Raw genomic sequence first — 60,948 nt, 5'->3', positions numbered from 1 at the left:
CTTTGCTACTCCTTAGATGTACACATAACCTTGAACAAGTTTCCTCATCTGAGCTATTTCCCCATTGGTAAAAAGGGTGTTAACACTTAGATTACACAATTGTCTCAAAACTGAAGGTCAGAGATAATAAATAGAAAAGTTACCGACAAAGAGCTTAACACCTGTATGAAAGCTCTACCTTTTTGACTAAATGGATAAAGTGACAAGGTGTTTTAAAAAACTAGCCTTCAACTTATTGGGCTGGCCAGAAGTTTGTTTTTCTATAAGCGCTTCCAAATTTTTGGCCAACCCAACATTTTAACTCCCCTCAAGTAAGACCTGTGAAATAGGGTCTGTGAAAGCAAATTCAAATTCCAACTGTCAATTACAAGGTTTGATTTCCTAACAGATGAGTTCTTGCTATTTTCCTAAAGGAAAGCGTTTCTCTGAAGGGTCTTCAAGCTAAAGCAATGAGTAAAGTCCCCATTAACATCTTTGTTTCTGGAGCTAGAATACTTCACCAGCAAGGACAAGAAATTTACAATCACTTCTCAAGAGCAGGGTGCCATCTGCCTTACACATCCTATGGCCAAACTGTGTAGACCCCGAAGCACTCCCTTCTCACATAATACACAGCTGCTCTCTATCAATTGCTAACTTTACAGAGACCTTAAATCCGAATGAAGTGCAAAGGCTCTTTTACTGTCACCTACCAGGCCAAAACCTCAGACCCACCAAATACCCGCATTTAAAACTACACTTCAGGTAAAACCAAGTACAGAAACCACTTCTCTGCTCCCAGCCTCTCACTACCAGTCTGCTCCTGGGATCTTTCCCAGCTCCATGTAGCACTGTGTTCTATAGATGGACCATAAAGATCGACTGTACATGGAGCCTCTACACCTCACACCAGAATGCATCCTGTCCCAAGAGACTTGGGAGAAACCAGGCTCCCCCACTCCTGGGAAAAGATTAAAAGCAGCATTCCAAGCCAAACTGTATCCAGCTTTATTAAAGATACTTTTCATAAACAATCATGGTATTTCAGGCAGGACATGGGCAGACAATCGTTAACAGTATACAACTTTCAAACTCCCTTTTTCAATGGACTACCAAAATCAGAAAGCCACTATAAAACCCAATGAAATCTTCATGTGATGCTCTGAACAGGGAAAGTTTAGAGTGAGGGTTGACATTTCACATTTAGCATGTTGTTTAACAACTTTTCACAAGCCGACCCTGACTTTTAGGAAATGGAAATGGAAATGGCAGAAGTACCACTCTGAGGAGCCACAGTCTAAAAAAGGAACCGCTGCTCTTTTGAAGGACGCCATCTCAATGGTGACACTAGGAAGTCCAGATTGCCTGACATACTGGTCATCAATTTTGGGGGGGTGCTGGGTTCAGGTTCCAACAGGTCTCTGGGTTTAGGGGAGTCAAGTCTATGCTGAGGTGGAGAGGGAGAGAGGACATAAAAACTAAATTTTAGTTTCTCCACACCACAAGGCGTTTGTGCCAAGGTGGCTAATGTGTGTCAACATCAAGGAATCCCTCCTTCCTGGGAACCAAGAGGAAGTCTCTCAAAACTAGACGGGAAAGGTATTTTTCCCCCACGTAAATTCAGCTTTGGAGACATTCTGTTAGTGACGTGCCCTTCCCCCAAAAAACAACAATGAAGTGTTCTGTGTGCTAACAACATAGCTTAAAAAAAAAAAAAGTAAAACAAAATTCTGCATTTTTATAAAACTTGATAAAAAATAGTATTTCAAACTGTACAGTCACCAGAAGTACACAGTTATCAAAAATGCACACACTTCACTTGGCATCTCCAGCACCTTCAGCTTTCTGTGCCTGAAAGAAAAGGACAGAAGAATACAGTAAGTAGACTTGGAAACTATCTTAATTCATATCTCATTTACAGCACTACTCTGCTCCCAGAACCAAGCTCAGCTTTTAGGTATTTTGACACTGAGACTCAGTACTTCTTTTTAAAATGACTTAGTAGGTAACTTTACTAAGTCACTTCCCCTCTGGATCTTCCTGTAAAACTGGGGAAGGGGACACATCAGCACAACAAGATCTGAGGTTATTCCCAGCTTGAAAACTGGTGTATCTTGAGTTTGACACTTAAGGAAATGACAAGGCTCTCATATCACAGTTCCATATACTGGATGGCAGAGACTTCAGGAATCTAGATTAAATTCACAGAGGGGGGAAAAACCCATAAGCAAACTCTTGATTAAAAGGGTCACTTGGGAGTGATGCAGATGCAAGAAAAAGCCACAAAAGCTTTTGGAATCAGTAACTGAAAGAAAGTGAAAATAGCAGTTGTACCTGGTCTGTTTTGGCATCTCCATTTTCTGCAGGGTTATTCCCATCCTTGCCAGCATCAGCTTTCCCCTTTTTCCCTTTGGGTACCTTCTCTCCCTTCTAAAAAGGGGAGGGAGAAAAAAAAAGCTGTTTCTCATTTCGCATCACTAGGATAAAGCTCTGCACAGGACATATTTATCAAATACAAGACAAACGCCTTCCCTATTGACAGACAAAACCAAACTGTGGTCTTCAATATACAAAATCTTTCAAGTAAAAATAATAGAATAAGACAGCTTAAACACTTGGGTGTTTTAATACTCAAGTGCAGAATTTTCTGTAGACCGAAGACAGAGATTTTGGTTAAGGACCAGCCCTAGTAACTTTGTCAAATCTCAACTTTGTGTCACCAAAAGAATGTTGTTTATAGCAGGTCTCCCTGTCAGCAACATGAGAAACTATTCAGACTTTTGCATAAATCCTATAGGCAATGTTTGTCTCACCATCTTGCTCACCTTTGCAGGGGCCTTTTTAGGCTTGGGCTCTGGCTTTGGAGGAGCAGGTTTCTTATATTTGGGGGAGAGAAGGGAAGCACAAAACATTAGTACAACAGAGCAAAGAAAACAACCCACAACCAAATCAGTATCACTGGCATAGAAGTTTCTCCAACTTTGTAAAGTTTGCAGTGGGCTTTGGATTAGAATTTATCTTCAGAGACCCACTCAAGCAACACCCAGAAGTGTCCCACTTTGGCTACATTTCAACACAATTTCAGAACGAGCAAACTCCAATGGGCAAGAGACTGACTAACTCATAGGAAGTAAAGGGAATTGTTTTTCAATGCTTTTTAGTTTCAGGGAATAACATGAAAGTTTAGAGGCAAACATACTTACAGCAGATAACCTTGCAGATCTTCTCTGTGGCTGTTTAAAAAAAAAAGAAAAGAAAAAGAAAGTTACAAATAGGGCACTCGAACTACTTAAAAATACGTTTTTGAGCTAAGTTGTTCTGGACTCCAAGGACTATAGAGAGCTTACTGAGAGATAAACTCAGGACTAAGGATATGGTCTGGGCTCCACTGAAGGAGCCCAAAGCTTTGTGAGATTCCAAAAGTAGAAAGACTTACTTCGTCCTTCACCTTGGCTTTATCTCCTTTAGCATCCCCTTCAGCCTAAAAAAGAAAAAAAAACAAGCAAAAGCTAAGAAAGCTGCAGCTTCTGAAGCAATTCTTAATGATTCAGTAAACTTAAGTCCCGGGGATGGGGGAGGAAATCAATGGGAATCTTGTACACAACTTTTCCCAAGACACACAAAACATCAGTTTATAGCATCTCCAGCTCCTCTGCAACTCCTCCAAGTGCTTAGAAAGCTCTAGGAGTGATCCTGTGTGTCCAGCTGCACGCCCGAGCAGGCTCGAATCTCGCAGAGACGGCGAGTGTACGACCCCAAGCAGCCTGGGGAAGCGCGGGGAAACCTGGAGCGAGGCGCGCGAGTGCGGCCCGCGCCGCCGCGCCAGGCAGAAGCAACAGCTGCACAGGGAGCAAACAAACCCCTCCGGGGGCGGGGCCCGAGCGCCGTTGCCATGGCAGCCGTCGAGGGCGGGAGACGGCAGGCGCACGCAGCCGAAGGGGGGGGTAACCCGTGGGCGGCAGCGGCGCGCACCGGCGCCGAGTCTCGTGCGCTGGGGCCGTGGGCGGTGAGCGAAGGAGGCGGGGCATCACCGAAGCCCCGCCCCCAGGAGGGAGGGTCCCGCCCCCTCACGGCGGCGGTTTTTTGGCGGCAGCGCGTTCCCCCCGCCCGCCAACCCCGAACGCCGCCTTCCCGCTCTTTCGGGTTTGAATTGCCCGCCCGCGGGGAAGGGATTGGAGGGGGGCGGGGGGGGGGAGAGCTTAGCCATGGGGGGAGGGGGGGGCGCGGGGCGGGCACGTCGAGCCCGAGGGGAGCGGGATAAACAGCCGCCAACATGGCTCCTCCCGCCGCGGCCGCCGCCGCTCCTCCAATATGGCCTCTGGCGCCCGCGGGCAGACGAACCGCGCAGGGTAGCCCGGGGCCGCCTGACACCGCCTCGAGACGCTGCACCGGGCGGCTGAGCCTGCTCCAGCATCGCCGCCGGCTCGCGCGCCCCGAAGCCGAGGAGAGCGGCGGAGCAGCATTGGCGGTGGTGGCAGTGGCGGCGGCGGCGGCCCAGCGCCTGGGGCCCTCGCGCCACGTACCTTTCTCTTGGGCATGGTGGCTGCGGCGGCGGGACGTAGGCGCTGGACACGGGGATGCAGTGGCGCGCGGGCTTTAAGTCGGTCCAGGGGTCGCTCTCGCCTCTTCTTCACACTGCTCGGGCTCCGGGGGGTTTATAAAGTTTTTATAGCGCTGGGAGCCCCGGACCGGTTAGAACCGGATTTCACCTCCCGCCGCCGCTCATTGGCCCAGCTGGGGTCACGTGGGCGGGGTTTAAACTCACCTCCTCTGGAGGGAGTGAGGAGGGGGGCATGGGGGGGTAGGGCGCGCGAGACGGTGGCGCGCCGAGGGGGTGGGGGCGCAGTGGGGGAGGCGCGCGTCGAAGGCAGTAAATGGAGGGGGGGGGGGTGGTTGTGGTGGTGGTGTGAGTCGGCGGGCTCTGGGTTTCGGCTCCCGCCAAGAGCTTGGCTTTTGCAAACTACCAAGTTCCTTCCACCTTATGCAACCGAGCTACCCACTTCTCCAAGCCGTGCGACACTTAGGGCGCATCTCAGCCGCTTTCCTTCCTGTTCCCGCTGGGGGCCCCAGAAGAGGGGTTTGCTAGGCCTGGCCGCACTGTCCGTCTCTGCCGGAGGCGGGAGGAAGCGCGCGGCTTGGAGGCACGGGCTGCAGTTCCCAGGGCCGAGGCTGACGCCTGAATTGGGGAAAGAGCTGGGAAGCCTGCTTGGCGCAGCCGGACGTGCATTCTTCCAAGCTGCCACTCAGAGGAAGCCTTTCGTGCACCTCACCTGGAAGGCGAACCATTCGAGGTGGGGTGGGGGATCCAGGGGGGAGACTTTATGCGTAGAGGTGCCTTTCGGGCGCAGTGGGGCAGGTAGGAGCTGTCCTTTCAGCACCCGTTGCTCAGCCGCCTCCCCAAATACCAACGAAGCCCCCCCGCGGCCCCCTGAAGCCTGTCGGGCGGCTGGGCTCCCCTAGGTCCTTGTATTCCCGGACCTCAGAACCCCGCCACCGGATGATGGAGAGTGGCCGCCAAGGCGGCCTACTAGCACTCCCCTCCCCCTAAGCTCCACCCGCTTCGGAGACATCAAGCTCAGCTGCCCCCACCCGACGCGGCCACCAAGCCTGGGCGCTGCAAACGCAGCTGGCGAAATCCCTCCTTCCACACTGGCAGGCTGGCTTCCTTTCACTTGCGCGATGAAAAGGAGGGTGGAGGAAAGCGTCCAGGGATTAGGGAACAAGTAGAGGAACAGGTGTTGCGATGGCAAAAGGGCTCTTCCAGTGGCTTTCCCCCGCTCCACCCCCAAAGCCAGGGATCCTGGAAGTGGCCGAGTGCACCTGAGGGAGGTGGACAATTGCTGCAGCAAAACACGGGCTTCTGTTGCACTGTTCGCAAACAAGTTTTACCTCTAAGAAAGAATTTTAAAAATTCTATTTGACACCCAAGAGAACACAACACAATATCCTCAAGTGTGGGTGGGGGGCGGTTGGCTCACAGGTGGGAGGACATTTAAATAGGTCGCACCGAGTTTCTTGAGGCAAGGGTTGAGCTGGTTTGTACAAATCATACCGGTGGAAAGCAATCACAGTGACTTCGTATCAACTACTTGCAGCCCGGTTCGGGGAATCCATGATCCCGCAGCTTCTTTCCCCACCTCCTGTGGCTCCCGAGGCAGCCACTCCTCGCCCCTCCCCCACCCTGTGTACCTCTCCCAGAACACAGGACCTCAGGCCAGAGAGATACTAGCCCATTAATCACCTCTGCGGTACCCAGAAGAGAGAAAAGGACTCAACCACCATGCTCACAGGGCAGATTCCGTTTGCTGCCTCCAGCCTCTTTCCCGCCTTAATTGTAGGGCTCTACCGTTATAGCCGCATAATTCATGCCTCCCTAATTAAGGCTGTCAACAGCCTCATTGTAAAGCTGGAAAATGTACAGCACCTGCTCTCTGGGAACCCTGTGCCAGGGATTGGTAGTGGGGAGTGCCAGGTGTGTATGAGGGATTTGCCAAAGGGTGCACTGATTGGCTTTTCCATCGCAGTGTCTGGCATTCATGCCTGATTCTGGGAGCAGGGATGATAGCCAAGGGGTCTCTTGTGCCAGGTATCCAGGCACAGAAAGGGGAGGCGACTGGAATACAAGGAAGTAGGGGTTTTAAAGAATATGCTCTTAGCACTGCTTGCAAGACCCCAGCTCTCCCCTAGAGGGAGGAGCTGGGGAAATAGTTTGCAGAAAGCAAAATGGGAAGACACAGCGTTTGGCTGGTACTACCCACTGGTGCTTGCTGCTGTGGGCACCAAAAGCACGGAGTTGCTCACACAGACAGCTCTTCAAAGGCACTAATCCTCTCAGCAGCTCTGCAGCCAGGCCTGCCAGGGAGAGGTAAGGGAAAGGACACAGCCCTTGCCTTGGTCCTCTTCTCCCTGCTGGGCAACCGTGGCCCTCACAAGCTGAGACTCTGCCATGCTGAGACTAAATCATCTCACGGCCTGCTTAGGGGGCCAGGTCAAAAGCTGAGAAAAGCCTCAAAGCTGTGGAGGTGGGAAGCAGAGTCGGAGGTGCTGAGGGCAGGAGGCAGTCAGTTGGGAGAAGGGCTGGTTTCTGTGCTCTTGGTCCTGATGTGATCCATGGAAGGCCGCCTGTGCTAGATTAGACTCACCAGGGCCTACAAGCTCTTCTGTTACCCTGTGGCAATGGAGGGGGCAGTCTCACTGGGGAGTTGAGCCTGGCCCCATGCCCTGCAAGAGGAGGAGAAAAGCTTGTGTGGGCTGAGTCGACAATAGGTAATTGGATTGTAATCACCCGCCTGGCTTCCTCGCACCATTGGGGGTGCAGAGCCTTTCAGCGAGCAATCAGCCTGGCGTGGTGGGAGGGGGTAGAGATTCAATAGCAAATCCCAGGTGGAGAGCCAAGGGGGCGGAGCAGCAGATGGGCAAATTTTCTGTCTCTCCCGTCCCTTTGCCTAAATCACGCTGGCCACCTATTAGCGCTTTACCAGCAAATCCATAGTGGGGCCACATTTTTTGTGATGGCTAAGATGGATGGGTAAAGGGCTAAGGTTTGGGGGAGACCTCTTCCCCCGAATTTTGTGTGTTGAAGGATGTGCTGGTGGAAAAACAAAGTGCACCTAGGAGTACAGGTAGAGGTGGCAAAGATGGAAGAGCTGGGGCCCTCTGCTCCCCAAACCTACTGTGATCACAGCTAGGCTCAGTGTACTTGAGACTCACCCCCGTCCCTCTCCCAGCGGCACTGTCCCAAGCCGCCCGTAGATATCTGGCCAGCAGACCGAGGCTCTGGGGCTCCCTTGCTAAGCCAAGGAACACAATTCATCATCAGGAGGGAGGTGCCTTTCACCAAGAAAAGAAAGGGGAGTGGGGCCCTGGAGGCCAAGGGTAGGGCAAAGTGGCAGGAGGTCAGCCTCACTCAGGCTGATGCAGTGCCCAGATGTGCCAGCCAGTCAGCCCGCTTGAGTTCCAAGGCTTGCAGGAAGCCCTGGACCCGCTCTTCCCGTCTGGCTGAGAGTTTGTGCAAGCGTGTCCGTCGGAGCTGGGGGTCCCCACTGGCCGGGAGCCCCTCTTGCAGCAGCTGCTCTGTCACTGCAGCCTGGTCCCTCTCCAGCTGCTGCCTCTTCCGCTCCTCTGCATACATGTCTCGGGCCTTCTGCTAGAGAAAAGCGGGGATTGGGGTGGGGAAATCATCTTTAGGCTTGGGTGGAATTGGGATGGAGGAGGTGGGGGTGGGGCACAGCACTGGCCAAGTTAAGTGGAACAGTGGGGAGTCTGGACCACATTTGGAAAGATCTGGGAGTAGGTGTGCAATGGGTGGTGCCCACGTTGTATAGGCAGGCTGCTGCCAGTTCTGGATCCATGTTGGTCTCTTTGGGGTGGAAGCGTCTACATTTCTTGAAATTCTTCTCAGGTGTGCACTTGGAAGGGAACCAGCAAATGTGGGTCTGACTTCTGGTTCTCCCACCACCTAGCTTTGTGGCTTTAGGCAAATCCTCTCCTAACCTCATTTCTTCATCTGTAAAGTGGGGATTGTGCCTATCTTGAAGAATGGTTTTAAGGATTAGAGATAATATATGCAAAACCCCTCCAGCAAATTAGCAGGCTCTCATATAGAAATAGCAATTTTACAAGTTATTATTGCCTATTCTCTGATGCAAGGAAGGTTCTATTCATGCCTGGGGCATATCCATTGGGTCATTTCTTTTGGTTCCCCAGGTACTCTGAGGGTGTCATCTTCCCAACTTCCTAAGTTACCTTTCAGGGTTTGGATCCAGAACTGCCTCTCATGTGAGACCAGGCTGACCTGCTCAGCAAACGACCCTCCTGTGAACATTCTGAGAAGCAGGTTCAGCTTTCCTTAGCCACTTACTGCATTCTGCCTCTAGAACAGGCATTGGGACCACAGTCCACCACTTCTGTTAGGAAAGGAGCCCTGGGCTCCTGGAACCAGTTCTGACGCCAGGTCAGTGACTCCACTCCCTGGCAGCACGTCTCATACTCCATGTCTTCAGACAAACCGTGGACTCCTAGAGGAGAGAGACTGTGGCTCTTTCTTTCTGGCACTTGGGGCACCCTGTACCTGTTAACAGACTGACCGTATGCCCCCAGGAGGACACAGAGGATGTTCCTGGCACAGGAGGTGAAAATCTTTTTGGAGCAGAACCAAGGCCGTGCTGTGCCTCACTGATGCTGTCTGCTCCTGCTACTCTAACAGGCTGCAGAACCTTAGCCTCAGAGTTCCTCCTGCCAGTCCTATTCCATGTTGGAGAAACTCCCATCCTTCTGCCAACTTGGCATCTTATACCTTTGGTGCCTCTCCACCACATTCTACCTTGGACTGTTGTATTTGGGTAACTGTCTGTGTCCTGCTCAGCCTGTGAACACCTGGACTGCTCTGTGTTCCTCCTTTAAGGAATATCTTACACATACACAAGCACGTCATCTGTTGTCTCACTTGACGCTCACAACAGAACTAGGAAGGGACTGTCTATCTGCTGGAGACAGACATGGAGATTCAGAGTAGGGAAGTGATTTTCTAGCATCTTCTCAACAATAAAGATTTATTGCATGAATAAGACACAGTGGTAAAGAACCCGCCTGCCAATGCAGGAGACACAGAAGATGTGGGTTTGATCCCTAGGCCGCGAAGATCCCCTGGAGGAGGAAATGGCAACCCACTCCACTATTCTTGCCTTGGAAATCCCATGGACAGAGGAGTCTGGAGGGCTATAATCCATGGGGTCGCAAAAGATTCAGACATGACTCAGCAACTGAACACCACCACCACCACAAAGATGAAAAATCTAGAAAATACCCCCTCCAGGCTCCTAACTGATCCAAGGCATTCAGGGGCACTCTTCTCTGAGATAGCGAGCTCGCATGTGGTGCCACGGAGACTGAACACGTTTGAGAAGCTGCTAAGTGTCTCCATCTTGCTAGAAGGGCTTCTTTCTGGCCTTGGTCATGGGGGACCCTGGATCCCACATGTGGGACCTCATTGGGGGTTCGGAAATGCACAGGATATAGTCACCACAATCCATGTGCTCACAGGCTAAGGAGGACACAGAGATGTACCCAAATGCCACAGTACTGGTGGAATCTGGTAAGGGTCATCAGGGAGGTAAGAGAAAGGGCTGAGTAATTCAGAGGAAAGAAACTGGCTGATGAAGGTGAAGGGGCAGTGGAATCTCATGGGCAGGCAGAACCAACAGGGAAGAGTCAGACAAAGGTAGAGTGTGTGGGGGAGGAGACTATCAGGCAGGGGAATAATGGGCAAAGACTCATGAAATCGGAGAGGGTGATTAGGCCAGTGAGTCTGCCTGGAACACTGGGGTTTGAGAAGTTTCTGTTCAAAGGAAACTCACTGAGGAAACTCACTGTCCTTACCTCACTGAGCCTATTTCTTCATCTGTAAAATGAGGATGATAGCATCCATCTCATTGGGTGGTTTGAGGAAAAAGGAGATAATGAATGCCCAATCCGGTGCCTGGCTATTAACAGGGAGCTATTCTTCTGTCACCACTGCTTGTGACTAGGGCTAAGTAGGCAAAGTTCTAGCCAAGCAGAAAGGATGAGGGCAGCCAGCCACAGAGGCAGGAGATGCAGAGCTGGTTAAAACTGCTCTGGCTTTTTCCAAATGGCCAGGAATCAGCAATTCACTGGTAGGATGACAGAGTCAGGGGAGAGCAGAAAGCCCATCGGCTCTATACTTCTGTACAGACAAGGACACCAAGTTAGGGAGGGACTTGGCCTAAGTCACACAGTGAGTTAAAGTTCCCTTGGTTTCCACTAAGGTGACTTCTTGTAAGATCTATAGGACATGTGTTGTGCGCCTCTGGATAAGCTGTACTTTCTAGGGGCGGAGTGGGGAACCAGGGACCTGCATCTGGATGCCTCTTTGCAACTGGATGGTCTGATCGACCACCCCGTCTCAAAGGTGTTCTAAGTTCTTCTCAGGTACTCAGCTTCTGAAAATCTAGGCTAATGGAAGTCCTAATGGTCAATTTCTCTCTCCCTGACCATACTGTCTACTCTTCCTGTATAAGGAGCAATTGGGGGAGGGTGTTAATAATTATCATAGATACTTCTTATACAGACCTTATGTGGTTTTGGTGTAAGGGCTTCATGGAGCTCATTTTGAGAAATGGGACTCTAAACTATTAATATAAACCTCTCCTGGGCATTAAGACTCTCTGCTCTTGTTCTCTGCTCAGCAGAATTAGGGAACTAGGTGTAATGGCCCCTCCACAGTACATAAATCCTCAGGTCTGCTGACCTCACTAGGGCATGAAAAGAGGATACAGGTCTTGGGCTTCAAAACATTCACCAGCTAATAACAAGCCCTCTCCTGAGTCCCCATCTTCCCAGGCCGGTAGCAAGGGGGATGCATTTTGGAGGGTTGAGACAGCACCTCCTACTGAAAACATGATATTCTGACGAACACCCAGAGTCTCCGTGCCAAGGGAACTGTCCTGGAGACGAGATGAGCAGGGTGCTAAGTGTCTGTGGATTTTCTGGAGACAATGAAGAGCCCAGAGACACACATGATGAACGATGTTGACCACCAGTCTCTGAAAATGAACTGTGTTCCAGCACTGCACTCAGTTCTCTTGGTGTATTAGTTCACTGAAGGCTGATCACAGACTTGTGAGGCAGGTATTATCATTACTTCTCTCATTTTACAGATGAGAAAAGTGATCCTCTGAAGGGTTAAGTAATTGCCTAGTCAGTCACATAGCTAGTAGGCAGCACCATGATTCAAAGTCAGGAATGTCTGAGATAACAGCTGAAGTTGTCTAACTTCTCTTGAGGAGAAGACAGTGACTACCTTTAGAGTACTAGAAATAAAATGGTTGATCCAGCCTAGTGTTTAACCGCTGACAGATGCATCAAAGGAAGTTTAGTGGGACCATGTCTCTTCTCCCTCTACATCATTACAGATCAGGTGGACCACACTATTACTCCTTATCTCTGAGGAAAGACCCCTGGGGACCTGCCATCCATGCAGCTTGTAACTGAGGATCAGTGGCTCTGTACTGCTGCCCACCCCTTCCCCACCCTGATTTTCTCTGTCCTACTGTGTCATCGTCAAGATTGCTTCCCTTTGCCAGCCCCCATTCTCTAAGAGGAAGGATGACCACCTGGAAAGTGTCATGGTCCCTTCAGATACTAAGGTCTAGCCTCTAATAATTTGTAGCTGAGTCCCCGCTTCCATTAGCATCCAGCATCTGCCCTCATCCCAGTGAGCTAGGTCAAGAACCCAGCTCCCTGCCCTGGTTTCCTGCAGGGTATCGGGACATACTGGGCTGGGCTGAGACAGAGAAGCTCAAACTGAACAATAAGAATTTGGGAGATGGGGCAAGAACACAGACGTGGAGGCAGAAAACCAAAGGGGGTGAGAACAAGGAACTGAACAGTCCAATTTGGTGAGGATACAGGACACATACAAGGGAGATATTAGAAAGATCCACTCTCTAGTCTGACAGCATACTGGCCAGGATGTTGTTAGTCTGGACTATACTGCTAGTGCTTCTGCTGAGGTGCTAAGATTTCTAGAAATAGTATGAATGCTCGTGGGCAGAGGAAATGTGGCCAAAACCCTCATGGGGTCTGCAGAGAAAGAGTTCAGGACAGTCAATATCTGTTATTACTTTGGTCTCCTCACTCTAAAAATGGAGGCAATTAAGAGTAGTATATACCTTATAGAACTACGTAGAATCTAAGTAAAAGGATGCCTGACACATGGTAAGAACTCAATAAATGTCTGGAATTATGATTCTTAGGTACCAAATGAAACTCTTAATGATTGTCCTTAAACATGTTCCATCCCATTCTAGAAAACACCAGAACCATCCACCCAACTGCCCAGGCCAAAACCTAAATGTTTTGGTTCCTAGTAACATTAATCTTCATACTCCTTGGTTTTCTCCTACAAGAGGCATGAAAGAGTTTCAGAATTACATCATTAACATTACCACTGATAAATCCCTTAAGTAATGTTTAAGTTTGCTTTCCAGTTTGTACTATTCTTATAATATACACCACTGAAGATGTATAGACAACTATGCTCAGGTAACATGAATTAATCCCTTTCTCTGAAGGCTGTATTATCAGCTTAGTTTCATTTGTCTCTGTTTTAATGTTTGTTTTTCCTCCACCTCAGTCCACTCAGCCCTCCCCTTCTCTGCAGCCACCACCCCACCTCGAGGCCACATTTTCCCACCGGGATAATTGTAGGAATTTGGTCTTTGACTCCTGCCCTGTGAACATCCTGAGTGATTTATACAAAATGTAAATTAGATCCTGCCGTTCCCTCTGATCAGAAGTCTTCAGATGTGTCACCACAGCCTACAAGGCCGGGAATGATCAGAGGCCTGACTCCTCCCCAGCTTCATCTCACATCCTTCTTCATGCATGCTGGCCTCTTTGTTCTTCTAAGACCTAAACTATGTAACTTTAGTATCCTTCCACCTTCTGCTCCCTCTACAGAGAATAATTCTTTTCCCTTAGATTTTTACATGTCTGGCTACTTCTCATCTTTAATATCATGGCTTATCAAGACCTTCCTTGACTGTTCCACTCAGCACCTCTTACTTGCTTCATTACTTTCTAGGACAACACTCTATTTCTTCACTGCCTTATTGCATATATTTGTTTACTTATTATCTGTCTCCTCAAGTAAAAATATAACCTCCATGAAGGTAAGGATCTTGTCTAGCCAACTAACTGCTTAAATCTCCTGTGTGGAATACTAACACAGTGCCTGACTCAGACCAAGTACTCAATAATAGACATTTACGTTGGCCACCTGATGGGAAGAGCTGACTCATTTGAAAAGATCCTGATGGTGGAAAACACTGAAGGTGGGAGAAGAAGAGGATGACAGAGGATGAGATGGTTGGATGGCATCACCGACTCAACGGACATGAGTTTGAGTAAACTCCAGGAGTTGGGGGTGGACAGGGAGGCCTGGTGTGCTGCAGTCCATGGGGTTGCAAAGAGTCAGACATGACTAAGCAACTGAACTGAACTGAATGGAATGAGTGAAACTTGAGGTAATTCCTCTGATAGCCATGTGGGAAAGTATCTGAGAAATCTGAATTACTAAAAGACTTGTGAACTTCCTAATTAGAGATAAGAATGTGAAAGTGAAAGTCACTCAGTCGCGTCTGACTCTTTTTCCCCGTGGACTATAGCCTGCCAGGCTCCTCTGTCCATGGAATTCTCCAGGCCAGAATACTGGAATGGGTAGCCATTCCCTTCTCCAGGGATCTTCCCAACCAAGGGATCGAACCCAGGTCTCCCATGTTGCAGGTAGATTCTTCACTGTCTGAGTCACCAGGGAAGCCCAGAGACAAGAACAGTCATACACAAGAGTTCATGCACCAAGATCCTCTGGGCTTCATGAAAAGCCAGTTTACTCTTTCTTTACAGACGTAATTCTAAAAAGCTTGGTTGACTGGTTTTCTTACCTGTAGCTCATTTAAAACTGGAAACAGGAAGAGAAGGGAAGAAGGAATGCTGTCAAAATTAGCCACTGACCATACATAAGAAATCCCAAAGTCAAGGATTTGTGGACCATCTAGCTTAGAGAAAAGAGTCCCATCTTTCAAGGCCATCTTGCACAATGAAGTGCTTCAAGATGGGAGTCACTACTATCATCATCAGCATCAGCAGAATGTGATTATTCTGATCATCATAATTATTAGCAAGTGCCTAATACACAGTAGGTGTCAATGAATTACACACAAGACATGTTTCAGAAAGTTCTCTATCAAAAAAGGATAAAGAAAGTTTAGTTCTTAAAGGGAGATTTGGTCATATGGAAAAACTGATATTCATTTCTCACTGACAGTGGATAATTGAGACTTTGCTGTTTTTCCTTTCAATTGAACTCAACTTCCTCTTTCAGTTTCCTCATATTCTGAGACTAAATGATCAAACACACAATCTGACTGACTTATTCCAGGAGTTCTGGACTTGGGATTCATGGAAAGATTTCACGAGTTATGTGAACCTCCAGAAGTAGTTTATGTGCTTCAATGATTCGTGCAATTCTATGCAAAATGCTGTGTGTTACAGTGACCTTTGCAGTTTTTCTAGGGAGATGGTCTATGGCTTTCATCAGTTTCTCCAAGGAGTCCCCGATGCCAGAGGGACTGAGAAGCCTTGACTTATTTCCTACTGGCCATTATCTCTCCAGATTCAAGAAGTATCACCAGCTTTGGGCTTAAAATTCTGTGACTTTGAAATAGTTACTGTTTATCCCTCTGTTTCTGTATCTGAACAATGAGGACACCAAAGCTGCTGGATTGTTGGAAGGGTTAAATAAGAAAACATATGAAAACACCAGAGTGCCTTTAGCAGACCCTCAATAAGTTAGCTGCCACCACCACACACATTGTCATTATGATGAAGAGTTCTAATGAGATATAGGTAAATCTCCCTCCTAATGAAACCTGTTTCAGGACCTAGTGATCAAAATTGAAATCAGAACTTCAAGTCCTGGCAGAACACAGCTTTATACAATGGAAAGATAGTGCTATTTTGTTTTTAATCCCTCTGATAGAGTCTTGGATTTTACATACTTCCACTTCTACAATCTTTTGTTGGGCTAATTCCTTCAGGGAATAATGGCCAATCTCTCTGAGAAGCCTTTCCTAAATTTCCACAATGAAGAGATTAAAGACTTGTAACTTGAATCTCGGTTTGGTCTTTTATTGGTTTTGGTCCTTAACTAAGTAATTTTGATTTACTCACTTGCACAAGTGGGGCTAGTATTACCTAGCTCGTTGGGTTCTTGGGAACATTAAATGAGACAGTGCATATACACTGTTCACAGTGCCTGACACATAGTAAATACTCGGTAAGTGGTAGCTACTCATCATTATCATTAACATGCCATTAGCAAGTGCCTGACATGTACAGTCATGGGGGTCAATCAATGCTAACATTTTCTTCCGTCCCATCCAGTCAGGCCAGCCCTGAACTCTTACCTGAAGCATGCTATGGTTCATCTGGAACTGCAGGATGGCCTCACAGAGGTTCCAAAACGTGTATTCTGGCCACAGAACAGGCTGGAACACCAGGCAGGAGTGGGAGGTCTGGGAAAGGTGGGGAAGGAAGAGAATTTGGTTTAGTGACGTGTCACTGGAACATATCGCTGGTCAGCTTCCAAAGAAGGAACAGGCTGATCACGTCCAGAGATGAGGTGCCCAGGCATCCTGAGCTGCAGCTGCTGTTGCCAGCCCGGATTCACTCACTGATGGGGGAAGGGTCATCTGAGGCAGTAAGATCACCTGCCTGTAGCAAGGCAGAACTAAAGCAAGGCGAGATCAACATTTCCACCAGGAGTTTTCTAAGAGCCAATTTTAGGACTATGAAATAACATCTGGATTATGTTATTGGCTCTTGGCCCTCAGAGGTCATCTGACAGACACAGTGTCTGATAAAAGTTAGCAATGAATAAATGGTAGCTGCCATTGTTATTTTTAAGTAGCAGAATATGGCACAATGGTTAACAGCATGTGCTCTGGGGCCAGACTGCCTGGCTTTGAATTCTGGCTCCACCATTTACCATCTATTTGACCTGAGGCAAGTTACTTAACTTCTCTGGGTATATAAGAGTATCTTGTTTTATAAGGTACTGTGAAAATTTAACAAGATAACATACATAAAACAAAGCACAGAGCTGAGTGAATTTTAAACAATCATCACTGATTTTGGAACATTCTTGACAGTCACTGTTTATACCTTTAGTGGAGAGGAATTCAATGCCTAAAGGGGGATACGTTAGCTGTTATTAAAGAGCTCATTAAGCTAAACCAGTGTCACCTTCCCTGGAACTCCTACCAAGGTCTTAGGTCTTCTCTCTGGAACAACTTTATTTCTTTTCCAAAGTGACATTTTTCACATACTGGAAGGCTAGATTAGAGCTGCCTGTTATCTGCTCTCAAGGTTGTAATGACTTGTTCAGTTTGTCCTTGTTAACAAACTGTAAGTTTTAAGCCAGTAGGGATTATTTCTAACTTGGTCATTGCCATATTCCCAGCACCAAGGAGAAACTCAATTTTTTCCCCCCCAAGATAATAAACTATTTTCCAGACCATCATCCTTCACTTATGCCTTAGAGGACATGAGTCTCAGATTCCTGGCCATCTTCTGGTTGGCCTCTTCTGCTAAGTCCTCTAGTTTACCAGTGCAATCTCTTAAAACCCAACGCCCAGAAGTAAATTCTTCCGACATCATCTGACCAACAGAGTGGGCCATAAAACCACAAGCTGCACGTTACTCTTCTTTAGTATAGCCAAAGACTAAAAGTATCTTCAGTAGCTGAATCTTGTTACTTTGCTTTTGAGACTACAGGCCATTAAAATTTCTGGAATTTACCATGTGAATTGTTTCTAACTCATATCTCTCCCTCCAGCCTCTCCTTGAACAAGATTTCCTCCAGTCAAGTGCTACCCAGGGGCCAAGGGTACAGATGATGGAGATTCTCAAGCAGAGACAAACTTATTTGAGTATGAGCTCTCAGACGACAACCTACACTGGGATAACTGAGCTGAGAGGCAATGGCAGGCCCCAAAGAAAAGAGTCTGCACATAGTTTATATCCCTTGTGGACTGTGCTTGTGTAAGTGAAGCCCTTTATTCTGAAAGAGAAATCAGTAAATTCAAGGCAAGGTTCTAGCCTAGAGGTGCAGGTTACATGGCAGGTTACCAAGGCAGGAGCTTGTGCTCAGGACATAAGGCAGAAGTCCAGTTCTTGAACACAGGCACAAGTAAAGCTTCCACTACAGCAGGATAGCCTTGATTTTTCCTCTGGGCATTCCAGGCAGCAAGAACCACACAGACTCACAAAGCTAGGGGTGGATGAGGAAGGGATAACAAATGTTACCAGGCACAGCCTGGAGACAGCACTCTGGATTTTAGCTCCCCCTCCAATCTGTCCTGTGGATGCACCCACAGTTTTCAGTTCTGACACAAACAGGATAGTGGCTGGAAATTACCTACCTGCCAGAGGAGGAAGTCGCTGAGCCTCACTTCCCCAGAAGTCCGTATCAAGATGTCAGGGTGAGGAGAGTGGTTGGTATAGAGGCACTTATCGAGCAGAGACTCAGAGACATCGCTAAGGTGAGTGGGGAAGAGACAAAGAAAAGCACATATCTATCTCCTCTTGAACTACTCTCATGATGAACTTCCTTACATAAAGTTTCCCAGTTTGTAAAACACCATCAAATACATTCCTTCTACCTGGCATGCAGAAGGCCCTCAATAAATGCTTGATAAATTAATGAATGACTTTAATCTTCACAACTACATAAGGTATTTCTATCCTTACTTTATAGATAAGGAAACTAAAGCTGAGAGAAGATGAAAATTTCGCCCACAGTCATTTAGTTGCAGGCCTAAAACAGACGCACCCATCAGAGCATGTGTTGTCCTTCATGTAAAACATCTTTTTTTAAAAAATGCATACACCAGGGACTTCCTGGGTGGTCCAGTGACTAAGACTCTATGCTCTCAATGCAGGGGCCCGGGTTTAATCCCTGGTCAGGGAACTAGATACTACATGCCGAAACTAAAGATCCCTCATGCCACAGCAGAGACAAAGACCTCACATGCCACACATAAGACCCAGCATAGCCAAATGTTAGGTTGGAACAAAAGTAATTGCAGTTTTGGACTGTGAATTTTAAATCATTATAACTAGGATCAAACACATTTTTATTAATCAAAATAGGAACCATTACAATCAACATATTTTTGCCAATGAGAAATAAGTTTGTTTATTCCTGTAGCATAAAAATCCGTGCTTCAGGATTCGACAAATTTCTTGGAAAACATTTTCTGCCTCCTGCTCGTTGTGGAAGCATTTTCCCTGCAAAAAGTTGTTGAAATGCTTGAACAGGTGGTAATTGGTTGGTGAGAGGGAGGTGAATATGGCGGATGAGGCAAAACTTTGTAGCCGAAGTCGTTCAACTTTTGAAGCATTGGTTGTGTGATATGTGGTCGGGCATGGTTGTGGAGAAGAAATGGGCTCTTTATGCCGGTTGCAGGAGTTACAGTCATCAGTGCATCCCATCGATTTGCTGCGCATACTTCTCAGATGTAATGGTTTCACTGGGATTCAGAACGCTGTAGTGGGTCAGACACCACCAAACAGTGGCCATGACCTTTCTCTGGTGCAGGTCTGCCTTTGGGAAGTGCTCTGCCGCTTCTTCCTGGTCCAACCACTGAGCTGGTTGTCACCGGCTGTCATATAAAATAATTTTTCGTTGCATGTCACAATCCAATTGAGAAATGTCTTCTTGTGGTTGGGCAGAATTAAGAGAAGATGACACTTCAAAACAATAATTTTTTTGGTTTTCAGTCAGTACATGAGGCACCCACTTATCAAGCTTTTTCTCCTTTCCAACTTGCTTCAAATGTTGAATTACCATAGAATGGTTGATGTTGGGTTCTTTAGCAACTTCTCTTGTAGTTTTAAGAGGATCAGCTTCGATGACTGTTCTTAATTGGTCGTTGTCAACTTCCGGTGGCCGGCCACTAAGCACCTCAGGTCGAGGCTCTCATCTTTGCGAAACTTTTTGCACCACTATTGCACTGTACATTTGTTAGCAGTTCCTGGGCCAAATGCATTGTGGATGTTGCCAGTTGTCTCCGCTGCTTTACAACCCATTCTGAACTCAAATTAAAAACTTGCTTAAATTTGCTTTTTGTCTAACATCATTTCTATAGTCTAAAATAAATATAAACAGCAAGTAATGTCATTAGCAAAAAAACCATAAAGCTAGAAATGTGCATTAAAATGATGTATAACATAACCACATTTATTTAAGAATATATTCCAAAAAAAAGAAAAAAAAAAGAATATATTCCAATATCAAACAACAAAGTTCAACAATGCAAAACTGCAATTTTTTTTTACTTTTGCCCCAATCTAATAAATAATAAATATTTTTAAAAAAATAAATAAAATGCATATACCCTAGGACCTTGCAATTTGATTAAATACTATGCCACTGTTGTTAATAAAGATAAACCTAAGTGCACTGATTTGGAAAGATGTCTAAGACATCACATTAAATGAAAAAAAGGAAGTTTCAGAAAAAGTGTGGAAAACACATACACACACACAGAACACTCATACCTGTGAATACATATAACCATAGATACATGCAAACAAAATCTAAAAAGGCATACACCATACTATTAACAGTGATTATTTCTGTTAGGTTGGATAAGAAGGAAAGACTATCTCTTTTTACTTTATATACTTTGGCTATTGTTTGAATTTATTATAGATAAAAATTTTAAAACCTTAAATTTAAGTCATATGAACAGTGAAACACTGCAAAATATTCACTTAAGATATGAAAAACAGCAAAATGATCAGCCCTCTTATATTTGATAAGAGTTACTTTTCCAAGCAGACAGATACTCAGAAAGGAGATGAAATGAAGGAAGAATGGGGACTGGGAGTACTTATCTTAAGTTAAACTTTTCTGTCCAATGAAACAGGGTATTTGCAAGACTGGTGTCTGGTGGTTCTAGGAATGCTGTTTACCTATCCTACCAAGCACCAAGAGGAAGAATTTAGAATCTCCAAGTGGTAAGAGTTGCATCTCGGGAAGAGGTTAGAAGACAAAATTTCTTGGTGGGAACATTCTTCTGGGAGTGTAGTCAAAAAAAGCAGAAAGGCTTCCCTGGTGGCTCAGGGGTAAAGAATCTGCCTGCCAATGCAGGAGACATGGGTTTGATCCCTGATTTGGGAAGATCCCACATGCCACGGAGCAACTAAGCCTGTGTCCCACAACTACTGAGCCTGTGCTCTAGAGCCCCTGTTCCACAACAAGAAAAGCCACCACAATGAGCAGCCCTCGCTCTCCAAAACTAGAGAAAAGCCTGTGCAGCAACAAAGAGTCAAAAACAAATAAATAAAAATTAAAAAAAAAAAAAAAAAAAAAAGGCAGAGTGATATGGGCTGAGTGTTCAGAACAAGGATTTACACTTACTAGTTGTGTGTCTTTGGGTAAGTTCATCTCTCAGTCATCGTTTTGCAAACCACAGCTTTATTTTCTATACCATCATATGAGAAATAATATTCACTTATGTCTGGGCAATAGGAAGGGCTCTGGTTCAGATTTCCTGAGTCTTGTCCTTTTTAAAAAAAATATTTATTTATTTCTGGCTGTGCTGGGTGGGTCTTCACTGCTGCTCACGGGCTTTTTTTAGTTGTGGCAAGCGGGGGCTACTCTCTAGCTGCGGTGTGCAGGCGTCTCGCCGCAGTGGCTTCTGTTGGTGCAGAGGATGGGCTCTAGGCATGCGGGCTTCAGTAGCTGCGGCACTTAGGCTCAGCGGTTTTGACATAGGGACTTAGCTGCCTCGGGCCGTGTGGGATCTTCCCCGACCAGGGATCAAACCTATGTCCCCTGCATTGGCAGGTGGATTCTTAACCACTGGGCTGCCAGGGAAGCCCCCGAGCCTTGTCTTGACAGCATGATTTAATTCTCTAATTAAGAATGTGAAACATGGGAGCTCCCTGGTGGTCTGAAAGTGAAAGTCGCTCAGTTGTGTCCGACTCTTTGTGATCCCAAGGACTATACAATCCATGGAACTCTCCAGGCCAAAATACTGGAGTGGGTAGCCTTTCCCTTCTCCAGGGGATCTTCCGAACCAGAGATCGAACCCAGGTCTCGCACATTGCAGGCGGATTCTTTACCAGCTGAGCCACAAGGGAAGCTCAAGAATACTGGAGTGCATAGTTGATCCCTTCTCCAGCAGATCTTCCCAACCCAGGAATTGAACCGGGGTCTCCTGCATTGCAAGCGGATTCTTTACCAACTGAGCTATCAGGGAAGCCCCCCTGGTGGTCTAGTGGTTAGGATTCAGCCCTTTTATTGCTGTGGGCAGGGTTCAATCCCTGGTTGGGGAACTGAGATTCTGCACGCTGTATGGTGTGGCCAAAATTTAAAAAAAAAAAAAAAAAGGCGAAATCTGTACAATAAACAGTTTTTCAGCTCTCTTTGTTTTTGAAATAGGCCTATTTGTACTGTCTACTTATAGGTTACTGTGAGGGTCAACTCAAGTGAAATACAGATTTGAGTGTACCTTAGGAACTATAAAATGCTACTACATACATAAGAAGAATAAAGATTATTTCCAGACCTACCACCATGCTGGGGGACTTGGGATCCCCACATAACCCCTCTGAATTTCAAATGTGTCTGCAAAAAGTTTGTTCTGTCTAATGCATGCAGTGGGCAGAATTCTTTTCAAAAAGAAGAGAAATCTAAGGAGGTATAGACAAAAGTGACAAAATGAAAATATCTGCACTTTGGCCAAGAAAAATCTACTAACTATATGGTATTAGCTGGCCACATGAAAAATTTTAAGAAATAATTTCTATTAAAGAAAAGTAAAATACCAATTTTCACCTATAAAATTAGAATAGTTTACATTAAATAAAAATCTTGGTAAAAATAAGGTTAAACAGACACATCCAGACCCAGATCCTGAGGAAACAATCCAAAATGCAGACAAGAATTAAGGCCACAGATTTCACTGTAGCCCTATTTGTAATAATGATAAATTAGAAACAGCCTATAGAACCAACAACAAAATGATTAAGTAAATTAAAGCAAGATATATTATGTAGCCATTAAAAATTATGATATGAAGAATTATTAAGGAGACTTCCCTGATGGTCCAGTGGTTAAGAGTCCACCTTCCAAAAAAAAAAAAATCCACTGTCCAATACAGGGGAGGAGGGTTCAATCCCTGGTCAGGGAACTAAGGTCCCACACATGCCTCAAGGTTACTGAGCTCGTGAGCCACAACTACTGAACCAGTGTACCACAGGGAAAGATCCCACATGCTGCAACTAAGACTTGATATAGCCAAAAATAAATAAATAAAGGGAAGAATTATTAAAAAACAGGCCATGGAAGAGTGCTCATATTACAACATTATGCAAACAAAGCATGATTAAGGTTGTTTACAGTGTAATTTCTTCTGTTAAAAATATTTATGTCATTATTGGATTAGTGTTTTAAAAAGATGACTCTGGCTGAACTGCCAACCATAGCTGATCACCACTTTTGCCAGCATCAGCTCTGTGCCTTGCACATCACATCCATTATTGTAATACATGGCACCATGGATTACGTATTAGTGTACACAAACCAGATGTGAGCTGCGTGAGGGCAAGCCCTTATCCTGTTCTTCCAGCAGAGGACTTTGTCGGGACAGAGAAAGACTTGTTCGAATAAATCAATCAATGAACCATTGAAAACAGATCGCAGAAATAAATATACACTGGTTTTCCAAATATAAATACATCTAAAACGTATATGACTATGTACCTTTTCAAACAACCTAGAACTCAAACACAAGTAACAGACATTGTCACAGCTTGCTAGAAAAGATCAACACAGTAGTTAAACACACACACATACATAAGCACACAAGAAGACTCAGAGGAAATACTTAAAATCAAAAGTTTACCAGGCAGCTTCCCTGGTGGCTCAGGGGCAGGGAATCCGCCTACCAGTGCAGGAGACCCAGGTCCGATCACGGAGTCGAGAAGATTCCACATGTCTCAGAGCACCTAAGCTGGTGCGCTACAAGTCGGTGCACTCCAACTACTGCACCTGTGCTGAAGAGCCCGGAACCGCGACTAGTGAAGCCCGGGAGCTCCACCTCGGCCGTGAGAGAAGCCCACACACCACAACTAGAGGAAAGCCCGAGCAGCAACAAAGACCCAGCACTGCCAGAAAGACAAACCCGTTACCAGGGTTGTTGCTGAGGGCCGAACCCTGAGAGATTTAATTTTTCATCTTTATATAGCTTGCAAATTTTCTCTAATGATTATCTCTGACTTTTATAAAAGTATGCGTATACTGGGGGGAGGCTGCATTCTTTTTAAAAGAAGTATTTCTATTTGGGATAATGGAAAACTTCTGGAAATAGTTGTGATGATTACACAACACTGTGACCGTACTTTATGCCACTAAATTACAGTAAAAATGGTTAAAACAATAAAATTTATGTTATGTATGTATTTTGTTGTTGTTGTTGTTGTTATGCATGTCTTATCACCAAAAAAAAGTAAAAACATTTTCTGGAAGGATACTGGTACAAATATTCCACAAGATAATGGCTCCTCCCTAATTACTTATTTCACGATATGGCCAACCTAAAATAAAACCAATTAAAAACCTATAATGGAGATACGACACCAGCTTTGGGAAGGGAGGCCTGGCAACAATGAGTATCAACAAGACAGTGAATGGCCTGTAAGCGAGAATAAGAACGTGTCACTGTGTTCCCAGTACCATCTAGGAAACACAGACCCTTTTCTAGAAGGTACAACTCAGAAATGCGTCCTGTAATAACAACATAGTACATTTCTCTAGCATTCAATTTATAAAGAAGATGGTGAAGAGCATAGGCTTTGGAAGCAGATGCAACTGAGGTGGAGTCCAGGCTGTTCCACTAAGTTTATGTGACTTTAGGTTAGGCAGGGCAACTAACCTTTTTTTTTTTTCTTTAATTTTTTGGCTGTGACACATGGCATGCAGAATCTTAATTCCCCCATCAGGGATTGAGCCCACACCCGTTGCAGTGGAAGCACAGTTGTAACCACTGGACTGCCAGGGAAGTCCCAACTAATCTTTTTAAACCTTAGTTAATTGGGCTTCCCAGGTGGCACAGTAGTAAAGAATGCCAATACAGGAGATGCAGGACACGTGGGTTCGATCCAGGAAGATTTCCTGGAGAAGGGAATGGCAACCCACTCCAGTATTCTTGCCTAGGAAATCCCATGGACAGAGGAGACTGGAGGGCTCAGCCCAAGGGGCTGCAAAGAGTCGGACATGACCGACCATGCACGCACCCATGCATATAACCAGTCTTAGGGCTTCCCTGGGGGCTCAATGGTAAAGAATCCTCTTGCCAGTGCAGGAAACAGAGGTTCACTCCCTGAGTCAGGAAGATCCCCTGGAGAAGGAAATGGCAACCCACTCCAGTATTCTTGCCTGGAGAATTCCAATAAACAGAGGAGCCTGGCGGGGTACAGTTCATGAAGTCAGAGTCAGACACAACTTAGTGACTAAACAACATGAGTGGTCTTATAAAGTGGGACAAATAATAGTCACTACCTTAGATGAAAATCACATGAGACTATGCACGATGAACTCAGTCTCGTGCCTGCCTCATAAGATCTGATAACTATTAGATATTAATTTTTATTTTTATACTTTGCTATTGCTTATTTCAACCTTCCTATAAGGCAGTCAGTATGCCACAGTGAAAGACAGCTCAGGCTCTGGAGCCAGGCTGGAAACCCTAGTCAACGATGTGAGCTTGGCTATTTAACCTCATGCTGGGCTGTGCTTAGTCGCTCAGTCGTGTCTGACTCTGCAACCCCATGGACTGCAGCCCGCCAGGCTCCTCTGTCCATGAGGATTCTCCAGGCAAGAATACTGGAGTGGGTTGCCATGCCCTTCTCCAGGGAATCTTCCCAACCCAGGGTTCGAACCTAGGTCTCCCGCACTGCGGGCAGATTCTTTACCAACTGAGCCACCAAAGAGGCCCCATTTAACCTCATAGCGAGGTCCAATTTATAAAAACAGTATTTACCTCAAAGCGTCTAAGGATTAAATGAAGTATGTACATGGACTACTTATCAAATGCTGGCTGCAAAGAAAGCGATTAGTAAACACTAGCAATTATTATTAACACTATTGACTTAAGGGGAAGACAGAGGCCTGCAGAGTGTTAAGACCTGCTCCAGAGAGTTTATTAACTATCATTTATGCTCAACCTAATTCCTTCTTCTGTAATTTGAGACTCAAAAAACAATCTATTAATATGGCTGCTAGAAAAAAATATATACCCTGGAAGAAAGGAAAATGAGGAGCTGGACAGTGGTAATGAGAGAACAGAAAAATTCCAGTTATGAGAAGAGTAGAGCCTGGTTGTAGTGAACTCACTGACTCTGTTATAAATATGGATTTGCCTAAAACTGAAGAAGGTAAAGAGCACTAGGCTGATCAGGCCCTGATCAGCCCAATCTGAGCTGAACATCAAGCTTCCTGAACTGGTGGTTTGAGAGACAGCCTCCTTACCCAAGTAACCTGCCCAGCCCACGCCATGTCTGCATGACTAACCCACACAGGCAAGTTACTAAACCATGCAGAGTAGAGAAAATGGATATGAGAAAACTTGCCAGGCAAAAAGCAGGAAGTCAGTGGCTATGCAATGTGGGAGGAATACAAATCACTCTGTACTAGGAGGCGAGATCAGAGTTCTAGTCCCAGGCATGAAGGCATATTAAATCTGCTTACTAAATAGCTTCTTTTCTTTTTAGCACAAATATTTGCAAATGCATAAAACGTTAACTATAAAGCACTAAGAATATAATGAACAACTATAGAATCATCCAAGAATCAGAAAGGTACCAGTAGCTTGCATCTACTCATATATCCCTTATCTACTTATATCTCATCTTCCTGCCCAGCCCCATGCTGCCAACTTAACCTGTACCTTCACTTTCTCCACTAATAGCTAATTTTCGATCCACATATTAACTGACCTCCACACTGTTTGATACTGTTGCTCCCACCCCACCTGCGCTGATGAACACCTTCTTTATTTGGTCTCTGTAATAATGGCAGCCCTTTTGTTTCAACCTTTCTGGTTGTTACTTCTCTCTTTCCCTTAAGGCTCCTTTTCCTCTACCCAGCCAGTTTTCCCCAAACTCCATCCAAGGCCTTCTCTTCTTCTCACTCTAGAATCTCCTTAGATTCCTTAGGCCCTCTCTTTGCGCCAGTTACCCCAGTCCCCACCCCTCCTCTCCACTGTAGACCTGCCATCTATGCTCAACAACTACAGGATATCCCAGACCAAACTCCTGACCTTCTTCCTCAAACTGCATCCTCTCAGGGTTCTCAGCACAGTGAAGGGCACCACTGCCCTCTGTTGCGTAAGTCAAAGTCACCCATAACACCCACCTGGAGCCACCCTTAACACACCGTTTTCCCAGAGTCAGCCCACCAAGTCCTCTCGATTTGATCTGCTGCATTACTCTTGATGCACTCTGGTCTAGTTCACCATTACCACCATAATCTAAGCTCCCTTCCAAGTACTCTCTACTTGAATTATTCCCAACAGTATTTGTGCAACTAACAAGCTCCTCCCTCACATGACTGCCTCTTTCCCCAGCTATTACTTATCCTCCCACCCCCTTGGTAGGTCACTTATCATTCATTTCCTTTGGAGAGCCTTCCATACCAGGTCCATTCCTCTTAAGTATAAATTCTTACTGAACCACGCACCAATGCCTTTATCATGCTTATCATCAATATAATTTTATGCTGACTTGTATGATCTTGATAATGTTTGCTTCCCTTGCCAGAGCTCCATGAAAACAGGAAATATGTTTTTTTTATTCTTACCACTATATCCTCTATATACAGCAATGTGCCTGGCCTTTAGTAGGCACTTAAAAAATATCTGTTTAAAGAATGAATGATTGATTAAATGAATAAATTATATAGCACAGAAAGATCATTCAGCTATTGGGGAGAAGAGGGATTCATAAAATAGCCTTAAAAACTGTCTCTTTTTCTTCTTATATAATTTCATTCTCACTGAGAAACATCTTCATTTGTATTTAATTTCCCAGGAAAATAAAATTATATCCAAGAGGGGAGTCAAAAAAGTTTCTGGGTCCCAAGACCCCATATGTCAGGACAAAAACTCTGGAATCAAGACAGTTTTTGATAGAAGTCCCAGCTCTGGCACTTGTTAGCAGAATGACCTTGGGAAAGTCATTTCAATGTGAGCTCAGTTTTCTCATCTATAAAATGGAGAAAAGACTCAAATCTCTTACACTTAAGAATATTAATTTAATAAAATACAAAGCATAACATATTACCCAGGGTTTGTGGGGTTTTTTCCTACTTTATTTTACTATTGCTGTTGTTAGTTTACTAATATTATTACCAAAGGTTACACTCATAACAGAGACTGAGCAGACAGACGGCTTCCAAAGTCTCTCCCAGCTCTAAAAATCCCACCATGTTGTCAATGATGAACAACATTCTTTTTGAAAAATACCTGAATCTTGCATGAACTGTAACATGACAGGCCTAAAGAACAACACCCCCCAAAAGCTGCATTCCTGAAAAATCATTCCTAGAAAAACTCTGCCAAACAACCAGGAGGGCATCATGTTTATTGTATGCCACAGTGTTGCTACCCTGCTATGCCATTTTTCTAGAATTTCTTGGTATGTGGCGAACACAGAGAAATTCTAAAGCAGGCTATAAGTTATTCTGAAACTCTAAGTGAGGGGAATCACCCTCACCTGAATCTTTCCACATACATTCCTGATTTGACTTCCAACCCACGTACATGACTCAGGAGGGATTTTATGGTTCGGTGCGTGCCTGCTTTCCCTATCAGTCACCATGCTGAAGGACTGTGGGTACCTGGGATCCAGCAGGCCTTGTTCCACTCCCCAGGCCATCTCTCTTACGGCATTGCTGATCTCATGACGGGATGTGTAAGCAAAACAGATGTTCAGGAAACACCTGAGAAGGGAAGAACAGAATAATTTACCAAGAGGGACAGGGAGTAAGAAGCAGAGTCCCTGATTACAGAGCACCCCTTCTGTGGTAGAACACACATCAAGGGTTAACCATGGATACCTCTGAAAGGCGAGATTATTAGTTTTTTGAGTTTTCCTATTTTCCTTGGGAAAAAACACATTAGTTTTGTAATAAGGAAAATACTAACTGATCCTTATTATTCACTTAATCTTCTTGCCTTCTGCTAGCACCTGGCATTCAGAGGATGTGAATTCATTGTGATTATTAGAACAAGTAGAGAAGAATAGGAAGGAAATCTGATGTGAAACAAATCCACTGCCAAATATACATTACATTGCAAAGCCACACATAATGAAGTTTGGATTATTAAACTCTTCCCATCTGCAGCAGCATGTCCTCCTCAGGTCATCCCATCTATTGGTTAAAGCAGTGGGACAGAAAGAGAATTTCTTGAGGGATCTGTGTTCAGAGACAGGGATAAGGCCTGATACATTCCTACCGCATCCTCTGTCAATTAAAAAATACCCAAAACCACAAACATATATATTTAAATATGTATATATATATATACACACACATTATATGTATGTAAGTAGGTGCATATATACATATATACACGCACAAATATATATGTATTTACATGCTTAAATATGTGTGTGTGTATATATATGTATATATATAGGAGGGGGCAAGGCCCATGAAGGATGAAGATAAGAAACTGCATGTGTGAACATACACACATGTAACAAGCTAGTGCAGAAACATCTCCGTCTGCCCTACGGCTGAAGGAAGAAGCTTCTAAGCATCTGAAACCAACTCCTTATCGCCTCTTGTACCAAATGCAGGCCAAGAAAGGCCCAGGAAGTCTCCCTAAAGCCAGACGGAGTCAAAGGTTGATAGAGGCGCTAGAGGGAAATCTGAAGACTCACTTGTTGTAGCTCCTGGTGGCCTGCACAGCCTGTGCGACCAGCTCCTGGAGATCCGAGGGCAACAGATGCAGATCACCCAGCACCCGGATACACACCCCATGCTTCTGCAGTTTCTCCCTGATCAGGGGGGAAAGGAGGCAGGTTTGGGAGTTGGGAGAGAGCACCTGCTGAGCTGGAGAGAGCAAAGTGCTTAGATAATATTCAATTACCAGTGTGAGTGCTTTCCTCTGTGTCAGGCACCATACCACATGTATTATTTCACTGCATGCCTTCAACGACTGGGAAAGGAATTTAGCACATTCCCTGTTCTACAGCGGGAAACGAGGCTCAGGCAGAATAGGCTGAGGCTCAGATAGGGACTGCCCAAGGTCAAACAACCATCAAGAGCTGGGTCAGGTTTGAAACCTAGGTCTGTCTGATTTGAAAACCCAAACTTCTTCACCACATATTACACTGCCTCACGTGTCCCTGTTGGCAAACTGCATCACACGGATTCCATGCTATCTGTCCCATTTTGACAGGAGAACAAACTCAAGGGCAGGAGTTGTATTACCGGTTACTTTTGTTAACTTCTTGTGAACTGTAAGTATAGCAACATCTAACATTAATTATATGTTTGTTAATTGCCAGACATTGGTCTGGTCTTCCCTGATAGCTCAGTTGGTAAAGAATCCGCCTGCAATGCAGGAGACCCCAGTTTGATTCCTGGGCCAGGAAGATTCACTGGAGAAGGGATAGGCTACCCACTCCAGGATTCTTGGGCTTCCCTTGTGGCTCAGCTGGTAAAGAAACCACCTGCAATGTGGAACCTAGGTTCAATCCCTGGGTTGGGAAGATCCCCTGGAGAAGGGAAAGGATACCCACTCCGGTGTTCTGGCCTGGAGAACCATGGACTGTATAGTCCATGGGGTTGCAAAGAGTCGGACACCACTGATGAACTTTCACTTTCACTTTCTCAGACATTGGTCTAAGTGTTTTACACGCACTCCATTTTTACATCTACCTTGGAGGCAGACACCATTACCATTCCCCTTTTACAGATGAAGAAACTGAGGCCAAGGGAGGTGAATTTGTTCAAGATCTGACAGCTGGTGAGTAGAAAGTCAGATACGGAATCAAGGCAGTCTGGTTCAAGGGCCTGTTTTTTTAATCAAAACATTACACTGCCTCCATATAGTAACTCCCAAACGGCAGAGTGAGCATGAACTCATTGTTCCCTAGTCAGCTTCTTGAACTTGGGAATGCTTAGGAGAAACAGAATGACTAATGTTTGGAAAACAGGAGCTCCGTAACAAGAAGTATACTGTGGGGCGAGGGTATCTGGCAGATTCTGGAGAACCCTGATCCAGAGTTGAAGGCTGCACCCACAGCCTTTCCACCCTGCAACCCTCAACCACATTTCTTCCAAGAGTGAGCAAGATCTAATCACCTAGTTTTGAGAACCCACTTCAGGGCTAGCAGACAAATGTATACTCAAAATCAAGGCAATATTTGAATAAGAATACCTAGATTTGGGAATTCCTTGACAGTCCAGTTTTTAGGACTCTGTGCTTCCACTGCAGGGGGCACAGGTTCAATCCCTGGTCAGGGAACTAAGATCCCACATGCCCTGGGATGCAGCCAAAAAAGAGAAAGAATACTTAGATTCAAGCCCTAGTGCTACTGCTTACTATCTGACCTAGCATAACTGCTGAGCCTCGCTGAGCCTCTTACCTTGTAAACTGGGGGTGCTAACCATCTCTGCCATTCTGGGAAAGTGCCACACTGTGAGAATACACATGACCTGAAGGAGGTCTACAGGGAAGGAGTTGTGGAAGTGCTGGCAAGGAGCCAGGAGATCTGGGCTCCCAGCCTGGTTCTGCCACTAGTTTGCTGCGTGACCATGGGCAAAGCTTTCTCTTCTTTCCACAAGGGTTAGTCTCCCAACTGATGAAACCAAACTAGACCAGTGGTTTTCCAAACTTCTTTTAGCCAAACAACTCTTTCTTTGAGTCAAATCTGTAACAGATGTCCAATATATAAGACAGATAAACATAACGCAGCACTGTATACCATGTTCCTTCTGGGTCCTTGCACGCCCACCCGTCACAACACTGGGGTTCTGTGGCACACTACAGGAAAACCACCGCTAAGGTTTCTTCTTGCTGCATCCAGGACTTCATAACCTAAGACCATGTCCTCTACTACTGACTGATTAGAACAATCTCAGGAGCACCTTTTAAGAACTGTAAGATTACCTCCTGTCTCTTGGAGTGCAGTATAGTAGACAACAGCTTAGCTCCAGAGTCAGAAAGATTCTGTGTGTTTTGGCTCTGTCTCTCTGATAGCTGCACAACCCAAGATACACACCTAAACGTCACTGGTTTTTACTTTATTCCTCTCTACAACTGGGATAATAATACCTTTCTCACAGGATAATGTGAATATTAAATGAGAATCCACATCAGGCTCAGGGCCTGACACATAGTATAAGCACTTTAAAAAGGCAAGATTAGTGTGAAATACAGAAGAATCTGAACACCTGGAATGTGTCCCCATTACCTCTGTCCCCAATTCCTTGGGTGTGACTTCTGAGCCCCAAAGGAGGCAGTAATGTCTGTGGCCCAGAGTCTCACCATCTTAACATGGACAGAGAAGCCTGGCTACTCTCCCCTCACCCAGACCCACACAGGGACAGAAGTGACAGAACTGTCCTAGGCCCAGCTCTGCTACAGCTCTAAGCATTCTGTTCTCTCATCTGCCTGGTCCTGGAGTGAGGAGGAGCTGGGCAGAGAATGGTTGTTATGAAGACTTTGGGGCAGCCCGGGCTGGAGAGAGATGCACACTTTGAAGCAATTAATTTCCACCAAACTTCCTCTTTGTCCTGTTCTGACTTTGCTCCCCAAGTTAAGGCTTAAACATAGTGACAGATAAGACTAGTACTGACTTATCCCCATAAAGGCCTTTTGTGCATCATCCAGTCCCTTTCAAGGGAATATACAGGGAAGTGTAGTAGCTTTTTAGGGATGACTGCACCACAGAAAATGACTTTTTCAAAGTTTCTCTTACTCTACTCCCCTGGTCACAGCTTACTGGTCCCAGGATAGAAATCTGATCTAAGGTGGGCTGCTTAGAACTAGAACCAATTAGGGTTTTAGTTCATTCTGGGCTGCGCTCCTGAAGCAGACAAAGCTGGTCTGTGGAGCAAAAGAAGTAAATGCCCAAGGAGGCATTTAGAATCCATTATCTAATGGATTTCACTTCTTAACTTCAGTTTTACCTGAGGCTGGCCATACTTGTCCTTGAATTCTATGAAATACCTCTGTACCCTCAAATAAATGTTTCCTTTGAAAAAAAAGAAAAACTAGCTTGTCATACTTGCCACTGAAGAGGTCCTATTAACAGCAGAAAGATTTAGAGTTCCTTAACTAGCCCCAGAAAAGAGAGCTGAGGGTTAGGATAAGGCTGGAGGCGGTGGAAGGACACACGTGCCCCTCTGATAGCATCTTACTGTTCTTCCATCAGGCGGCTAAACTTCTCCCGGGCCAGATCCATTAGCCCGTCTACTTCACTCTTGGAGCGTTTGAAGTTCTCGATGCTGAATGCATAGACCGTCACCTCCAGGATGCCCAAGTTCAAACACCAACGCAGAGTCTGAGGGGGAGAAGGCAAGGAGCTAGGATACAAGGAAGAGCAGGAATGGAAACAGGACATGCCTCAGCCCCGACTCAGTGCTGGAAGTGGGAGACAGACTTTTTTCCTTCCCACTCTGGGTAAAGCTAGGTTAATACCAATGCTTCTCTCAGAATAATGAACGAAACAAGCAGAAAGCCACCACTTGAGAGACTGAAAAATGCGAACTTAATGAGTATTATTATGCTGATGCTACTGTGCTTTACTAGAAAGAACTCTTCTCTGAGAGAGTGAAGTTCTAGGTCCTAGCCCCTGACTCCATCATGCACTTGCTATGTGACTGCCGGCATATCATTTAACCTCTCAGGGCCTAAATCCCCTTATCTGTGAAACGGCATCACAATCCATCCCTCACCAGGTGGCTAAAGGTATATAAGAACACAGGTATTACTGCCCACAACATCATTATTCCAGAAGACTGAGAGGCTGATGAGTTAGAAGACAAGCAACATCTGCACAACTGTGTAGCATTTAAGTCTCCAAAGTGTCTTCACAGACATTATTTCCTTTGATTCTTCAAGCAACCCTTTGAGAAAGGCATTACTGTTTCCACGCCTACTTTACAGATAGTAAAACTGAGGCTCGGAAAATGAAGAAATATATCAAAAGTCCACAGCTCTACTGTATGAATCCATTATATGAGGTTCTAGAACAGCAAAAACTCATCTGGAGTGACAGAAATCAGAACAGTGGTTGCCTGTAGAGCGGCAGAGGAGGTAGCACAGGGTTTCACGTGGAGGGGGCACAAAGGAACCTTCTAGAAAGATGGAAACATTCTATATCTTGATAGGGGTGTGGAATAGACTCATGAGTGCAATTGTCAAAACCCCAAATTTGTGCATTTCCCTGTATGAAATTACACCTCAAAGAAAAGAGAAATAAAACTCAAATTTAAACGCAGTCTTCTGGTACTTCTTGAATCCAGTGACACTAAAGCTGGAGAACAAACTGGAGCTGAGAACAGCGGTGTTGAGATAGGGCCTAGAGGTTAAAGGCTATGATGTAAATCATAGCAAGATCCTCTATAACCCACCTCTTAGAATAATGGAGATAAAAACAAAAATAAACAAGTGGGACCTAATTAAACTTAAAAGGTTTTGAACAGCAAAAGAAACTATAAACAAGGTGAAAAGACAACCCTCAGGATGGAAGGAAATAATAGCAAATGAAACTGACAAAGGATTAATTTCCAAAATATACAAGCAGCTCATACAACTCATTAGCAGAAGAACAATCAACCCAATCAAAAAGTGGGCAAAAGACATCCAGATGGCTAATAAATACATCAAAAAGATGCTCAACATCATTATTAGAGAAATGCAAGTCAAAACTACAATGAGATATCACCTCACACCCGTCAGAATGGCCATTATCAAAAAATTTACAAACAACAAGTGCTAGAAAGGGTGTGGAGAAAACAGAACCCTCTTTTACCATTGGTACTCTTGATGAAAGTGAAAAAGGAGAGTGAAAAAGCTGGCTTAAAGCTCAACATTTAGAAAACTAAGATCATGGCATCCAGACCCATCACTTCATGGCAAATAGATGGGGAAACAGCAGAAACAGTGGCTGACTTTATTTTTCTGGGCTCCAAAATCACTGCAGGTGGTGATTGCAGCCATGAAATTAAAAGACACTTACTCCTTGGAAGGAAAGTTATGACCAACCTAGACAGCATATTAAAAAGCAGAGACATTACTTTGCCAACAAAGGTCCATCTAGTCAAGGCTATGGTTTTTCCAGTGGTCATGTATGGATGTGAGAGTTGGACTATAAAGAAAGTTGAGCGTTGAAGAATTGATGCTTTTGAACTGTGGTGTTGGAGAAGACTCTTGAGAGCCCCCTGGACTGCAAGGAGATCCAACCAGTCCATCCTAAAGGAGATCAGTCCTGAGTTTTCATTGGAAGGACTGATGTTGAAGCTGAAACTCCAATACTTTCGCCATCTATGCAAAGAGCTGACTCATTTGAAAAGACCCTGATGCTGGGAAAGATTGAGGGCAGGAGGAGAAGGGGACGACAGAGGATGAAATGGTTGGATGGCATCACTGACTCGATGAACATGGGTTTGGGTGAACTCTGGGAGTTGGTGATGGACAGGGAGGCCTGGCGTGCTGCGGTTCATGGGGTCGCAAAGAGTCGGACATGACTGAGTGAATGAACTGAACTGAACTCAACTGTACTCTTGGTTGGAATGTAAATTGATACAGCCACTATGGAAGAAAATATGGAGATCCCTTAAAAAACTATGAATAAAACTATCATGGGCTTCCCTGGTGGCTCAGCTGGTAAAGAATCTGTCTGCAATGTGGGAGATCCGGGTTTGATCCCTGGGTTGGGAAGATCAGCTGGAGAAGAGAACTACCCACTCCAGTATGTCCAGGAAGTCAGTATGGAGATTCCTTAAAAAACTATGAATAAAACTATCATACAACCCAGCAATACCACTACTAGGCATATACCCTGAGGAAACTACAATTGAAAAAGATACATGTGCACTAGTGTTTATTGCAGCACTATTTACAACAGCTAGGACATGGAAGCAACAAAGATGTCCATAGACAAATGAATGGATAAAGAAGCTGTGGTATATATACACAATGGAATATTACTCAGCCAAAAAAAGGAACACATTTGAGTCAATTCTAATTAGGTGGATGAACCTAAAGCATATTATATAGAGTGAAGAAAGTCAGAAAAACAAATATCATATATTAACACATATATATGGAACCTAGAAAAATGGTACTGATGAACCGATGTGTAAAGCAGCAATGGAGACACAGACACAGAGAACAGACTTATGGACATGGGCAGGGGGGTGGAGAAGGAGAGGGTGGGATGAATGGAGAGAGTAGCATAGAAACATATACACTACCATATGTAAAATAGATAGCCAATGAAAATTTGCTATGACTCAGGGAACCCAAACCCCCTATAACAACCTAGAGGGGTGGGAAGTGGAAGGGAGGTTCAAGAGGGAGGGGACATATGTATCCTATGGCTAATTCATGTTGATATATGGCAAAAACCAAAACAGTATTCCTGAAACTCCAATTCTTTGGCCACCTGATGCGAAGAACTGATTCACTGGAAAAGACCCTGATGCTGGGAAAGACTGAAGGCGAGAGAAGGGGATGACAGAAGATGAGATGGTTGGATGGCATCACCAACTCAATGGATATGAATTCAGTAAGCTCCAGGAGTTGGTGATGGACAGGGAGGCCTGGCATGCTGCAGTCCATGGGGTTGCAAAGAGTTGGACATGACCGAACTGAACTGAAAAATAAATAATTTTTTTCAAAAGCTATAGATATAATTTTATGGATGTTAAGTCATGTTGAACATACTATAAGGACTAGGATGAGGCACAGAAAAATATAAACTGTTGCTTAAAGTGGTAAAAGGAGACAATTTTGTTCTTATATCAAATATTTTGTGATGATTCACTAGATGATCTAATTTTTTGTAAATGTTGATATGAGACTTATCGCTAGCAAACAAGCAAGGAAGAAAACAAACAGCTATAAAAGCACTCTCAAACCACAGCAAACTCAGGGCTTGGTTTTTCAGCCATAATCCAATTCTCACTGGACCACTCACCCTTGATTCTGCCACCCACACCCACCTCTGCCAGTTTGTTGAAGCCCTGTGAGTGGCCCTCCTGCCGCTCCACTTGGCACTTCTTGGCATAGCGACGGTTCCCATCCATTATAAACGCAATGTGTTTGGGCATGGGGCCTGCCTGTGAGGTAAGAAGACAAACGGACACATCACATAATACTCAGAGATAAAAGGAGACAATATGCCAAGCTGATAGGCTTGAGTTATATGATAAAAGTCCTGAGGAAGGGAATTGGGTATTCTGTACTTTTTTGCTCAATACATAAGCATTAAGCACTTCTATTTATTTTTATTTATGTGTTTATTGAGCACTTACTACATGCCAAATACTATGCTGGATTTTTTATACTTCACCTTAGTTTTTCTTTCATCATACACACATGTGAAGTAAATAGTATTATCTGCATTTTACACATGAGAAAACTGAGGCTCAGAGAGGTCAAGTGACCCGCACAAGTTACACAGCCAAGAAGAGACAAAGTGAGGATTCACACGGAGGTCTATATGCTTCCAGAGTACGTGTCTTAACCACACGCTCTTAACCACCAGCTTGGTTTCATTAGCTTTCAACTGGAAGACATAGGAGGGATGGCGATGGATGTGGTGAAATGTAGAGGGCATCCTCCTCATAAAACAGGCACCCACTTCCATCTGAGTCCTGTCACACATGAACAGAGACCTAAAATTGTTGGATCTTCTTATTTCACAAGAGAAGACACTCAAAATTTTTATAAAAATTTCAATGTCGGGGGACCGGGATGGGGAATACGTGTAACTCTATGGCTGATTCATATCAATGTATGACAAAACCCACTGGAAAAAAAAAAAAATTCGATGTCAGGAGACACTTCAAAACAAAAGGCATTTGGGAGGCAAACAAAACTTCTTATCTGGCTTAGAGCAGCCTCACGTTGTCCATCATAGCAAAAATTCACTCCTTGAACTATTTCCCCTCACTGGAAGGTTTCTTCATAGACCGCTTGCCCTGCAACACTCTGACATTTTCTATTTTTGTCCCCTACATAGAGGCCTCCCCCCACAAAAAAATTCTGATAAAGTTATGAAGTTTGTTCTTCCCAACACAAGACTGTAGTGATTCCCTAAGGAGATGCTTTCCATTTCCTGCACTGTCTGAGATCACTTGGCATTTTTTGTGTGTGGGGAGGTGGGGTTCAAAGCTTACTCATAAATTCACTGCTACCTTCTGCTTGGCAGCCTGGGGCTGAAACCAAGCTGACTGGCTCCAATTTCAAACCTTTCATATGCAGAGGATATAACTTTGCTGTGATTCCTAGAGAAAAAGCTGAGGGAAGATCTGGGGGAACCAAGGAGAGTGTAGGAAACAGAGTGATTATAGTCTTCAAATGGCTGAAAGGCACCCCCAACAATAGTAATTAAAACTGCTAGACACTGTGGTGAGTGCTTTCTATGTAGTTTCATCTAATCCTCAAAACCACCATATAAAGTCACATGGTTAGTATATGACAGAATAGGACTTTCATTCATAGTCTGCCTCCAGATCCCAAACTCTTAACCGTTATGCTCTACCATCACATCAAAGCAAGATTAGTTCTTTTATCTAAACCCAGAAGACAGTACTAGGAATAACCGATCAAAGTTCTACGGAAACAAATTTCAGGAAGACCTAACAGCCCGTACTGCCCAGTGATACGGGGAGGTCCTAGGTTTCCTGAAAACGCGGGAGTTAGGACAGTAATTTGCCAGAAACGTAGACTTGCAATTCTAAGACTCTTTCACACCACTGCTAAATTCTATTATAAATCCATAAACGTGAGGGATTACTCAACTTTAATAACAGGTTTTGATATAAGATTACCCAACAAACCAAAAGGCCAGCTGGGGCTGTGGGCCACTGCTCACCTTTATGATATTGGCACAGAACCGCTCCCAAAATGACAGCTCTCCTTCTTTGACCCATGACATAATTCTTGCCCCGGAGAAGCAGCCCAGGACGATTAGACACCAACCAGGTAACTCTGTATAAACAAGAAAGAGAATCAGAAGTTACCACGCCGGCAAACAACTACGTCTGACTTGCAACTACGCCAAAAACGGTAGAGAGCAGCCAGCATTAGAACCCAAAGGCCCTGGTCTAAACCTCTAGTCTTTCTCCACCCAGACTTATAAGACAACAGGACTTTGAGGGCAGAGGCCTTTTCTTGGTTCCACGGGCTTGGTGGAGCTTGCCGCTATCTCCTTCTCCCTCAGTGTCTGCACCGCCTTTTTCTGAACATCTATTGAAAACGTCAGCTTCCAGTCACATTGTAGCGCCTACATCCTGATCCTTCCCCCTGATCCTTCCCCCTTCTTCCTTTTCCATCTTCCCCAAGGCAGCTTCCGACTTTCGATGCTCCAGGTCGACAACCCTTTCAGCTACTGCACCCGTGACCTCCTAGCCTAGAGCTTTCCCAATTATTTACTCTCTCACTGTCTCTTCCACTGTCCCTTTTGCCCGTCCCACAGCTGCCTCTCGCCCAGTCAATCCCTCTCCTCCAGTCCACCCCACCCTGAATCCAGCACCTTGACAAGCTCCGCCAGCGCCTTCCAACTGCTCCAGTGGACGGACACTTCCTCACGACGTGGCGCTGGAAGAACACGTCATCGTTGGGCGCTGGGACACGCCTCTCCCGTCACCTAAGGGGAGGAGCCCTGGCCTGCGCTTGCGCGCTCGGAGAAAGAGAAGCGACTAGGCGAGAGTTCTCGGCCGTTCGAACGCCTGGGGGCGGGGCGGGGCGGCGTGAGGCGAAAGCGAGAGCCAGGTTTTCGGGACGCGGCGAGGCGTGAGACTCGGCTCCGGGCCAAGTGTCGGGTACCTTGCTGGGGAAGGCTGGGTCCAGACCACCTGGGAGAGCCGCTAAGTCTGTAGACCATCGGTTACCGGACAGGAATCAGGAGCTAGGGGAGCCTCATCTCAGAAATGCCGGGACTTCTCAGCCGCTAGCAGCAGATTAGGACTGCTGAGAAAAAGGGGTAAGGCTATGTTCTGCTAACTATAAGGATGCAGAATTGGCTTTAGAGCTGATACAAGTGTTAAGAAGCGTGTGTTTACACCGTTTTGTCTTATTTAGTGGATTTAATCGTTTGTGAAGTTCCTGGCTCTCGTTAGTCTCACAAGACTTAACCTCAATCCATTTGTGCTGCCTTAAGGCACACACATTTTAGGGTTTGCATTCGTAGGACCTACCCAAGGAACTCAAAAAAAGGATTAAGGTCAGAAAGAACTCTGCTTAAGAATGGCTTCTAAACTATAAGGCCATCAACTAACCCTGACAGAAAAATCGGGGGTATTCTTTGTGTACCAAACCTTTAACGAAAAAGGGCTGCAGGAATTCGAGTTACTAACTCACAAAAGAAATTGGGAGTTTAGTTTTCTCAAAATTGAAGGGGTGGGGGGGAGACACAAACTACCATTTTCAAAGAACCTTCCTGTTTCTAACTTTCGATTCCAGTGTCATCAAAGAAACGAGAGATACTGCAGTCATAACTCCCATTTCATTACTTTGTCTTTCACTTTATGATGAAAGGGTTATTTTTGAGTGAAATGATCAAAGCCCTCTAAAGATGAGTAACCCATCCATGAAATTTCTTAAGCTTTTCCATCCTTCCTGCGTGGCATCTAGGTTGCCTATCTGATTACTTCAATTTTGCAGGAAAACCATTTACTGAAATCCAGTAGTTTGCTGCTTTTAACATCTTCCATGACCGGCTTTGACGTTTGGTAGAAGTCCCTGGAGTGTTTAGTTGCTCAGTTGTGTCTGACTCTGCAGCCCCATGGACTGTAGCCCACCAGGAGCCTCAGATTTCCCAGGCAATACTGGAGTTGCCATTTCCTTCTCTAGGGGATCTTCTTGACCCAGGGATCGAACCATCATCTCCTGCGTTGCAGAATTCTTCACCAGTGAGCCACCAGGGAAACTTCTTACCCTTGTTTTTGTTAATGGTTTCTTGCCCTTTGTGTGATAGTTGGTATGCTTCCAATCAAGTAAACCCTCTTTTTTATGGGGGGAGCTAGATGTTAAGAAATAGAAGGCTAGCGAAATTGTTAACATGTGTTTGTAACTAGTCAGTGTATCTCCTCTGGCCTCACTTTCCCCAGTTTCCAGTATTTTCCTTCCTGGGTTGCTACAGGGGGTTAATTAATTAAGATTTGTAAAGGGCTTTGAGGAGCAAGGGACAAAGTATTATTAGGGTCTCATGCCCCAAGCCATGGCCCCATCCTTTCATCCCAGCCAGTGGCACAGGCAACCCCATTCTTATGCATGCCAAGCCCTTAATCCCCTCTTGAATGTGGCAGCTTCCAAGGAAAGGACCAGAGGCCTTAAGTAGAAACAAAAATCCACTATAATGAGGTGCTAAAAAGACTGAACTTTCAAGATTCACTCCTAAGAAAATGGCTGAACCGAAAACTTAATGGTTCTTCTCATGACTTCTGAGTCCCAATCCAAGAAGGTGGAAATAACGGTAGGAGGAAGGCGCCTTAAATATCAACCAAGATGACAGTTTCAGTACCAATAAGTTTTTATTTATTGTATATTCCCAAGGAAAAGAAAGGGAAGGGAAAAGGGTCAGTGTGTGTGTTACAAAATGATAGCAAATGGGAAAGGAAGTACCTGGCACCGCAAAATCAGCCATCAAATAAACACTGCCCAGATGGGGTCACCAAAGCCCAAGGGGCTGTCTCCTGCCGTTCAGGAATGAGAAGGGATGAGGAAAACAGATGGGTACATGCTTTTCTACCCTCCCTCCCTCCCCATAAATTCAAGATTTCATACAAAGCTTTGGTTTCTAGCAGTAAACATGGAGTTACATTCGTCCGTCTGCTATTAAACAATCTTGTGGCTACTTTGACATAAGTTTCTTGCACCTGCATAAAAGTTCCTGAGTGACTTGGATATACATTCATCCTTCCTTTCGTGGTCTCCCAGCCCCACCTTCTACATGGAAGGCCCCCTTCATTGCTCCTCTCTACCCTTGGATTAGAAATTAAAGTTGGTCTTGATCCATCCAAATACAGCAGTCCGAGTAGCATGAATCACATCAAGGAATGGACATGACTCGAGATTGGGAACAAGGGATGGAGAGATCTTAGCTTCTTCAGGATTTTTGCACAAATCACTTAATCACAGATACCCCACAAATTAAATGTATAGGTATATGGTCTATTTTGGGGGGCACAAACGTGGAAGAGGAGGGGGTAGGAATCTAGTTTTTAGGACAGATCTTGTTTGAAATAGGAAATAGAGGAAGGGGAACACGAAAGTGTAGTTCAAGACCCCCCCCCCAACTTCCAGAAGAGGGGCCCCCAAGCGTATGTTTCAGATCTTTTTGCCTGGTGCAGAACATTTTGTCAAAGATGCTTTGGCTATTTTTCTCAATATAAAAAGAAGTTTGTAAACAATAAAACCCCAAAAGAACATGGAGAAGACCAACATTATATTCACACAAACTAGGCCACCCAGTAATCACCAAATCAGCTACTTGTGAAGTCCTACAAAGCCCAGACAAATATAAAAACTAGAGGGGGGCAGCAGTTGGGAGAGACAAGGATCAGACACACATCACCCAATGCGTTCTATTGCATTTGCCCCGTGACAACACAGTGAGGTAGGTCTGCAGTGATCTCACAGCTTGTAAACGCACCCCGCCCCCCACCACCCTTTCTCCTTTAGCTGCCATGATACTAATCACTGCTGCAGCAGGGTAGGACCCTGGCTCTAGGAACCACAAAGAAGCCATTGCTGATGGTCTCTCCAGAAGCCAAGGAGGAAAAGCCCAGAATCATTAAAGATCTTGTCCTTGCTTCACATATCCATCCTTGGGCAGCTCAAGATGTGTACAGAGGCATTGTTCTTAAAAACCTCTCCTTACCAACCTCCATTTTTTATAAAACACACACCCCCTGTTGTGCATGGTCAGCCTAGCCCAGTCAGGTGAAGGATGGATCTGGTATATAAAGCAAGCCCTGGGATTATAGATCTGGAACAGGAATCCTTTATCACACATACAGATGACCTTTGCCTAATCTTGGCTTCCCCTCTCTGCACTTCTTACCTGGCCCAGCCTCTCCTAACCTCTCTGCACCACGTTTTCCTGTTCAGACCAATTTCTAGTCTTTCAGTAGGAAGGAGACCAAGTCATGGAGCAACCCAGTTAAAACCTAGTCTCTCATGAAACGCTGAAGATGGAGGGGTTTTAAGAGGACACTATGGCAGAAGAGCCAGCTCTAATTGGCAAAAATGAGGTAGTTCAATAGGCTATACACTCCAAATAGTTGTTCTCTCTGATGATACAGCAACAAAAAGCATTCCTGCTGTGCAGACCCGGAGCTGCTGCTGACTTATCCCTGAGATTGCTCACGTACCTGAGAACACAGTGCAGGAATGAGGGCCTTAGATTAAAATACACAAAAATACAAAACCAGAATATTTATATTACGAAAAAAAAAAAAAAGTTAAAATGCACAAGATACGTCATTCGCACACAGCTAGTGCAGTTGGCATCCTGGAGAAAGTGGGACCCAAGGTACAGTCACCCAAGGCAGCAAATAAATAAAATTCAGTTGGCCCAGAATGGGGTGAGAGTGAGCTCAGAAGCACCAAGTCTGCAGCTGTTTCCTCGATCACCCCTTTATCTGTCATCATAATCCATTACTTGGGACAGTTCTTAGCATTCTGTCCCAAGAGGTGTTTATGAGGAGAGAAGAGGAAAACCCTGCTGCCCCCCCAAGATGTTTCCTCCCATGGAATGTGGTGGCTTGTTGGCTGGGTTCATCAATCTGTTCTTCTTAATCTTTACACTCTGATATGGGAAATACTATTCCATATTCTTCTTTAAAACAACTTCCCTACCCAGGCCACTTTCAAAAGCTGGAGATTCTGGGGGTGGAGACTCATATAAAGCATGCAGGGAGGGTTAACCCCCAAAGCCCTCATATGCATTTGGAAAAAGCTAATTGGAGTTTCTTTGCCTCACCCCTTCTTCCCACCAAGAGGGAAGAGGGGATGATGCTGTGGACTCCAGCCTCAGATATATGGCAGTGCCAGCTGCCCCCTACCCACCCTGTCCCCACTTTCTCCACTCTGCCGATTGATGCCTGCTCCTCAAAGCTTTCTGATCACAAAAGGATAGCCCCCACCCACTGTTGCTCAATTCTGAGCCTCTGGGAGCATGGCAGAGCTATGGATCTCTTCTTCCTCCTCCCGAAAGTAGGCTGGCTTTCCCTGGGAGCTGGGAGCTTGCTGGGCTTTCAGTGGGCACGAGGCTACCATATGGTTGATGCTCTGGCAGAAATGGCACTTCTTTGGCTGGGGTGGCAGTTTGCATTCCTTGGCATGATGGTCTAGACCTCCACAGTTGTAGCACCTAGCATCAAGCAAGACAGTAAAGTTGAGAGGAAGGCGTGAGAAGAGACCACAATGTTTCCTCTGAGTGAGGACCCCTGGGCTCTGGTTTTAGTTGTTACTTTGGACCCACTTCCCTTCCTGGGGACCGATTTCAGCACTTAGAAAAGGGGTATATGACTAGATATCTCTGAGTCCCTTCCAGGCCTGTAATATCTAGATGGCAGCTTGAGATTCATGACAAATTAAAAATACCAAGAATGGAAATCCTGGCCCCCAACTGAGAGCTACCATACCCTTAAAAACAGTACCTCTCATTCATTAAAATAGAGAAGAAATTAAAGGGCCAGAATCTGTTTGCACACGGAACAGGAAAGAAACCAGTCATTTGGAGGTGAAGAAGCAACAACTACAGATGTACTGTCTTGGCCTCACCACATACACTTTCTTATCCATGGTCTCCTTTAGTTCTAAAATAGCGTGTGAGGTTAGTATCACAATCCCCATTTAGCAATCAAAGCTAGAGCTCCCAGAACCTAATTACTTATCAAGTAGAAAAGTAGGTCATGAAGTACCTTCCATACATACCACCCTCTCTTTGCCTCCCACATCCAGATGTTGCCAGGGGCCCCAGGCTTCACTTTATCTTTGGCATCTGGTCCAACCAAGAATGGGAAAGCAAGAATGGAAGAGTGCTCATCATCCCTGCTAACCCACAGAAGCTGCCTTCCAGTCTATACCTGTCTCCCTTTGATCTGCGTTTCTGCATATTCTTCCCTTTGGGTCGCCGTTCACTCCCAATACAGAACACCCCACCAGGGCCGGTGACGCGGATCGATTCCAGGCCCTTGGCGGACTTCTTAAAGGTGAACTCCACGGCCTCACCCTCCTTCAGGCTCCGGAAGCCCTCCATGTGCAGCTTACTCTGGGGGAGAGAAACATGGTAGATTTTAATGTTAGTCTTCATCATCACACCTCACACCTGCATACACATGTTCCTCTAAGGATTGAAGAGTAAGGGTGTAACATTTCCATTTTATTGGTAAAGACACTGTGATTGGAAGTCACCATTAAGAACAAAAATTCTACGTTACATCAGGAACAATCACTACATAAACAGATGCCATAGCATTTTTGGCAGCTATTCTCATTGAAAGTTCTCAGTAAAATAAAACAGCAGGAAAAAATTGTTAATCATAGCATTTATAAGGAATCAACCAATGTAAAATTGTAAAATATAACGTAACAGGCCTATACACTTAAAAGATGTCAGTCATGAAAGATAAACCCCTACGAAGTAAAGAAACTGAGCGGCACACATACTTCTGACTGGCTCTTAGAACGGGAGAAAATATTAGGAGAACTGACAAAATTTGTGCATGGAATGTAGGCAAACGTGTTAAGTTCCCTAATTTTGATCATTGTACCGAAGTTACCTAAGACAATAGCCATATTCTAGAAAAAATGCTGAAATATTGTAAAGATAAAGATGCTTGAAATCTGTATAAGGGATAAAAAAAAAACAAACAATAAAGCAAATAGTACAAAATGTTAACAATTGATGTATCTGGGTAGAGGTTATATGGGAGTTCTTCATACTATTCTTGCAACCTTTTCCCAAATTTGAAATTGTATCAAAACAATGTTACTGAAAGTTGAAGGGAAAAGTCAGTGTGATCCAAGCAGATAGATCAGTGGATTAGAAGAGAAAATCTACTGGAAGATCCAAAAATAAGTGCAGAAATCATCAGGTAAGGAAAATATTTCCATAAATAGTACTATTGAGAAACCAGTTATTCACTAGGAAATGAAGCCAGAAATTTATACTTTACATCATATGTATGTAAAATATTTTGGAAGAATTAACAATCTAAATGTTAAGAGGAAAAAACTGGAACAGTTTTTTTTTTTAAATTATGACATAACTAAACTGATAAATCTATAAAAATAACTGTAAATCAATATGAAAAAAGACTCACAGAACAGAATAATTTGCAGGAGGACCTAGCATGACACATATATTCAATATCTCACTGGTTCAAAAAAAATAAACAAAGAACAAAAATACCATAAAGCCATTCAAAAGAATGTAAAGTCCTTGCTTTGTTCACTGCGGCATTTTGACACCTAAATAATGCCTAGCACATTTTGGATGAATTAATGAACAAGGAAGTAGGCTTTAATTGTATAACTTGGGAAGATAATCCCACGTTATTTAAAGAAAGAAACATTTAAAGGAAGAAAAAGACTTCAAATACTGTGTGGAATGATCTCACTAAAACACTGCTTGTTTGAACCAAAATTTAAAAGAAAAAAAGGAGTTATTCAAACAGTTGAGTGGCAACACCAGGGTCAGAAGAACCCAGAGTTCTGGACTGGATAGCCCATTTCACCTTGCCATTTTCTGCATCAATAACACATTAGTGGAATGACAGCCTCTCCTAGACCCTGCACAGAACAGACTTCATTATAGATACCTTCCAAAATATCCAAAGAACATGTCAAATATGTCAACAAGGTGTAGTCCTTGTTGAAAATGCGGTTCAGAAGCAAAAGGGATCACCATGTACCTAGTCCTGGCTTGAGGCCTCTTATGCTGTAGCTGGTGGGGGTGGGGCAAGGTGGCTATTTCAAATTGGGACTTAGATGGAACATGCTCTTTTGCCAGATGGGATCCCCAATTCCTTAGTCACTTACATTTTTCTTTTAATTTAGATGATATTGCCTAAGACAGAACTTCCACTGAGGTAATTAAAAGCATAGGCTCAGGTGTCAGATACATCCTGGTTGATGAAATGCTGATTCCACCAATTTCTGGCATTGTGTTTAATCTTGGTGAGTTACCCACCTCTGGGCCTCAGATCTTTCAGACAATGAGATAACAGTAGCTATTTACCTAAAGTTTTAATGAAGATTAGGCAGGCAGGACATATGCTCAATAAATATCAATGAATGAAATATTCCAAAGGTTTGGGATCCTCCCCCTTCTTATTCACATAGAACAGACAGGGTTGTGATGACTCACTCCCTTCCCCCAATCTGAATGTGGAGCATTAAAGCAGAACATTAAAACATTTCAGAAAAGTGAAAATTCTTTCCTCCTCCCAGTTGCATAACCACCGCCCTGAATTTGATGTTAAATCTGACGTGTCTCTTATTGAGCTGGGACAAGCCAGTGAATCAGGAGATGCTGGAGGATCCAGACCAAGAGCATTCTTGACCCAGGTAAACTCAGCTTCTCCCATTTGCCTAGTGGGCTCTTAGGGTGGAACACTCCCAGTTCTCTGTGATTCAGCAGATAGATAAGTGATTAAGAGCAAAGGTTTAGAGTCCTACAGCCTATCCCCGCTTTCTGTGTTAGCCTACAAAATGGAGTAAGTACTAATTTTATGGTGGTGCTGTGAGGTTTTAAGCATGAAAAGTAGTTAACACATTGACTGCCACATATAAATCCCAACTGGCAATTATCACCAACCTTTTCCGACTGGATGAGGGTGGGGTAACAGTGAGAAAGAAGTGTCAAATGACCCAGCATTTTAACCCTAGTTTTTATCGCTAACTAGCAGCGGAAACTCAGAAAAATATCCCCTTTCTGAGCTCCAGTTTATTGAGCACCAGTCTTCTGCATCTACACCTTCTAGGCTTAATGTGAGAACCAGAGGATAATATAAATGGGGACATTTGAAATTGACTAGTCTTCTTAGTTCACCCACTCTATCACTGGAGGATTTGAGGTCAGCTTAAGACCATCTTTTCCTTTGAAAAGATAAAGGGGAAAAAAAAAATCCCTGTGGGGACCTCACCATAATCAGCCAAGATTTAGACTGGTGGTCTCCAGGGGTGGCTCCTTGGCCCCCTCCACCCCACCCCTTTCTAAGACACATAGTTTGAATTCCTCTCTTATCAGATAGGTAATCGGCGTGCAGCCCCACTGAGCCTGCCTCACAGGGTCTGCATCAGAAAGGAGCCTGAAATTCTTGCCACCACCCCCACCCCACCAACCGCACACAAAGCAGGGCCCGGGCCCCGCCCCTCTCTCCATCCCCTCCAAAAAAGAAAAGACCTGGGGGGGGGGGGGAGGGGCGAGGCTTGAGCTCCCCCAATAGAGCCCTGCTCCGGGAAACAAAGAGTTGACACTGGTTGGTTCTGGTGGTCAGATTCCTGGAGTTCCAGAGGATGCAGATTCCCCCTTGACTCCCCCCCATCACACATTTACCACATTCACCAGTTCCTTCCTTCCTCTCCATGTAGGGGGTTATGGTCACGGTAAGAGGATTGGACACAGAGACACCTTTCTTCCCTAGTCAAGCTTGCTGGCCAGCCAAAGCCACCACCAGCAGCCATCTTTCCTTCTGACCTACCCTCCCACCCTTCCAGGGCCTCCAGTCAAACCCTTTTTTTTTTTAACTGAGGGGCCCAATTAGGGTTCATTATTCAGATAAATTATATTATAGGTGGGAGGGCTGCCACCATCCCATTCATCTTCCTTTCCTTTGCCTGTTCAAGGTAGGAGTGTGGGTAGCTTGCAGTGGGGGAGAAGGGAAGATGGTATTTAATCAGACAGAAAACTGTTAAGGAGGCTTTTTTTTTTTTGGATGGCGGGGAAGGATGGGCCAGCTACAGTACTCTGCACCCCGAATACCTTACCACTGCCTACTCTAACCTTCCCCCATGTCAAGTATCACACCTTTGTAAGTCATAGAGAGAAGGGACCTTAGGGGTCACTCGGGGAATGTGGAGTAAAAAACTCATAGCAAACTGAGTTTCCCTCAGCTTGCTCTGAAATTTGGATAAATAAGCTCTGGTTCTATAATTATCTGTAATTGATCAAAGCTTGGGTTTATGGTTTTTCTACAATATCCAGGGCCATTCTGGCTCAAGACTACCTACTGTATGGCTATACCCTCAGCTCTAGGTGCTTAGCAGTGCACAAACATTTGCAGAAAAAAAAAACACTAAGTTCTCTACTATCTAAAATGCCTAATATGTACTGATGCTTACTATAGACTAAGCAGTTTTAAGCATGTCACGTGATGTAACACATGTGACCTTCACACCAAGCTTTTTATCATGCCCCCTGCTGAATTCATGGAGGCAGAGGGGTTAAGCACCCTGCCCAAATTTATAGTGTGAGAGCCCTGAAATGACTGTATCCTGTGCTCTGCAATATAATGCAAGGTGCATTGACATTTTAAAACTTTCTGAGGGTGGGATGTTTCGAGAGAACAGCATGTATATTATCTATAGTGAAACAGATCACCAGCCCAGGTGGGATGCATGAGACAAGTGCTCGGGTCTGGTGCACTGGGAGGACCCAGAGGAGTCGGGTGGAGAGGGAGGTGGGAGGGGGGATCAGGATGGGGAATACATGTAACTCCATGGCTGATTCATGTCAATGTATGACAAGACCCACTGCAATGTTGTGAAGTAATTAGCCTCCAACTAATAAAAATAAATGAAAAAAAAAAAAACAAAAAAACACCTTTCTAAGAGTCACACTGAAAAAGTAAAAAGCAATTTAATTTTAATGAGTTAGTCCTAAGGTGTCCTCACAGTTCAACCCAAGCCTCACTCCTAAAGGTAGGGTTTGGTAGGAGGTAAGAAATCAATGGGTTCTATCAGAAGCAGCTTGTCAGGGAGAATGGGGAAACAGATCCACCCAGAACCAAGGGCTGCCAGCATACACCCCTTACACATTCCTCTGGCTCTGACACAGCCAGGACCACCAGTTCCTGCCTGGAGTTCTCCACCAGATGGTGCTGCTCACCAGCCTGTCTGCGCCCAGGTAGCCGGAGGGAGTCTGGAAGGAGCCACACAGTGTTCTCAACTCTGCACCTAAAGAGTTCACCTAGATTGATCTTCCCAGCTCCTTAGGACAGGCATCTTCTCTGTGGTCCTCAGGAAGATGGAGTCACAAGGGGACTGAACTCTGATGAGGATCCAACCCAGGATAGGTCCGATAAAGATGGGGCTGTTCCCTCCCCACCACCCCCACTCAAGAAGTGAAGAAAAGATCCTGGAGTTTTTAACCAGAAGCCCAGTTGTTGTTCTGCTCTGTTGACAAAAGCCATCTACTCTCTTTACCAGTCTGAATTAAAGAACTCCAATATGAGTCTGTACTAATTGCTTACTATTCTGGAAAGTCTTCCCCTCCTTTTCCTTCACCTCCTTCGACCTTCCAGATTTAACACTGATAGTAGCTGCTATTCTTGCCTGCAGGAAGAAGGGAGAGGTGATGTGCTTCAGGCTGTTGCTTAAAAAAAAGAAACCCACCAAGGAATTCCCATAGGCTGAGTTTGATACTTTTGATAGTTGGATTAGGAATGTTCCACCAACAACCTTACTCTGGATAAAAATCACTGAAAACCACTTACCAGGCAAGTAGTGCCACTAACCACAAGTTTTGCTCTGGATGGTGGCACAGCCTTTACTTGGAACACTGCCTAGAAAGTATGTCTCTTCACAAACAGGACTCAAGATCTCATAATGCTCAAATTAACTCACATGCTTTTCTGCTAACTTCCTGAAAAAAATCCACTCATTTAAAAAATTCTTTCTGGAGGAGTGGGAGGAAAACAAAACACTTTCCTTTCCCGATGGTCCAGTGCTTAAGACTCCTCACTTCTACTGTAAGGAATTCGGATTTGATCCCTGGGCAGGGAACTAAGATCCCTCATGCTTCCTGGTCTAATTAATTAATTAAAAATAAAATAATAACCTTTTAAAAATTCCCTATTAAGATGGAAAAGAAATAACTAATGAATGACCCTTCAACCCATGGCTTCCATATCCTCTCTGGAGCTGTGGTCAGCTGGAGTGGATCAGCTGTGATCCACTATCAATCCACAAATTTTCATGGTGTTTCTACCGAGTGCCAAGCCCTCTTCAGGCCCTGCTCTGGATAGACAGCAACTATCAGTTCACATTCCCTCCCTATCTCCAAGCTTTTGGTCTGAAAGAAGACCTGCTGACAAGGACCCCCAACTGTGAGCTTACTCTTGATTTCTCAGGGGCCCCTTCGTTCCTCATACTCATATCTTCAGCCCACCAAGTGCATACTAGAAAATTAACCAGACTACTAGTCCCTCTCTTCAAAGAGTTCAGGTGAGAGGAAGAGTTAAGACAAGTACATCAGTACCTGAACATAACGAGGGTAATCAGAGGCACTAGTAAGGTTATAAACCGGGTAGGAAAGATCCCTTTACATTCTCCCTGCCCCCAAACCCGAGTCTTAATCTAGACCGGACTGAAGTTGCTCTCACCACCCCCACTCATCCTTTTCAGAGAAAGCAGGCCACGTGGCATCAGCAGTTTCTTGGTACTGGGAATTTCTTCTCTTAACCCAAGCTTGGTGCCTCAGTCAAATTTGGGCTCTTTTGCCTCCAAGCATTCTAATACAGCATTTTAGCCAGAAAGCTATTTTAAACAGATTTGAGTTCCAAAGAGCTGTGGGAGAAAACAGGGGACCTTTTCCTGATTTTCAAATTTTGCACATCTGGGGGGGTTGGGAGTTGAGCCACAGGAAACAGGAGGTTTCTGTTAAAATGGCCAAAACCTTTTAAATGGCCATGGAGAGTTGAGAATTCTTAGTCCTCAGGCAACCCCTAGTTAGCTCTTTCTTGCTCTACCTTTTGATGTATTAACTGTTTCTCAACTGGGGGTGAGTTTGCCTCCCAGCGGGGGCATTTGGCAATGTCTGGAGACTGTTTTGGTTGTCACAACTGAGGGATGCCCAGAATGAGAAGTTATCTTGCTTGAAATATGTCAGTAGTGCAGAGATTGAGAAACCGGGATTTAAGGGCTAGCTTGCTGCCATTATGATGATTCTTAAATTCCCCCAAATTCAGGGACAGCAAGTGAGTTCTAGCCTAAAACCTGTGGCTGAGTACCAGGGTTGGTACAGAGGTCTTTTCGCTTTATGGGTTTTATTTACTCATCTTTTTTTAAGGCTAACGGCAGGTTTTCTTTCCCACATATCCACCCCTATTGGGCACTGAGGTCGGACGGGGAGCATAGGAACAGTAACCAGTGTGTTGGGAATCAAAAAGGCCCAACCTTGGAAACGTCTAATTGTGTCCATCCCCTACCCCCGCCACCGTTTCCTTAGGAAAGGGGCTCCCTGATCCCCTCCCCTAGCAGATGTTATCTTAGGACAGTTACCCTGCCCACCACCCACACCTACAGTTCCAAGGTACCCACCACAAGCAGCTAAAGGGGAAGTTTCACTGTTAAAGGGAAATGTCTTAATTTCTCTCCATTTTGGGAACACTCTCCTGCCCTGGGAAAATTTCTAAGGATTGATCTGCATCCACCTAATACCTCTACATTAGATCCCCAGGGAGATATTTCAGATTTCTCAAGTGCAGGACTGGAATCACTAGTTTGAGTGTTACGGTAGGGTTTGAGGATCAACCTAAGCCCCAGCAGTGTGAAGACAGAGCTTCCAGGTATAAAGCTCAGGGAATTTCCACCATTGTCCTCTGTGACTGTTAGTAGGGGGTATAAGGGAGACAAAGTCTTCATTCCTTATTCCAGTTCAACTACTTCTGATAACTTATTTGACTGTGGAATGTCCCCGGACATTCCAAGACCCCAAGTCCAGGTTATCTCCCAGCAAACCCATCTGAAACAGCATGGTGTAGGCTCCACTCCCCAAATCTGAAGGCTAGTCCCCATTTTCTTTTATTCCATCCCGTATTTCCCAACTGCTTTTGATCCTAAGGGTTAAGTGGGCTGAGGCACAGATCCATATGCTCAGGAAAACCTTCTTTGGGAGTTGGATATCACCAAAGAACCTCAGAGGGACTACCTTCCCCTCAGTCTTTCCCTATGTGGCAACCTTTGGAAGGGAGGCAAGAAAATGTTGGGTCTGACTCTTTCATTCCAAGTTTTCCAAAGTTGGGGAAGGTGTCCAGTTGTCTCCAGACTGGGAGAGATTTTAATCTCTTTGTGATCAGATAAATGGGGAGCTGGCCACCCCGCTGAGGAGGGCCATTCAAAGCTGGTTCCTGTAATAAAGTGATTTAATAGATCTAAAGAGGCCAATTCCCTTCTTTCTCCCACAATTACTTCCTGTGGGTTATCATTCACATATGTAAATGAGACAGGGAGGGGGGCTAGCCACCAGCCAGAATTAGTTGTTCGAAGGGAAGGGGGTAAAGCTGGGGGTGGAGGAAGCAGGGGAAGCCAGGGGGCAGCCAAGCATTCTGCAGCCGACCCTTCTGGCAGATATTCTAGGAGCCCAGTGACCCCAGCGTTAACTAGTGGATCCCCATCTCCCTGCGTCCTCTCTCTCCCTTGCTTCCCCCATTCTGCGTCCTCACTGAGGGCCATGTGGGGACTTCCCTGCTGTTTCCCTCCAACCAGTCTACCCAGCATCTCCCCTCTCCACCCCTCCCCCTCCAGAATACCATCCCTCAGGCTCCAACCCTTAATCCCCACATCCTCCTTTCCCCTCCCCCACTGCTCCTAAAGCCAACCTCCCCGAAGTAACCCCTCCATGCCCGGCCTGGGTGTCAACCTCCGGGGTCTGGGATTAGCAATTTCTTCTCAGGTCCAGCCCCAAACCTCCAAAGGTGGAGGGGAACACAAGCAACAATTTCCTTTACATGGTGGTTACGTGAGGCTTCGGAGATACTCAGGAAGGGGTGGCCAGAGTAGACGAAGTCTTTGGTTCCTTGTTTGAGGCCGGGAATGTTAGGACGGCAATCAATGGCTGTCTGGGGCCATAAATGCCAAGCTGAGGAGAATAGGTCCTGAGGCTAGCCTCTCTCCACCCCCTGCCCTGCGACACTGAATTTCACCCCCCACCCCCGCCCCTGTGCTGCCTCGCTTTAACTGAGAACTTGGGATTGCGACCTAACTCCCTCCCAGGCTGGCCCAGGGGTCGAAGGCCTGGCTCTTCACATTTTCTTTCCTAATAGGAAATAGACAGTAAGAGCCCCCCTAGTGATCCATGTGCCTCAGACTGCTCTCGAGGAACTTCCATGCCCCCCAAATAGATCCTTCAAGGATCTGCCAAACCCATCCAGAACCCCAGGGCTTGAGTTTTGGGTGACCACCTGGGTGAGGGGACCCGGCAGACTTCTCAGCTTTCCGCTGTTGGGTCCTGAAGCCGTTTCCCTCCCTTCCTCCAGACCGGGAGCTCCATTCACAAGATACTGAAACGCGCGGGCGCTCAGGGTTCTGCTCTAACCGGGCATGTGCTTCCCTGGCCGGCCTGCTCGCCCTCCCCCCACTGGCAAGCACAATACAACCTTAGTTCTGCCACATGGGATCACCTCCCTGCCCCCTGTCCCCTGCCCAGGGTAAAGAGGTAACAGACACGTGGTAAACCAGAGGGGTTCCCGGAAGGGGGTGGGGGTGTTAATCATCAGCTCTTCCCCCGCTCTCGTCCCGTTGGAGTCAACAGGGATTCAGACTGGGGTGCCACGGCAAAGACGGGAACGCACAATAAGGGCCCTGGATCTCCCCTCAATCCAACAGCCGAGTCCGTCCGCCCACCCTCGCACACGCGCGCCAACATCCCGTTCCTGCGGCAAAGTTACCAGAATGGCTCTCACCTGGTGCACAAAGACGTCCACCGGGGGGTCGAGCGCGACCCCTGCGCGGGCGGTCATGGACAGGAAGCCGAAGCCCATGCGCACGTTGAACCACTTACAGATGCCGGCGCCGTGCAGCAGCTGCGGCTCCTCCGCCGCGCGGGCCGCGTCCTCCGGCGCCTCCTCCGGCGCCTTGGCGCAGCCACCTGGAGATTGGGAAGGCGCTCAGCTGGGGGGCCACGGAATTGGAGGACCCCCATCAGAGAGCCGGCAAGAAGACCCGAGGGTCCCAGCCCGCGGGTGGACACCCAGGAGGCTGCAGCTACCGAGCAGCCGGCGAGGAAATACCTGTCCCGGCCGCCTCCCACGCTCCCCCAGCTTCAACTGAGGCCAGCGGGGCCCCGAAAGTTTTGCTTTTCTTCCCACAACTCGTTGCCCGGGGACATGCGGCCAGACAGGCCCCTCCTCTTCTCTCCCCCCGCCCCCGGACCTTCAGCTGACTCGCCGCTGGGACACCAGGGTTCCTGGCTCCAGAGATGGCCCCCAGAAGCAGGAGGCCGCACAGACTTGGGGTCCTTGGGCTAGCCTGGGGGACACTTCCCCACCTATCTTTCATGTGGCTTCGGGGCGCCCCTGCCGCCTAAGGTGTCCCTAGTAAGTCCCGAGGTCGAACCTGCGAACTGCTGGTTTGACACAGAGCCCATGGTAGTCGGCTGAGCCCGCGGCCCCGGGCCCCTGCTTGGGCGGCTGCTGGCCCCAGAGAAGTCCGGAGGCAAAGGGGTGGCTCGGGGAAGAGGCAGCTACATCTTCCCCAGCACAATAGCGGTGGGAGGGCCCACGGCTTTTCAAAGGCTCCCAAATTCTAAAAGACAATGACCCAACCCCCCGCGGGCAGCCCCCCTCCCCGCCCTACCCCTCCCCTCCCCTCCCTGGCCTCCCCCTCCCTTTCCCTCCAGCTCCAGCTCTGGCCCTCCCCCACCACGGCGGTCTCTGACACCTCTGGGGTGTCCCTTCTCAGAACCTAGAGGTTTGACGCCCCCTCCCCACACGCACATCTGGAGACTGGGGCCGTCAACCCTACAAGTCTTGAGTACCCGGGAATTTGGGATCCTGCACTTTAAGGACTCGGCGGGGGTCCCCAAAGCAACATACAGGTGGGGGGCATGTGGCCGGGGTGGGGGGCAGATTTAAAGCCACGTGACTGCTCTCACACACACACACACACACACACACACACACACACACACACACTTATACACCACCCCCACCCCCCTTTGCAGATAATTATACATTCCAGAGAGTTGGGGGGGGGGGGAGGTGTGAGCCTGGCAGCGCTGGCCAATCAGAGACACAAACCACCTGTCAAGAGAGAAATGGATGAGCCCTCCCCCTCCCCCCGCCCTGAAGCGCCCCTCCCCCTCCCTTCCCCTTCAGGCCTCCGAGCTGACCCGGCAGCTCGGCGCTGACCCGCTCTCACCCCCCACCCCCGTGTGCTTAGATAGACCTGGAGTTCAGGACACTGGGAAGCCTGGGATGGGGAAGCAGGGGGGAGGTGGGAGACCCAGCGGGGCCGATCTCCACTCCTGACCTAGGCGCGGCCTCTCAAAGTCTGTCTCTGACTAACTGAATGTCTCTGAGTTTCCCACCGAGTTTCTCTCGATCTCTCAAAGCGCTCCCAATTAATTCCGTGTAAAGAATTCTTCCTCGTTTCCTTCCAAATCTGTCTAACATTGACCCACGTGGAGTTTCCTGAAAGAACAGAAGGAACCCAGAGAGGCTTGAAGTGTGTTCCGCTCTCCACCAGCTGACCTCATCCTGCCCCCATGGCCATCCCATCCTCATCCGCGGTTGGGACCCCGACACTTTCAGGTTCCCCGGCGCTCCGCGCTTCAGAGTCCTGTCCTAAAGTGCGCTCCCTTCCCCGCAGAGAGGCTGGTGGGGGAACTGGAGTAGGGGCTCTCCTCATTTGAGGAGTTAGCCTCCCCTGGTAGGAGATAAAGAGGCTTGGCCAGGGGGGTGGCTAGTGCCCTGGTCGGAGATGGACAATGGCCCGGGGCTCAGTGCACGGCCCTGGCCCTGCCCCTTCACTTCCGGTGCTCAGTTCAAACTGGACAATGCCAGCTCCGGCCAGTTCCCCTCCCCCACTGCTACAACCCATTTAAAGGGACAGACCCTGCTTTCGGGGGCATCCGCTCACTGGCAATTCAGTCGTCTCCACTAAGTGTGCAGAAACCTCTCTTGCTTCTGCGCCCGCCCGTGCGCGCGCGCGCGTGTGTGTGTGTGTGCGCGCGCGCGCGCGTGTGAAATTGAGAAATAGAGAACAGGGATGAGTGGGGGGTAGGAAAGGGGAAGATGAGGAGGAGAGCAAGGGGCTGTTGAGAGATTATTTCTCTCTCCTATCAAGAGTGATCTCCGAGGCACTAAAACTTCAGTGTAAGAAATGGGGGATAGGAAGTTGGGATAAAATGAACAACTGTGGCCCTCAGCCTAAAAAATACAAATTATTAACAAATATCACCAACAATGCTACAGTCCCAACTGAGGAATCTAATTTAGATCTTCCCAGAGTCGTGCGAGTACATCAGCCAAAACTATTTTTTATTTATATAATCCTCCCCACCTAAGCCTTATCTCCTCCCCTTACTAGAGCCCTTAAAATGTACCCACTCTCTGTAACTCTCTTCCTAAGATTCAGGAGCAGGTGACTAAGGTCTGACTGAAGAAAGGAGGGGATAAGAATTTAGCGCTCTGTTTTCCGTTGGTCTGCTATCAAGTCAGACGTTACAGGAAGGCGCTACTAGCTTCACTGTCCAGGGTCCTGAGGGCGGCGGAAGCTCTGTCCACGGTGCTGAATAAAGTCCCGCTCTCCCGGTTCCCAGCTCCCGGTTTTGAGAACGCCTTCTTGAATTCTCACCTCTGCGCTCTTCCCAGAAAACCTAGTTCTTCTCAAACCGCCCCCACCCGCTCAGAGAGCCCGACACATTGGAGACGAATGAACAGACTTTCTTGTACTCTAAAGAGAGGGCATTTCCAGCCATACATGATTCTGTGAGAGTAGTGTAAGTATCTCAAACTCCTCTTCAGAAAAATGGTGCATGTAGCCACAGAGAGTGAAGAAAGAGGAGATAATATTTTTAATTCACATAAAATAAGACTAGAGAGACCAATCTTTCTTTTTCATTATTATTTCTCTAATTAGTAGTACTTTTCATAGGAACAAAGGTGTTGGAATCAGATAATCTATGTTCGAACATCTATTTATAGCTCTGAAAGCTATATGCTTTCTATGCCTCAGTTTCCTCCTCTGTCTAATGGAGATAATGAAGATTTAACTCTCAGAGTTATCATGAGGATAAAGGTAGATTATGTAAGTAAAGCTTTCAAAAGTGTCTGACATATAGTTAGCCCTTAACAATGTAAATTATTACTATTATTATCATAACTATTATGCACATTTGTCTCTTTGTCCTAGAACCTGCTGGGTCATTTGATCCCTGAGAATTGGGGCCATTTATGTGTTATTTCTTTCTGTTCCTTCTCTCACATGCTTACCAGTACTTAGTACAGTGGCTGACCCACAGAAGACATCCAGTTTCCTGAGGGACTTCCGTGGTGGTCCAGTGGTTAAGACTCAGCCTTCTAATATATGGAATTTAGAAAGATGGTAACGATAACCCTATATGCAAAACAGAAAAAGAGACACAGAAGTACAGAACAGACTTTTGAACTCTGTGGGAGAAGGTGAGGGTGGGATGTTTCGAACGAACAGCATGTATATTATCTATGGTGAAACAGATCACCAGCCCAGGTGGGATGCATGAGTCAAGTGCTCGGGCCTGGTGGGCTGGGAAGACCCAGAGGAATCGGGTGGAGAGGGAGGTGGGAGGGGGGATTGGGATGGGGAATACGTGTAACTCTATGGCTGATTCATATCAATGTATGACAAAACCCACTGAAAAATTAAAAAAAAAAATTAAAAAAAAAAAAAAAAGACTCAGCTTTCTAATGCAGGGGTTGTGGGTTCGATCCCTGGTCAGGGAACTGAGACCTCAATGCTGCACGGTGTGGCCAAAAATTAAAAATAAATAAATCTTTAAAAAGAAGAGCTTCCTAAATAAGTTTTTAAATTTATTTTTATTGAAGTATAGTTGAATTACAACATGTGTTAATTATTGTTGTACAGCAAAGTGACTCATACATATATGTTATACATATATGTGCATTCTTTTTCATATTCTTTTCATTATGGTTTGTCACAGGATATTGAATATAGTCCCCTATTCTAAACAGTAGGACTTTGTTGTTTATCCATTCTATATATATCAATCTGAATATTTTTAAAATTAATTTATTTTTAAATTGAAGGATAACTGGTTTACAGAATTTTTTTGTTTTCTGCCAAATATCAGCATGAATCAGCCACAGTCCCCTCCCCCTTGATGAATAGGCCTTGACTGAAATGATGAATATTATTACAATAGTCATAGTACTTATTCTTCTAGGCTGCCTCTCTCAAGTCTAAGAATTCAAACCCAGGAAGAGTTGGGATCTCATGAAGTTGCATATGTGGAGGCAGAGGATGCTTTAGGAAGGGACACATGGCTCCCAACATAACTGACTCCTCATCCCCCTTGGGTTGTTTTCATGTGGGAGAGGAAGGCTCCTGACTAAACATTCTTCCTTTCTTGGGTCCTCATCTCAGTGAAAACTTATTAGGTAGCTACTATGATAGCTCATACACTTGGCAGAGGAATTAGATACATAATATGCACTAGGTAGTGTAATGACCAAAAATGTACCCCACAAAGTAAAGAACAAACATTTCCTACTATCCAAGAAGTTATAGTGTAGTTAGGGAGGCAAGACATGACATAGCTAAGGACTGCAAATTTCTTGTGTATTGGTTTCTGAGGATAATATTATCTGATAAGAGGGAAAACGTAGAGCTCTTTAGACAAGGCAAAAGTGTGTAGTATCAACACAAAGAGCGTGCGAGCTTACTTAGTCATTTCAGTCATGTCCGACTCTCTGCGACCCTATGGACCATGACCTGCCAGGATCCTCTGTCCGTGGGATTCTCCGGGCAAGAATACTGGAGTGGGTTGTCATTTCCTTCTCTAAACTCCTTTTGTAGCTCCACCTGAAAGCTCTGGTAGGAACACAGCTGAATCAGGGCTGTAGATAAAAAGGTATTACAAGAAAACCCAGAGTCCAAAGAGATTCTCAGCAGTCAGTCTATGCTGTGCTGGAGAAAACAGAAACAGAAGATCCCACCTGCTTAACAGTTTACTGTCAGCCAAGGGGGGTGCGGGTTCACCCACCTTCATCAACCACTCAGCATCAGCTCCCAAACACAAAGAACATCTCCCCTTTAAAGTACCTTGCTAAGTTCCTCTTGGGTAGGCTCATATCTCCATAAAAGGAAGAGCTGAAAGAGGTCTTAGTAATAATAGTAACTTATCACCATTAAGTATATATATCTATACCTATTGAGCACTTCCCCCATGGCAGGTGGTGTGTGCTGGGTAAATTACACAAACAAAAATCCCACCTTTGCTGAGCTTATATTCTGATAGGTAATAATAATAACAGCTATTATTTATCGAGGCACTTTTCTTATCTCATTCAAGCCTGTCAATAACTCTAAGTAATAAGTATTAATATTGCCACCTTATAGGAGAGGAAACAAGCCTAATGAATCAATTTAGCCTGGGTAATGTAACTCAGCTAATACTCGGCAGATGCAGATTTGAACCCATACATTTCATTCCAAAGCTCACATTCGTTCCACAGTCCCAGTATGTTGTTATCATGACTGGTACTGTCCCCATTTTACCAATGAAAAACAAGCTATGTGCAAACAAAAAGGCTGTAAGGAGAGACTGTATAATCGATATAATTAGTAAATAGAACCCAAGTTTGTGATTCCTCTTCCCGGGACCAGAGCTATAGTCTGTCGTTTATTGATTACCCTCCCCCAAACTCATTGAACATCTAAATTAAAGAGCTGACCAGAGCCAAAACAGGTCCTCTTTTGGGCAATAGTCCATATCCAGTTTGCATTTCTAAAGTGTTTTGAGAACCCTGTGGTGGGGCCCAGGGTGGTTGTTTGGAGTTAAAACCTTGATGCTAATATGAGTGATGGTGTGCATTTGAGAAAAGTATTTTCCACAATGTGTCCCTCAGGATACTAGTTCCATGGGATGATTAATACACCTAACCATTTTTTAAAG

General features: G+C 45.6%; 3 protein-coding genes across 7 annotated transcripts; all 3 read right to left on the bottom strand.

Moving 5' to 3' along the window:
- Positions 1–963: 963 nt before the first annotated feature.
- Positions 964–4,701, bottom strand: HMGN2 (high mobility group nucleosomal binding domain 2). Of its 2 annotated transcripts, XM_065930133.1 has the most exons (6): positions 4,503–4,700; positions 3,416–3,460; positions 3,183–3,212; positions 2,805–2,855; positions 2,314–2,409; positions 964–1,830 (listed from the first exon to the last, which is right to left on the bottom strand). In XM_065930133.1, exons 1-6 carry the CDS (start codon positions 4,515–4,517, stop codon positions 1,795–1,797), a joined length of 273 nt encoding a protein of 90 aa, XP_065786205.1. In that variant the 5' UTR covers positions 4,518–4,700; the 3' UTR covers positions 964–1,794. The 2 variants fall into 2 exon arrangements, with proteins under 2 accessions (XP_065786205.1, XP_065786207.1); XM_065930135.1 differs by lacking the exon at positions 3,183–3,212 and having other exon boundaries at positions 4,503–4,701.
- A 967-nt stretch (positions 4,702–5,668) lies between these two features.
- On the bottom strand, positions 5,669–39,431 carry DHDDS (dehydrodolichyl diphosphate synthase subunit). Of its 4 annotated transcripts, none has more exons than XM_065930129.1 (9): positions 39,355–39,431; positions 38,695–38,810; positions 36,818–36,934; positions 33,008–33,150; positions 29,518–29,634; positions 28,469–28,570; positions 17,982–18,096; positions 15,966–16,073; positions 5,672–8,125 (listed from the first exon to the last, which is right to left on the bottom strand). In XM_065930129.1, exons 2-9 carry the CDS (start codon positions 38,755–38,757, stop codon positions 7,886–7,888), a joined length of 1,005 nt encoding a protein of 334 aa, XP_065786201.1. In that variant the 5' UTR covers positions 38,758–38,810; positions 39,355–39,431; the 3' UTR covers positions 5,672–7,885. The 4 variants fall into 4 exon arrangements, with proteins under 4 accessions (XP_065786203.1, XP_065786204.1, XP_065786201.1 ...); XM_065930130.1 differs by having other exon boundaries at positions 5,673–8,122; XM_065930131.1 differs by lacking the exon at positions 29,518–29,634 and having other exon boundaries at positions 5,669–8,125.
- A 4,548-nt stretch (positions 39,432–43,979) lies between these two features.
- Positions 43,980–55,419, bottom strand: LIN28A (lin-28 homolog A). The gene is made up of 4 exons (XM_065927545.1): positions 55,389–55,419; positions 54,737–54,921; positions 44,915–45,099; positions 43,980–44,196 (listed from the first exon to the last, which is right to left on the bottom strand). Exons 1-4 carry the CDS (start codon positions 55,417–55,419, stop codon positions 43,980–43,982), a joined length of 618 nt encoding a protein of 205 aa, XP_065783617.1.
- Between the last annotated feature and the right edge of the window lie 5,529 nt (positions 55,420–60,948).

This window comes from Muntiacus reevesi, chromosome 3 (assembly GCF_963930625.1).
Source record: "Muntiacus reevesi chromosome 3, mMunRee1.1, whole genome shotgun sequence".
Taxonomy (NCBI): Eukaryota; Metazoa; Chordata; class Mammalia; order Artiodactyla; family Cervidae; genus Muntiacus; species Muntiacus reevesi.
This window is presented reverse-complemented; position numbering and strand designations above follow the sequence as displayed.

Bases quoted from the DNA above. Each gene is read 5' to 3' on its own strand.
- HMGN2 (XM_065930133.1), bottom strand. The intron at 3,213-3,415 runs GTAAGTCTTTCT...TTTTTTAAACAG, and splicing joins AAGCCAAGGTGAAGGACGAA to CCACAGAGAAGATCTGCAAG. The intron at 2,856-3,182 runs GTAAGTATGTTT...CCCAAATATAAG, and splicing joins GATCTGCAAGGTTATCTGCT to AAACCTGCTCCTCCAAAGCC.
- DHDDS (XM_065930129.1), bottom strand. From the start codon at position 38,757: ATGTCATGGGTCAAAGAAGGAGAGCTGTCATTTTGGGAGCGGTTCTGT. The intron at 36,935-38,694 runs GTGAGCAGTGGC...CTTACCTCACAG, and splicing joins TCTGTGCCAATATCATAAAG to GCAGGCCCCATGCCCAAACA. The intron at 16,074-17,981 runs GTAGGTAATTTC...CACCTTTCCCAG, and splicing joins GCGACTTCCTCCTCTGGCAG to ACCTCCCACTCCTGCCTGGT.
- LIN28A (XM_065927545.1), bottom strand. From the start codon at position 55,419: ATGGGCTCTGTGTCAAACCAGCAGTTCGCAG. The intron at 45,100-54,736 runs GTGAGAGCCATT...TCTCTCCCCCAG, and splicing joins TGGACGTCTTTGTGCACCAG to AGTAAGCTGCACATGGAGGG. The intron at 44,197-44,914 runs GTATAGACTGGA...GCTTGATGCTAG, and splicing joins CGCAGATCAAAGGGAGACAG to GTGCTACAACTGTGGAGGTC.